Source organism: Lactuca sativa, chromosome 9, assembly GCF_002870075.4.
Source record: "Lactuca sativa cultivar Salinas chromosome 9, Lsat_Salinas_v11, whole genome shotgun sequence".
NCBI classification, from domain to species: domain Eukaryota; kingdom Viridiplantae; phylum Streptophyta; class Magnoliopsida; order Asterales; family Asteraceae; genus Lactuca; species Lactuca sativa.
In genome coordinates this window covers 224813696-224885784 of record NC_056631.2, presented here as the reverse complement: position 1 = coordinate 224885784, position 72089 = coordinate 224813696, and the positions used below count along the sequence as shown (strand labels likewise).

Sequence of the window (72089 nt, the reverse complement as noted above, 5' to 3'; positions counted from 1 at the left end):
TTGAGCGATTCATCTGGGGACTAACATCACCAATTCAAGGGAATGTGATAGCTGCAAACCCTGAAACATTTGACAGTGCAAAAAGATTGGCAAAGAAGCTGTATGACCATAACAACAAGAAGGGCGAGAAGCCAGTGGAGGCTGAGAAAAAGAAGGAAGGTGATGGCAAGAAGGGAAAGAACAATAAGAGGAAGGGGTGCCAGGGCCCCGAGACCTCTAAAAAGCAGCAGACAGTGGCGGTCAACGCTGTCACCGCACCTGTTCTAGCCGCACCAGATGCTCCAGCCTCAGTTGCTTCAAATACTTAAAGACCTTATTCCGGTAATCTTCCCAAGTGCAATAAGTGCGGTCTCCATCATAATGGAGAATGCAAGGATTTTTAGTGCACCAGTTGCAATTGAAGGGGACACACTGCAAGGTACTGCAGGACTTACCCTCCCCAGAACCAAAATCAGGGAAACAACAATAACAATCATCGCAACAACAACAACGTCATCAACGGCGGCAACAATGCAGGGCCTAGCCACACCTGCTATGGGTGTGGAAGGACGGGGCATTTCCGCCGAGACTGCCCTAACAACAACAATCCAGGAAACGGAGGAACAGGAAGGATGCTGACCATGGGTCAGGGTGAGGCGATTCAGGACCCCTCAGTTGTTACCGGTACGTTTCCCCTAAACCACACTTATGCATGCATCCTATTTGACACCGGGGCGGAGTGAAGTTTCGTAAGCGATAAGTTTAAACATTTATTAAAACAACAGCCCCAAAAGCTAAATGAAACATTTACGGTGGAAATGGCCAATGGGAAAACCGAATCCACTGGGGAAATCTACACCGGATGTACCCTAACCCTCAATCAACACGTCTTTCGAATAGACTTGATGCCTGTATCAATTAGGAGTTTCGATGTGATTATTGGCATGGATTGGTTAAGCCCCCACCATGCTGAAATTATGTGTCACGAGAAGGCCGTTCGTCTTCGTCTCCCAAATCACGAAACCCTAGTAATTTACGGAGACAAACCTAGCATGAACCTTCGCCTCATCTCGTGCATCAAGGCACAAAAGCACCTATGAAAGAAGGATTCGGCATTTCTGGCTCACATAGTGGACAAAACCAAGGAAGAAACTAACATTCAAGATATTCCGGTAGCGTGTGAATTTCCAGACGTGTTTCCTGAAGATCTTCCAGGAGTACCCCCAGAGAGACAGGTGGAGTTTCGAATCGACCTCGTACCAGGAGCAACTCCTCTTGCTAAATCACCCTATCTGCTGGCTCCTACTGAAATGCAGGAATTGTCCAGCCAACTCAGTGAGCTTCTGGACAAGGGATTTATCCGACCTAGTTACTCGCCATGGGGAGCCCCAGTACTCTTTGTCAAAAAGAAGTACGGATCCTTTAGGATGTGCATCGATTACAGAGAGTTAAATAAACTCACAGTCAAGAACCGCTACCCATTCCCACGAATCGATGATCTATTCGACCAGCTCCAAGGAGCTAGTTATTTTTCTAAAATAGATCTACGGTCTGGATACCACCAACTCAAAGTCCGGGAAGAGGATATTCCAAAAACCGCATTCCGAACCCGCTACGGACATTATGAATTTGTAGTAATGCCCTTCGGTCTGACAAATGCTCCTGCCGCATTTATGGACCTAATGAATCGAATCTGTCAACCATTCCTCGACAACTTTGTCATTGTCTTCATTGATGACATTCTCGTTTATTCTCAAAGCAGAGAAGAGCATGGCCGACATCTCCCACAAATCCTAGAAACTCTGCGATCGGAGAAGCTATACGCAAAACTCTCCAAGTGTGATTTCTGGTTCCGGAGTGTGAACTTCCTAGGTCACGTAGTTAGCCAAGATGGAATTCATGTGGATCCCTCTAAGGTCAAAGCCGTGGAAGGATGGGCAACCCCTACCACGCCCACTGAAATTCGTCAATTCTTGGGTCTAGCAGGCTACTATAGGAGATTCATTCAAAACTTCTCTAAGGTCACCAAGCCACTTACCTCGCTTACGCAGAAGGGCGTACCATTCAAATGGACAGACAAACAAGAGATTGCGTTTCGGACCTTGAAGCAAGCTCTCTGTAGTGCTCCTGTACTATCTCTACCAGAAGGCACGGAAGATTTTGTAGTCTACTGTGACACGTCAAATCAGGGCTTAGGTTGCGTTCTCATGCAACGTGGAAGAGTGATAGCATATGCATCCCGCCAATTAAAGACGCACGAAGTAAATTATACGACCCATGACCTAGAATAGGGAGTTGTAGTCTTTGCCCTAAAGATTTGAAGGCATTACCTTTATGGTACAAAGTGCACCGTCTTCACGGATCACAAGAGCCTCCAACACATCTTGAACCAGAAGGAGCTGAACATGAGGCAACGAAGATGGGTTGAATTGCTAAACAATTATGAGTGCGAGATCAAGTACCACCCAGGCAAAGCCAACGTGGTAGCTGACGCATTAAGTCGGAAGGAGTACTCTAATCGTCGTGCGAAAACCCTCTCGATAACCATTCAATCTCATTTGGCCACCCAAATTGCAACAGTCCAGTCAGAGGCCATGAAGACGGAAAATAGAGCAACGAAGCATTGCGCGGGATGGAGAAGAACCTAGAGGCAAAGGAGAATGGAGTATACTACTTCATGAACCGTATTTGGGTCCCTAAGGTCGGAGGATATAGGGAGGTAGTTATGAAGGAAGCCCACAAGACGCGATACTCCATTCATCCTAGTTCAGACAAGATGTATTTGGATATTAAGCGACACTATTGGTGGCCTAACATGAAGGCGGAAATTGCTACCTACGTTAGTAAGTGCCTTACGTGTGCCAAGGTAAAGGTGGAATACCAGAAGCCCTCAGGGTTATTACAGCAACCAGTAATTCCTGAGTGGAAATGGGAGGGAATTTCTATGGATTTCGTGACCAAGCTACCCAAAACGTCGGATGGACTAGACACCATATGGGTAATAATCGACCGACTGACGAAATCTGCCCATTTCCTGCCAATTAAGGAATCCTACAAGATGGAGAGATTGACGCGTTTATACATACGAGAAATCGTGAGACTCCATGGAGTGCCAAAATCTATTATCTCGGATAGGCACAGTAGGTTCACCTCACGTTTTTGGCAATCACTCCACAAGGCAATGGGAACTCATCTCGACATGAGCACCGCTTATCATCCGCAAACGGATGTTCAAAGCGAACGAACCATCCAAACGCTCGAAGACATGCTCCGCGCATGCGTGATAGACTTTGGGAAGTCTTGGGATACCCACCTACCTTTAATCGAATTCTCGTATAACAATAGCTATCATTCGAGCATCAAGGTGGCTCCTTTCGAAGCACTGTACGGGCGTAAATGTAGATCACCGTTATGTTGGGCTGAGGTGGGTGATACCCAACTGGCAAGAACACATACGTCGGACAAAGCACTAACGGGACCGGAGATCATTCGCGAAACCACGGAAAAGATCGTCCAAATCAGGGCTCGATTACAAGCATCGCGCGACCGACAAAAGAGCTACGCCGATAAACGACGAAAGCCCTTAGAGTTTCAGGTTGGTGATCGAGTACTGTTGAAAATCTCACCCTGGAAAGGAGTTATTCGTTTTGGGAAGCGGGGAGAACTGAACCCACGATACATTGGACCTTTCGAAATCGTCGCCCGAATAGGTCCGGTAGCATACAGACTGCAACTACCCGCAGAGCTAAGCAGTGTACACCCCGTGTTCCATGTCTCTAATCTAAAGAAGTGCCTATCAGATGAAACACTCGTCATTCCCCTTGACGAGATCGAAATCAATGAGAATCTCCTGTTCGTTGAAGAACCAATTGAAATCATGGACAGGGAGGTGAAGCGTACTAAGCGTGGGCTAGAATTCACGTGGGAACGCGAAGACCAAATGAAGCAAAAGTACCCTCACCTATTCTAGCATTCTCAAATCTAGCTTTCAAACAGAATTTCGGGACGAAATTCCCTCTAACGGGGGGATGATGTCACAACTAGAAATTTTGTGTCATGTATTCTATACACTCAAGTAAATGTTGAATCAAAAACTTAAGAGCATGTGTGATACCTATTATTATGACATCAAAAACTTCAATCAAATACATCATACAAGTACTACAAATAGTCATCAAACAATTGGAAACCCTAGAAGTTCTTGTTTAGGTCCATTTTGGACTAGGACTCCCTTATTGGACCCAAATGGACCAATAAGCTTCCAATTTGACTATCATGGGCTTAGAACCCTAATTGGGCTCTAATTAGACCCACAATCATTTATTTCAACATTTTGGGCCATTTTGGGCCTAGAATGAAATGAATTAAAAGCTTTGATCCATGATTAACCTAATCTAGCTTAATAAAGCATAAAAATCACAATTTTATTTTATAAGGCCAATGATCACCCAAACTAACTCTAATATTGGGCTTAGGGGCAAAAAGCCCAAAAATCCTTTCTTCCCTCTCCATTCTCGGCCCAAGCCCAAGGAAAAGGAAGAGTTGACCTTAGATTGCCACCTCACTTTTATTTGTTGGGTCTCCATGCATGCAACTCATACTTCCAAGCATCTATCTTGTCAAAGTCACTCTCTTTTTTTCCCTCTCTCCCTCTCGGCCGAATCCCAAACACACACACAAACATTTCACTCATCTTTTCTCTCAAGGAACTCTCTCCATTCCTCTCCTAAATTTCGAAGATTCAAGAGCATTGCAAGGAGAATTCTTCCCACAAATCATCATCTAGGTAAGTTGAAACTTGGATCCACACTTTAGGCTTCTTCTTATATCCAAAAATCTCTTCTTAACTCATATGAAATTATAATCTTGTGTCTTAGAACCTCTCAAACTCGAGATCATCAAGAAAAGGTTGCTTAGGCCGAAAATCATCCCATTTCCTTTCCATTTCTCCTCCAAAACCGAAACCACATCCAAAGGTGAGCTTCATACTCCCTATTTTTCTATTTTATAAGTTTTGTGGGGGGGGGGGGGGGGAATACAAGTGAAAGTGTAGATCTATATGTGCTTTGTATGCCTTGTATGATTTCTATGCTCATATGTGTGTTTTTGTGTGTTTATGATGTTGGATCTAGCCATAAACCCCTAACAATCGAGATATACTTTATGTTAAATGATACTAGCATCAAATATATTTCAACATACAAAGTATTCCAAGAAAAATAGCTAAGTAGCTTAATAACATCTTATTTGGGCTAAAAACCAAATTTTTGGACACAAAATGTTAAAAATATAAGGTTAAAGGGCCCAAAATGACATATTACGAATTCTGATGGATGAGGAGTGTCAAAACAGTTTCAATAAAATATTTTCTGGAAATATACTCATTTGGAGGATTAAAAATATAAATTTCAAGCTTAATGGGCTAAAAATGACAATTTCGGCCCAATAGGGCCCAATATGCGAAATTTTCTGTTTTGAAGGGTCAAAACTGTGTTTTTCTGTAAAACAGTGGACTACTAGTGTTCCAAGTCCTTTTCTAAGGTTTAAAATGCTTTTCAAAATTTAAAAGGACCAAAGTTGCAAAAAATTTCCAATTTGGGCCAAAATGGTAAAAACTGCGAAAAAAGGGGGTTACAACCGAGAAAACTGTATTTTCAGGGACTAAAGCTGTTTTCAACTCAAAATGTGCTGAAAAATATCAATTCCAATAAGTTTTGATGTTAAAATGCCAAGAAAAATAGTTTAAGGACTAAACCGGAAATTCATTTATGCAAAGGGTTGAAAAAGTAAATTTACAAAATAGAGAGGGGCTGAAAACAGAAAATTTTCAAGGCTAATTCAATACACCCATCATGATCAAATATTGGCACCGCGACTACCGACGAAATACAATACACAACAATACCAAAAATCGTTGTTAAACGAATTGATTCGGTCTCGAATCAATAACAACCTGAAACTACTAACACGACGATAACTCGATTCACTCAAGTAACATTTGGGAATTCAATACACACGTGAGAGTGCACAGAAGTCGACGCACCATCTTTGGGCCCCAAAGTATAAAATCTTGTTTGTTGGGCCTAGCTAGCCCAATGACCTGATCTTTAGGCCCGAAGACTTCAACCTTACGAATTGTTGGGTCTTACATTATCTAACACAGCGTAAAAGGACTTTCAATGGCTTTTATACTATTGGTCTCCAAGGGTCCTTTGGTACTGCTAGTAAAGTCGGTTATTTTAATGCGAGTCGGGTCAAGGGCCCTTCGCACTCTTTTTTTTTATCCCCAACCGGCTAACGGAGTTATCGAGGTCTTCGTGCCCTCTTTCTCTTCGGATGTGGGACTACTAGAAGTCAGGGCGGTTGGATTACGTGAATAGTACGGACGACGCCTACGGGATCGTTAGTATAGTTGTAAACTGGTCGTTTGCGTAACGCGTGTTTATAGCAATTCACCATGCGCAATAATCCGACGTCGCCTGGAATCAATGACTTCACACGCCGCGATGGTACAACAACTACATGGAATTCAAAGTGTTAGGAAAACATCGGGTTTTCCTAGGGTTTTTCAATACATACGGTTTCGAAACGTATACAAGTTAATGAACAATTTTTACAACTATAGAAACAAACAAGCATACTTATGGATCTTCACAAACTTTTTCAAAAACTCTTTTCAGAAAATATCGGATTTTCTAGTAGTTTTTCAAAACAATACAAAACATTGCTTTTCAAATACCGCTTATGAACTCACCAACATTTCATATGATGACGTTTTTCAAAATACTTGTATTCTCAGGTAACAAGTAAACCGAAGGAAAAATGTACTCAGTGATGGCTTGCAGTTTGTTTATTTATGAACCGAACAATTTATTTTTGGGAATGTAATGTTAAAACAATGTACTCAGTGTAAACTTATTCAGTTGTACTATATTAATGCATGGTGATGAATGATGTTATGTTTCATATATATTCAATGTTATGGTATTCAATTAAGTCACGATAGCCCTCGGACGTTTCCGCCGCCTGGTTCGGGGGTGTGACAGTACCACCGCCGTATCGTCCACTAGGCACTTCCGCAACTGAGAGACGTGGAAAGTGCTATGGATCTGACTGAGTTCGGCTGGCAGATCCAACCGGTACGCCACCTTGCCCACCCGGGCTACAACCCTGAACGGTCCGATATACCTTGGGCCCAACTTGCCCCGCTTCCTGAATCGGATGACGCCCTTCCATGATGACACCTTCAGGAGAAGCATATCCCCGACCTGAATTCCAGGTCTGATAAGCGCTTATCGGCGTAACTTTTCTGCCAACTTTGAGCAGTCTGAAGCCTGCTCCAGACCTGCTGAATGTTCTCTGTCATCTTGAGCACTACTTCGGTGCTCCCCATGACTCTCTGGCCAACCTCGCCCCAACATATCGGGGTCCTGCACCTCCTCCCATACAACATCTCGAAGTGAGGACGGTCAATACTCGCATGATAGCTGTTATTATGTGACAACCCGAAGTTCGTTTCCAAAATATTAACCCTTTCCGTTAATAAATTTGTCGTTTTCAAATTCATTTCCGTTTATGCTATTAAACTAAGTCATTTAATTTGAGGTTGCTATTATGACTTAATGGGTGTCCAAACGCATTTAGAACTCGAATTAACACCCCATATTAGTAATCGGAATATTTTTAGAATCGACCATATCGGGTTACGGCAACTTAATCGGGTGCGACCAAAAGCCACGTCTAACGTCTGTATTGGGTAGAATTCCATCGTGTCCCGAACATGGAACCTATTGAAAGTGGATTAAGCTTCCATTGGAAGCTATTGCACTCTCTCACTACTCTCTCTCTAACCTCTCTCCTCAATCCAACTTAAGGTCCAAAATCATCCAATTTCAAGCTCCAAAACATCAAGGTAATCACCCTAACTTGTTGTTTAACATTTTCAACTTCCAAATCCGAGTTCAAATTATGATTTAGGACCATATTCATGAGTTTATGGCCCTGGAACATGCTTGGGCCATAAACACACATAAAGAGGGTTTTTGAGCCTTAAAACCCTTGCAAATCACCTTTGGGGATTAGATATGACTTAATGGCTTATCGAATCAGACTTAGAACTCCTTAAACATCATTTTTAAGGAATAAACATGAGTTTACTGCCCAAGAACATGCTTGGGCCGTAAACTCATATTCATGGGGAGTAAACTCAAATTCAAGTGTTTAAATGCCACTTCAACACACCGATAGCCTTGGATTAAATTCTAGAACCAACCACAATCGATTTAGGGGCCTTAAACATGATGAAAACCATCCCTTTGAGAGTTCATGGCTGTAAACCCCCCAAGAATGGGTTCCTGGGCCGTAAACTCACAAACACAAGTCAAATGATGCCCTAAATTCACTCTAAGGCTTGTAGAATTGGTTTGAATCACATGCGATTGATCTAGGGCTACAAAATCATGTAAGGAATGGTCACATAGGAGCTTACGGCCGTAAACTCCTAGTTTATATCTGTAAACTCCATTTGGTAATGTTCTTGATGATTAGATCCATTCCTAAGCCTTAGATTAAATCATAGAAACTTTTCCCAAGTGTTATTTGACCATTTGGCACCATAAAACCCTTCATCCATGAGTTCACGGCCATGAACTCATGTGGAGTTGGTATTAGGGCCATAAACTCCCTAAGGAGTTTACTCTTGAAGAGCAAACACATTATCTGAGCCCTATACGTCCGTAGATGTCACCCGGGTCACTCCAAACACTTGATTTGAAGTGTTTTCTTGTATTGGAGTGTATAATCATATCTAATTAGTGATTTAAAGTCTAATTAGATACATTTGTATACCATTTCATATTACATAGGAACCTCGCGCGTTATCAAGCCTCGAACCGACACTTAGCATCCAAACCGTCACGTTTTCTTGCCTGATGAGTTCATACCCCTACCTTTTTCAATGTTTTTCACTGTTTTCAGGGGGAATACAAGCAAAGTACAAGGTATACTTGTACTCAAAACTTGTTTTTACATGTGTTGTGTTTCGTATTACATATGCTTTTAACACTGATAATCATATCTGATAATAGTTTGAACTTGCAGAACACATCATCATAGTATTTGTGAACAACGTTATAAAATGTTGTATTTTATATTTTCACGTACAAATGGTTTTCCACATTTTATCAGTTAAAAGCATAACATTTGATCTTTGAACATGAAACTTAGTACACAGTTTTGTCCTCGGTAACACTCCACAGAGATACGCGAGTGGAGGATCATTGTTTGTAACAGTATCTTTCTGTATTATCACTAGTAAATTTGTTCTTCCTATAAATTGGAGACACGTCCTCGGAGAACACTCCATAGAGATACGCGAGTGGAGGACCGCACCCGTAACCAGAATCTCTTAGATAGGGAGCGTGACTTGAGTGTATAGATCTATACGGGGCTGACTACCCCACACCTGGCTGCTAGCTACAGCCAAACCGAAAGGTTCAAGGGTGACGAAAGTCATAAGGTGATGTGGACTACTTATTGCCATATCTAGTCTATCGTATGGTTATGGAACTCGCAATTTGGATAACAGAGATTTACTTGATAATAATAATGAATAAAGTATCCAGTTTACTTGTACATATTAGTTTTATATACCTTTTAAAACTAATACATTTCACAAGGACAACCAGGTTTTCAGTATACATCTTTCACATTTCGGATTGGTAACCAACTTTCAGGAAAATATGGGATTTTCCTGGGGAAACATTTGTATATAACCAGATCCGTGTAACAAACCAGATAACTAAACCTTACAATTGACAAGAGTAACCATGTTTTCAGTATACATCTTTCACATTTCGGATTGGTAACCAACTTTTAGGAAATATGGGATTTTCCTGGGGAAACATTTGTATATAACCATATTCATGTAACAAACCAGATAACTAAGCCTTACAATTGATAAGAGTAACCATGTTTTCAGTGTACATCATTTACATTACATTTTAGATTAGTAACCAACTTTTAAGAAAATATGGGATTTTCTTGGTGCGTAACTTTTCAGAAACAGAAAGGAAACAAATACATTATCAGAAAACAAAACCTCTTATGAACTCACCAGCTTTATGCTGATTTTCAAACAACTAGTTTTCTCAGGTCCGCATTTGACAGGTACCCGATGATTCCTTTTGGCGAAGACAGATTACGTAGAAGACATGTCTCGCTTTTGTCTATATATATACATATGTATCACACTTGTAATACTTTTTACTTCAAAACAAATGTAAAAATCTATATATGTAATTTAATGGTTGTTTACTTTGCTTACTATGTACATTGGATTTGATACTCAACGTGGAGTCCGCCCCGGAAACATTTCCGCTTTGGGTTTCGAGGTGTGACAGATTGGTATCAGAGCCCATGTTTATAGTGAACTAAGTATACCAAACCTTACATGGTATAAAACTATAAACACTAAGGGTCCTAAGTGCTCTGAACCAAAAGTATGCTTTAAAATATAAGTATATTTCAAAAAGTATATAAGTATACCCAACCATCGAAATCCGTAACTACAAGTAGAAGAAAACATAAGTAAATGGGTGTTGTACACTGCGGTTAAACCTGAGCAGTTAGGTAGTCGTGTCTAGGATCAATTTAGCCTGGACAACTATATTCATTCGAGACACGGCCAACATGTGCTTGGGAGTGACTGTAGTGTTCAACATGCCTAAAACTTACCCAATACCCAAACAATGAGCCGTCGTCATAGCGAATCATGAAATACTATGGGAGTATTTCTCAAGCCAATCCTTAGTAGAAATCCTCATTCCAACGTTGCTGCTCGATCATTCTTTAGCGATAATTTATCTGCTTTGATAACTCATACCTTCTTTATCGCTTAATAGAATTCAATATCTGTCATATCTTTTGATTCAATTCAGAGGACTTACCATCCTCCCTTTCCTGATCTTTATAAATTAAGATGCCTCCAAGAAAAAGACCCAGTTCAAAGAACAACAATCCTCCTCCGCCACCACCTCCTGCTCAATTTGATCCTGTAATGTTCCAGGCAGCTGTGACTGCCGCTGTAGCAGCTGCTATGTCTCAAATGAACCCTGGTGGTTCAAGAGGTGGTCCTCAGCCTCAAAGCCAAGAAGGTAGCCAGGGACACTGAAAAGACGGTTCCTATAAAGATTTCATGAACGCAAAACCCACATCCTCTGATGGCACTAGAGGTGTCATTTCCCTTTCTAGATGGTTCGAGAAAATCGAATCTATCTATGAAATCTGTGCCTATTCGGAATCTGAAAAAGTAAAGTTCGCAGCCTGTACCTTTACCGATAAAGCCCTGAATTGGTGGAACGGCCGAGTCAAATCCTTGACCCTACCTATAGCCAATGCTATGGGATGGGAAGCCATGAAAGAACTTCTTCTTGCTGAGTACTGCCCTCGGGGTGAAATACAGAAGTTAGAGCACGAGCTCTGGAACCTGAAGATGAAGGGTTCCGATATTGTCGCATATACTTCTAGATTCGATGATCAAGCATTACTCTATCCGAGATTGGTTACCCTGGAGAGTAAAAAGATAGAGAGATTTATTTGGGGGCTGACCCAACCAACAAAAGGAAACATCTTAGCTGCGAAACTGGATACATATGACAGCGCCAAAAGTTTAGCCCAGAACCTGATTGACCACAGTGATGATGTTGAGGAAACAACTGCCACCCCTAAACCGACCAAGAGGAGTGGTGAGAAAAGGAATTTTTGGAAGAAGAAGAAGGGTCAATCTTCTCAAGGATCCTCAAAGAAACAACAGACTGTAGCAATCCATGCTACTACTAACCCTGTTGCAGCTGCTTCTACTGTGGGATCCACAGCTCAAACACCCACTAGTAGGTATGCTGGTAACCTTCCCAGTACGATCTTCACTGACCATAAGAGCCTGCAGCACATCCTTGATCAGAAAGACTTAAACATGAGGCAACGACGATGGGTAGAACTACTCAGCGACTATGAGTGTGAAATCCACTACCATCCCGGCAAGGCCAATGTGGTAGCAGATGCCCATAGCCGAAAGGATAGTTCAAGCCGAAAAGTGAAGACCCTGACGATGACTATCCATTCCCATCTATCCATGCAAATCCGAGAAGCCCAATTAGAAGCCCTCAAACTCGAGAACGTGTCAAGCGAAGCCTTGAGAGGAATGGATAAGAAATTTGAGATCAGAGGTGACGGAGTCTATTGTTTCATGGACCGAATCTGGATTCCAAAGTCCGGAGGATTCAGGGAGATTGTCATGGAGGAAGCACACGAGACTAGATACTCTGTTCACCCAGGTTCGGACAAGATATACTTGGATCTCAAGAAACAATACTGGTGGCCCAACATGAAAGTTGAGATTGCTACATTTGTGGGCAAGTGCTTGACTTGCGCCAAGGTGAAAGTTGAGTACCAGAAACCCTCGGGTCCGCTCCAGCAACCCGAAATACCTGAGTGGAAATGGGAGATGATTTCCATGGACTTCATCACCAAGTTACCCAAGTGTTCGAGTGGGTACGACACTATTTGGGTAATTGTCGATCATTTGACAAAATCCGCTCACTTCATTCCGATCAAAGAGTCATTCAAGATGGAAAGACTCACGCGAATCTACATCCAGGAGGTAGTCCAACTGCACGGTGTGCTTTCGTCCATTATCTCTGACTGAGATAGCAGGTTTACCTCAAGCTTTTGGCAGTCCCTTCAGAAAGCTCTTGGAACTAGGCTAGACATGAGTACAGCTTATCATCCTCAGACTGATGGACAGAGTGGGAGAACTATCGAAACCCTGGAAGACATGCTTAGAGCATGTGTCATTGATTTCGAAGAGTCGTGGGACACACATTTGCCTTTGATCGAGTTCTCATACAACAATAGTTACCACACTAGTATCAAGGCTGCCCCGTTTGAAGCCCTCTGCGGTCGCAAGTGCAGATCCCCTCTGTGTTGGGCCGAGGTAGGTGACACGCAGCTAGCTAAGAGTCAGCTCCCCGACAGTGCCCTCACTGGTCCTGAAATCATCCGTGAAACCACCGAAAAGATCATCCAAATCCGGGAACGATTGAAAGCTTCATGAGATTGCGAATAGAGTTACGCTGATAACCGACAAAAACCTCTGGAGTTCCAGGTTGGAGACCATGTCCTGTTGAAGGTCTCGCCCTGGAAGGGCATGATACGTTTCGGAAAGCGTGGGAAAATTAATCCGAGGTACATTGGACCCTTCAAGATCCTCGGCAGGATCGGTCCGGTAGCTTATAAACTCCGATTACCCCATGAACTTAGTAACATCCATCCGGTATTCCATGTCTCAAATCTCAAGAAGTGTTTATCCGATGAAGCCCTAGTGATCCCTTTAGACGAGTTCGAGATCAATGAAAACTTGAACTTTTTGGAGGAACCAATCGAAATCATGGATCGAGAGATCAAACGCTCGAAACAAAGTCGCATCCCGATAATGAAGGTTCGCTGGAATGCCAAGCGGGGACCGGAATTCACTTGGGAGCATGAAGACTCGATGAAACAGAAGTATCCGCATCTCTTCCTAGATCCATCATTTGTATCTAAATTCTGAATTTCGGGACGAAATTCCCTCTAACGGGTGGATAATGTGACAACCCGAAGTTCGTTTCCAAAATTTTAACCCTTTCCGTTAATAAATTCGTCGTTTTCAAATTCATTTCCGTTTACGCTATTAAATTAAGTCATTTAATTTGAGGTTGCTATTATGACTTAATGGGTGTCCAAACGCATTTAGAACTCATATTAACACCCCATATTAGTAATCGGAATATTTTTAGAATCGACCATATCGGGTTACGGCAACTTAATCGGGTGCGACCAAAAGCCACGTCTAACATCAGTATACGGTAGAATTCCACCGTGTCCCGAACTTGGAACCTATTTAAAGTGGATTAAGCTTCCATTTGAAGTTTTTGCACTCTCTCACTACTCTCTCTCTAACCTCTCTTCTCAATCCAACTTAAGGTCTAAAATCATCCAATTTCAAGCTCCAAAACTGTTGGATTAGTGTCTAAGTCCATAACTATTTTGGTATGTACTTGACCCGATGGTGCATGGTCCTTTTGGGTTGCCTTCACCAAAGCAATTTGATAGGATGAATTATGAAGAGAAAGGATTAAATATGATTTATTAATATATTATGGGAATAATATATTAAAGGAGAAATCATATTGTTTAATTAATATTAGTCAATAATTAATTGGTAATTAGTTTTGTGACTAAAAGAGATTAATTAAACTTAAGGGACTGGAATTGTAATTATAAGATAATTTCAATTTGGGCCATGGATTGCCTTGTATTAAGGAATGGACGAATTCTATGGGGAAGCCCATAAGAAATCGTCCAAGGCCTTAAGGAAAGGGATCCATGGGTTGCTTAGGGCTTAAGCATCCAAATTAGGGTTTCCTTGTTAGATAACCCTAATAGCCTCACTATATATAGAACCCTTAAGGCTCAAAAACGTGGTGAAGCAATCTTCTAGGGTTAGAACACGTTTTGGGCAGCCTCCATCCTCTTTCCTCTTCATCTTCTTGCTTATGGTGGTTGTGAACCAATAGAGGAGTGACATTTGTGACTCTAAGCTTTCTAAAGTCAATACAAGGAGATTTGGGATTGTTATTACTACATAACAATCAAGGTAACATCTTAAACCCATTCTTATGTTAATATGATTACTTGAATGCTAGAATTAGGGTTTATAGTATTGGATAACTTGCATGTATAATAGAGAAACCTAGATCAAAGCATTAGGGTTTGTATGAGTACATAGGATGTTCTTAGGACCAAAACTCATCAGTGGTATCAGAGACAGGTTGGTTTCCATTGTATTGATGCATTGTATGATTGAAAAATTCAATTTTTGTGGTTCTAGAGGCTGGACTCGCTGAGTCCATAGATGAACTCACCGAGTCCATGCTGACTCGACGAGTCCATGCCTGACTCGGCGAGTCGGCTCGTCAGAAAGAGGGAAAACCAGGATTTCTTGCTGTTTTTGCTTAAGGATAGTTGCCTTATCATATTAGATCAATATAAATCCGATTTTATGATATATTTGACTATATTCTTGATCTAATTGAAGATATTTATCAATTAATAAAATATTTGTTTCCCTATGTGATAGTTGATTAATTATTTTGATTAAATTGATAAATTGTTTTGCAAGAAATCATTAAATAAATCAAATATGGATAATTATGTGATTACCTGTTAATTTAGATTATTTGTTATTTGATCCTTGTTGTTATGAAAAGTTTCATATTTTCCCCTTAGGTTTTATAGTTTAAATTTAAACCCAAAAGTTTTGTTGTTTTGAAATTTAAATAGTTGAAACCCTAATGTTTTGAAAAAAGGTTTCAAAACTTGCCCTCAAGTTTTGGAATTTAAATTTTGATTAATAGTTTAATTTTGATGTATATTTAAATTCTAAACCCTAATGTTTTGAAATGTTTCAAAACTTGCCCTCAAGTTTTGGAATTTAAAAGTTGATTAAAAGTTTAATTAGGAATGTTAAATTCTAAAACCCTAGTATTGTTTTGAAAAAGTTCAAATCACACCCTTATGGTTTTATTAATTAATTAAGGTGTATAATTAAAAGAGGTTTAATAAATCCATAAAGTTTTTGGTTTAAAATTTAATTGAATTAAAAGTATAATTGTTAAATTTGACCTCCTAATATTTTAAAAGTGTAAAATACACCCTATACTATATATAACATTAAAAGTCTAACATTATATATATGTATGAGTAAAAGTCAGTCTTACCGTTAGTAGGCCTCATTCACGAAGTTGGTCTATAAGGGGTGTTTAAGGAAATTGCCTATAAAATGGCGATTGAATGGGTATCCACTCTTACCCACTGCACTCTTGACTAGTGGAGGGTCGTTAGCCGAACAGGTAGGATAGGACGAAAACCTTCCATTATAAGTATAATGAATTACAAAAGTAACTAAATGTTTTCATAAAATTCCCAATCTTAGTTACTTAGGAAAAAGTGAATTGATGCAATTCCATGAAATTACACTTCGTGCCCTTGCGAAGACATTAGTGGAGCGTGTGTGGTTTACCGGTACACTAAATGGTTCTAAGCAAAGGTAGCAAAGGGTGACTCAATGTTTGTCATAGTTCGGTGGAGCGTGTGTGGTTTACCGACACATCGAATAGGTGACTGTAACATGTGAGGGCACCATGTAAGTTTGCATGTTTATTCACACCCACTTTGTGATCCTCGGCATCCCAGTCACAAACAAGAGGGGCATATCGAGATTTAAACATGCCATTGAAATGTTCAATGAATCTCAAAGGATCTAGGAGTTTTCATAGATTTAAAACTTAAATTTCTTTTTTGTTTTTCGTGGTGGAAATTAGTGAATCGTCATTCACTTACCTTCAAATGTTCTGCAATTTGGGTTACGACATCCCTCTCCCGAGTTGTAGAATATTGTGTTGGGTCCTAGCCTTAGTATCTCATTTGGGTGATTTACTAAGGACTCAATCAATCAACTAACTTGAATTTGTTTTCTCCCGTTTTGTAGATGTCAAAGTATGACAAGTATGGTCTTCCCAAATCCCATGGAACAAGCATTCCACATGAAGATGATATTCCACGATTCGATTGAGGAACAAGAAATCATGCTTCACTTCCTCCATCTCCTCCAATTATTCTCCCTAACCCACAAGTTCAAAGACTTGAAAAGTTCAAGATCACTTAAGCCCTTTTGGCAAGTAAACATAAAGAAGGAAAGTCGGTGTGTGTACACGTCCTAGGGATGAAGTCACACATTGATAGGTTAAGAATGTTGGGATCCGTTGTCTGTGAGGAAATGGCTGTTGATTGGGTTCTTCAGTCACTTCCTAACTCTTATAGTGAGTTCGTAAGAGAGTACTATATGATGAACCGCGACGTGACCCTTATAGATCTCACCTATATGCTTTTTGCTGCTGAATCAACAATGGTTTGGCGCAATAGAAAAGAAAAGTTGATTGATGGATCTTCCTTCAAGACCTCTATGGATATAGACAATGGCAACGAAGGACATGCTATGATCGAAAAGTTTGATCATAAGAGAAAGGCAATGTCTGAAGTAGTTCCATGTTATGTTCCAAAAGAGTCAATTTACTTTTATTGCCAAGAGAAAGCGCATTGGAGACGAAGCTGCCCCATTTACCTAAGAGATCTAAGAGATGGGAGAGTAGAAACGTATGGCTCTAATATAGGTAAAGTCCATTAAATAACTCTTTTAAGCTTCTATTCTAAATTCTTAATACATAATGTGATAATATTACAATTGATGTTTTTGTAGGATCGAAGAAAAGAAAGGAAGCTTAAGGGAAGAAGTGAGCAGAATCTAACCATGAAGGAATGGATTTTGATCGCATTTCTCGAAGATTAGATTCTTGAGCTACTACTTAGAGTTAGAATTAGATTGCTAAGAAAGATGTATTAGCATAGTTTTTCAATGAATTGCATTGTAAGGACAAATTGTTTCCGCAATAAAATAAATTTTGATTTTATATTATTTATTTATCCTTGCAATGGCGTATATGAAAAATTGATGTTTGAATGTTTATATTATTAGCAATAATGGATTTGGTTCTTATTGTGTTATTTATGGAAAGTCAAGAGTTTACCAAATAGGGAGAGTTTCTCATCGCCCAAGTTTCAATTGGACAGAAACTTGGAATCATGCAACTTGGTTGCATGATGAATGAGGAATTTCATATTTGGAAATTAGACTAATTCATTGATAAAGTGTCAAGTGAAGGACTAGGAGATCGAGTACACAAAGTTGCGTGTTGATCAAGTCCACCATAAGAGTAACAAAGATATTCGTCATGATTTACTAAAAGTTTAGTAAATGTGATTATACTTACAAGATTAAATATAATTCTAAATTGATTGAAAAAGTTAAAATCAATAGCAAAATGAATAAGAAGAATCAAGTAGGCAGAAAGATAAAAGTTTCTCCATTCTAAGAAGAAGGGAGAGTAGCTTTTATGTTTTATGATAAGTCTTAATGATTAAGAACCATATATCAATTGATCCTTTAAGTGAGTCTTAGTACAATTGTATGTTTAAGAAGAGAAATCAAGGATTGGAGAAATGTTTAAATCAAGAAGTCAATCATACTTCGTCCCAAAACAAGTCTTAGAGTTAAGATTGTGACATTGAGTGACAAGAATTAGAAAGGTTTATAACATTCATCAAATGTGGAAAGTTGTGATGTCTTGGATAAGACAAAGACCAACTAGGACCAATTTATGAAGTGTTTTGATAAAAGCTACACTAACTCTTGAATATTTGTTTGTCAAGAAATGGTTATTGACTAGAAAATCTTATATGTCAAGGAGTCAGTGGGAGTCTTAATGGTCTTGAATGGTTTCAAGAACAAATCAAATAAACCTTATTAATCATCACTAGCACACGAGTTGAGGTTTATAACCTATCGTGTTGACATTATTTTGTTTCTGTGCCATTCCAATTAAGTTAATTATGCATGTGAATTCTATGAGTTCTCATTTGAATGCATAAAAGGCAAGGACCTTGATCAATGAAAAGTACATTGATAGGAAAAGGTGAGATGCTTAACTACTTGGAAGACATGGTGGGCAGTTGTGCTGCCATAAGGCAAGAAATCGAGATTAAGAAAGTTCGATCCATATGAGTTTGAATTTGTCGTAAACTTTGGTTTTGACAAATTCACATGGATAGGAACAAATACACCGTTTAAATCTAAGTGTCATAAGATTTCCTCCTTCCTGAAAATGATTGTGAGAAAGTGCTTTCACTAAGAAAGATTTTAAGAAGATAGTGATTGTAAAATTGCATTCTCGAATTCGATTATGGTTACGGTATCCCTTTCCATAATTTGAATTGTGAGGTTTGGCAATTAGTCTTAATTGTTTAGACACACATATGAACTATCTATGGCAAAGGTGTATAAGTTCAAGATGCCTTGATAAAAGATTATCAAAGCATTAAGTATTAGAAACATGGACTTAAGAAATTCAATAGGTATTGTTTTTTTTAAAGTTAGGCTGTTTCTAAATACATGTCGAAGCTAGTGGGAGCATAAGTGTTATGTTTTATAATAATAATCATGATAGTGGGAGCATAAATGTTATGATTGTATGATTATTAAGGCACGTATTGCAAGTTGACAATATTAATTATAGAAAACAAGAGTTATACCTTGCAACGTAGTAAGGGTTGTAAAGTTGCTTTGCTATAATTAAGGGATAGAATATTATGCTTCATTTCAAATCTAAAGGATTAGGTTAAGAAATGTCAATAAATTTAGCCAAAGGTACACAGTGTGTTCTTAAGATTTCGATTATGATTACGGCATTCCTCTTCACAATTCGAATTTTGAGAACATAGCAAATAAAACATTGTGCGTTGTGTCCCATACGCTTCGGGTATAGGATCGATTGCAGATGCTTTAATTTTTGACCATTCTAAAAATTTTCAAATGTCGAGCACATTTAGAGGGAAATGGGACTAGAATTGGTTTTGACTAAAATAATTAAACAACTATCAAAGGGCAATCCAAAGTTTGACGAGGATTGGTCGCTTGTGAGTAGTTGGAAGCATGGTATTGGATGGACCATATCGACATTATTATGAATAGAAAAGATTCTATTGAGAATGAGTTGTCATATGGAAATTATGGAAATGTTTCCATATTGGATGGACCATATCGACATCATTACGAATAGATAAGATTCTATTAAGAATGAGTTGTCATATGGAAAATATGGAAACGTGTCCATATTGGGAATTGAATATTGAAAATATATGTCTAGATTAGAAACTTTTATGCAAAAGGATGTTCAAAGGAATGTACTTTGAGTGAGATACATCATATCTAAGGAATTGTATTATAACAATTTCCGATAGAGGACTTTGTAATATCATTGGCAATAGTCTTTGTGACTTTGGTACAGTGACATTACGAAAGGATCATTGCATAAAATGTTAGAATCTAGCATAGTCTATAAGTAGCAAGAATTTGATATTCTTTCACTTATGGAAAAAGGATTTGGAGTTGTGAAATGAGAATGATTGGGAATGTGCTCAATTTGGTCTATTTCACAAAGTAAGAACCATAGGTAAACATTGTGTGCATGCTAAGAGCATGGGACAAGTGTAATAATTCAAGTAAGAAGTTGATTACGCGAAACGAAAAATAATGAGTAATCGATATGGTGATAAATAAAAGGTGTTTTATTTATACTCAAAGGTTTGAGGCCATATGAGATTAGTATTCTTCTTGTGTTTCACTTTGCATGTTTTGACTTCTTGAATAATTTAATTGGTTAAGAACAGTCAAATTATTCGAACGGGCCACAGTCGTTCATATGTTGGAAGTAGGTATGAATGAAGACTGTCATGAATTGGTGTGTGGATTGTCTAAAAGAGTATTAGACATAAGAAAATGTTTGCTGCAATGTTCATGGGTGCTTATGAATATGATTTGAGCATTGGATTAGACCCACGCTCACTTGGATCACTCCATGAATTGTATCACGAGTGATTGGTGAGACGATAACATCTGATATTCTTGAAACCGAGATGTGTGAGTTGTATCTTGCGAGTCGGTTGCATATTGATAATATGTAAACGCACCAGTAACTTGGTGTCATAAAACATATTGTTGTGTGGATTCGGTGAGTGAGTGCAAGCAAGCATTGTATCAAAGTTTATCCGTTCCTTTTATCCAAAGTAGGATAAAAGCGATATCTTTGGGCCCCTCGATGATTTAGTGATGACAAACGTAAATGCTCGGCCGGGCTAGGGCTAATTTGATTTGTTCAATTAGTCAGTTGTCATAAATCGGGAATCGAGAAATAGTACAAAGAGAACGCTTTGAAATCATATCTCATATGATATCTAGAATGGAGGAATATATGATCCCTTATCTAAAGGACACGCGTATCTGATAGGATCAGAGTTGACAGCGGCTTTAGAAAGCTACGATTGCAGATCCGGATCTGAAGTCATACGCATAATAGTTATTAGACTTATCCAAGTGGGAGACTATTGGATTAGTGTCTAAGTCCATAACTATTTTGGTATGTACTTGACCCGATGGTGCATGGTCCTTTTGGGTTGCCTTCACTAAAGCAACTTGATAGGATGAATTATGAAGAGAAAGGATTAAATATGATTTATTAATATATTATGGGAATAATATATCAAAGGAGAAATCATATTGTTTAATTAATATTAGTCAATAATCAATTGGTAATTAGTTTTGTGACTAAAAGAGATTAATTAAACTTAAGGGACTGGAATTGTAATTATAAGATAATTGCAATTTGGGCCATGGATTGCCTTCTATTAAGGAATGGACGAAATCTATGGGGAACCCCATAAGAAATCGTCCAAGGCCTTAAGGAAAGGGATCCATGGGTTGCTTAGGGCTTAAGCATCCAAATTAGGGTTTCCTTGTTAGATAACCCTAATAGCCTTACTATATATAGAACCATTAAGGCTAAAAAACGTGGTGAAGCAACCTTCTAGGGTTAGAGCACATTTTGGGCAACCTCCATCCTCTCTCCTCTTCATCCTCTTGCTTATGGTGTTTGTGAACCACTAGAGGAGTGACATTTGTGACTCTAAGCTTTCTAAAGTCAATACAAGGAGATTTGGGATTATTATTACTACATAACAATCAAGGTAACATCTTAAACCCATTCTTATGTTAATATGATTACTTGAATGCTAGAATTAGGGTTTATAGTCTTGGATAACTTGCATGTACAATAGAGAAACCTAGATCCAAGCATTAGGGTTTGTATGAGTACATAGGATGTTCTTGGGACCAAAACCCATCAAAAACATCAAGGTAATCACCCTAACTTGTTGTTGAACCTTTTCAGCTTCCAAATCCGAGTTCAAACTCTGATTTAGGACCATATTCATGAGTTTATGGCCCTGGAACATGCTTGGGTTGTAAACACACACAAAGAGGGTTTTTGAGCCTTAAAACCCTTCCAAATCACCTTTGGGGCTTAGATATGACTTAATGGCTTATCAAATCGGACTTAGAACACCTTGAACATCATTTTTGAGGAGTAAACATGAGTTTACTGCCCAAGAACATGCTTGGCCCGTAAACTCATATTAATGGGGAGTAAACTCAAATTCAAGTGTTTAAATGCCACTTAAACATACCAATAGCCTTGGATTAAATTCTAGAACCAACCACAATCGATTTAGGGGCCTTAAACATGATGAAAACCATCCCTTTGAGAGTTCACGGCCGTAAACCCCCCAAGAATGGGTTCCTGGGCCGTAAACTCACAAACACAAGTCAAATGATGCCCTAAATTCACTCTAAGGCTTGTAGAATTGGTTTGAATCACATGCGATTGATCTAGGGCTACAAAATCATGTAAGGAATGGTCACATAGGAGCTTACGGCCGTAAACTCCTAGTTTATATCTGTAAACTCCATTTGGTAATGTTCTTGATGATTAGATCCATTCCTAAGCCTTAGATTAAATCATAGAAACTTTTCCCAAGTGTTATTTGACCATTTGGCACCATAAAACCCTTCATCCATGAGTTCACGGCCATGAACTCATGTGGAGTTGGTATTAGGGCCATAAACTCCCTAAGGAGTTTACTCTTGAAGAGCAAACACATTATCTGAGCCCTATACGTCCGTAGATGTCACCCGGGTCACTCCAAACACTTGATTTGAAGTGTTTTCTTGTATTGGAGTGTATAATCATATCTAATTAGTGATTTAAAGTCTAATTAGATACATTTGTATACCATTTCATATTACATAGGAACCTCGCGCGTTATCAAGCCTCGAACCGACACTTAGCATCCAAACCGTCACGTTTTCTTGCCTGATGAGTTCATACCCCTACCTTTTTCAATGTTTTTCACTGTTTTCAGGGGGAATACAAGCAAAGTACAAGGTATACTTGTACTCAAAACTTGTTTTTACATGTGTTGTGTTTCGTATTACATATGCTTTTAACATTGATAATCAAATCTGATAACATTTTGAACTTGCAGAACACATCATCGTAGTATTTGTGAAAAACGTTATAAAATATTGTAATTTATATTTTCACAAATGGTTTTCCACATTTTATCAGTTAAAAGCATAACATTTGATCTTTGAACATGAAACTTAGTACACAGTTTTTTCCTCGGTAACACTCCACATAGATACGCGAGTGGAGGATCATTGTTTGTAACAGTATCTTTCTGTATTATTACTAGTAAATTTGTTATTCCTATAAATTGGAGACACGGCCTCAGAGAACACTCCACCGAGATACGCAAGTGGAGGACTGCACCCATAACCAAAATCTCTTAGATAGGGAGTGTGACTTGAGTGTATAGAGATATATGGGACTGACTACCCCACACTTGGCTACTAGCTATAGCCGAACCGAAAGGTTCAAGGGTTACGAAAGTCATAAGGTGATGTGGACTACTTATTGCCATATCTAGTCTATTGTATGGTTATGGAACCTTCAATTTGGATAATAGATATTTACTTGATAGTAATAATGAATAAAGTATGTAGTTTACTTGTACATATTAGTTTTATATACGTGTTAAAACTAACACATTCACAAGGACAACCAGGTTTTCAATATACATCATTCACATTTCGGATTGGTAACCAACTTTCAGGACAATATGGGATTTTCCTGGGGAAACATTTGTATATAACTAGATTCGTGTAACAAACCAGATAACTAAACCTTACAATTCACAAGAGTAACCATGTTTTCAGTATACATCTTTCACATTTTGGATTGGTAACCAACTTTTAGGAAATATATGGGATTTTCCTAGGGAAAAATTTGTATATAACCAGATTCGTTGAACAAACCAGATAACAAAACCTTACAATTCACAAGAGTAACCATGTTTTCAGTGTACATCTTTTACATTACATTTCAGATTAGTAACCAACTTTTAAGAAAATATGGGATTTTCTTGGTGCGTAACTTTTTAGAAACAGAAAGCAAACAAATACATTTTCAGAAAACAAAACCGCTTATGAACTCACCAGCTTTATGCTGATTTTCAAACTGCTTGTATTCTCAGGTCCGCATTAGACAGGTACCCGATAATTCCTTTTGGCGAAGACGGATTGCGTAGAAGACACGTCTTACTTTTGTCTATATATATACATATGTATCACACTTTTAATACTTTTTACTTTAAAACAAATGTAAAAATCTATATATGTAATGTAATGGTTGTTTACTTTGCTTACTATGTACATTGTATTTGATACTCAACGTGGAGTCCGCCCCGGAAACGTTTCCGCCTTGGGTTTCGGGGTTTGACATATTATACGAGAACTCCGCCAACGGGAGGTAGGTATCCCAACTACCTTCAAAATCTAAAACGCATGCCCACATCATATCCTCCAGAGTCTGGATGGTCCGCTCGCTCTGGCCATCCGTATGCGGGTGAAAAGCGGTGCTAAAATACAGACGAGTACCCAGCTCATCATGAAACTTCTTCCAAAACCTGGAAGTAAACTGCACGTCTCTGTCTGAAATCACCGAAACTGGCACTCCGTGCCACGCCACCACCTCACTGATATAGATATCGGCCAATTCTCGGTCGAGATGCTCTCCTGAATCGGAATAAAGTGGGTGGTATTGGTCAATGGATCCACGATGACCCATATCGAATCGATTCCCCGCGCGGTCCTGGGAAGCTTCGTGATAAAATCCATCGTAATATCCTCCCATTTCCACAGCGGGATATCCAACGGCTGCATCTTGCCGTGTGGTCTTTGATGCTCGGCCTTGACCTTCCTGCAGGTCAAGCACCGCTCCACGTACCATGCCACATCCCACTTCATGTAGGGCCACCAGTAGTCCAGACGAAGATCCCTATACATCTTCGTCGCCCCGGGATGAAGGGAGAATCGGGATTTGTGCGCCGCCTCTATCAGGACCTGGCGCACGCCTCCATGATAAGGGACCCACACCCTACGGTGAAGAGTCAATAACCCTCGGCTATCATAATCGAAAGAGGAAACCTGCCCCACAATCTGCTCACTCTTCCGATGCTCCTCCTTCATAGCCTCCTGCTGAGCCTCCCGGATCCGCTCCAGAAGCGGAGTCACCACTGTCATCCTAAGACAAATATCCCTGATCGGCGCTGCCTTGCGGCTAAGCGTATCGGCCATGACATTGGCCTTCCCCAGATGGTAAAGGATCTCACAATCATAATCCTTTACCACATCAAGCCACCAACGCTGTCTCATATTCAGATTTGGCTGGTCCATGAGATACCTCAAACTTTTGTGGTCCGTGTAAATCATACAACGAACCCCATAGAGGTAATGGCGCCAAATCTTGAGGGCAAAAACAACAGCCCCCAACTCCAAATCATGCGTCAGGTAGTTCGCCTCATGAGGCTTCAGCTGCCTCGACGCATAGGAGATAACATTCCCCCTCTGCATCATTACCGCGCCCAAACCTGCGATGGATGCATCACAATACACAACAAAATCCTCCATGCCCTCTGGCAGGTCTAAAATTGGCGTCTCGCACAATCTCTGTCTCAATGCCTCGAATGCGGCCTGCTGCTCAGGCCCCCAGTGGTACACCACCGACTTCTTAGTCAGTCGGGTGAGCGGAACGACTATCTTGGAGAAGTCCTGAATGAACCTCCGATAATGGCTTGCCAATCCTAGAAAGCTCCAAATCTCAGATGGAGACCTCGGAACCTCCCAACTCATCACGGCCTCTACCTTGGCCGGATCTACGAAAATCCCATTCTAGTTGACAAGGTGCCCAAGAAACTGCACCTCGCGCAACCAGAACTCACACTTGGAGAACTTAGCATACAAGTTCTCCCTCCTCAAAGTCTCTAGAACCTCCCGCAGAAGCTCCTCATGCTGCTCTCGCGTCTTGGAGTAAACCAAGATATCGTCGATAAACACTATCACAGACCGGTCTAACATCGGTCTACATACACGGTTCATGAGGTCCATGAACGCGGCAGGAGCATTGGTGAGCCCGAAAGGCATCACCACAAACTCATAGTGGCCATAACGCGTCCGAAACGCAGTCTTCTACACATCCTCCTCTCTGACCCTCATCTGATGATACCCTGAACGCAAATCAATCCTGGAGAACCAAGATGCTCCCTGAAGCTGGTTAAAGAGGTCATCAATCCTCGGGAGTGGGTAGCGGTTCTTCACTGTTACCTTGTTCCGCTCCCGATAATCAATACACATCCGATGTGACCCGTCCTTCTTCCTCACAAACAGAATCGGGGCTCCCCATGGTGAACTGCTCGGTCTAATGAAACCCTTGTCTAACAGCTCCTGTAGCTGTGTAGACAACTCTTGCATCTCAGGAGGAGCCAACCGATACGGTGCCTTGGCTATCGGAGCCGCACCGGGAATTAGGTCGATCCTGAATTCCACCTGTCGTCCCGGAGGTATCCCAAGCAACTCCTCGGGGAATACGTCCCCAAACTCCCGTACCATAGGTACATCGTCCACAGTCGCCCAACCCGTTTCCCGGGTATCCATAACATACGCGACATAACCTGCGCAACCCTGCTGAAGGTAACACCTAGCTCTCACTGCTGAACATAAAGCTGGTCCTTGTTGTGGCCTCTCGCCCTGGATCACCAACTCTCCCCCGCTTGCGGTCCTGACCCACACCAACTGCTGTGCGCAGTCGATCACTGCCCCATTAGGGCTGAGCAAATCCATGCCTATAATCACCTTGTTCCCACGCAATGGAATGGGAACCAGGTCTACCAAGTAGCGCTCCTCAAATAACCTCAGCACACAATCTTGAAACACCGTTGATGCCCGCACTAAATGGTCGCCAGCAATCTCTACCTCTAGAGGGCAATCCAACATGCCCGAAGACTCGGAAAATCTCTTGATATGCACAAGAGACACAAATGATCGGGTAGTGCCCGAGTCAAACAATACCAGCACCGGGATGCCGTTCACATGGAACGATCCTAAACAGAGCACATATCAATAACACAATCACAACAAAAAAGATCAGCGGGACTTAATCATACCCATCACCACATCAGGTGTAGCGCGTGCCTCTTCGGCTGTCAGCTGAAATGCTCCGCTCCGCACCACTGGAACCTCTGTCTTGACCTTCCGGCCATCTGTAACCCGTGCCGTCGCTGAGACCGGCGCCGCCGCTAGCACTGCTGCTAACGCTGCTGTCAATCTCAGGCAATTGGCCCTTTATGGCCCCTCTGATTGCAATGGAAGCAAATCAAGTCTGTCATTTGTACCGCAGGGGCGGGGGCAGTATAATCCCTGCCAAAATGCTCGACCTTGCCACACTTATAGCAGCCCGAACCCAACCATGTGCGACAATCTCCCTCGTGTGACCGACTGCATTTGCCACAGCGGTCCCGGCCTGCCTGGCCTTTCGGCCTACCATCAGATCCCTTGGGCTTCTTCCCCGAAGCCCCGGTCATCGGCCCCTCCACTGCCTTCCTCTTCTGGACGTGCTCCAGATCAATCTCCCTCTCCTTAGCCCTGGAAATCATGGAATCCAAGGTAGGGCAAGCTGAAAAACTAACATGCTCTTGAATGTCAGCTCGTAGCATGTCATGGTAGCGGCTCCTCTTCATATCCTCATCACCCGCATACTGGGGCAGCAGCAGTGCCCTCTCCCGAAACTTGGCGGTGATCTCCGCCACAGTCTCCGTAGTCTGCCTCATATCCAAAAACTCCCTGGCCAGCCGTTGAAGCTCCACAGCTGGCGCAAACTCCGCCCTGAATCTGGTCACAAAGTCCGACCAAGTCATAGCCTCAACAGCCGAGGCTCCCAATGAGTCACCAACAGACTCCCACTAATCCCTAGCCCTGTCTCGCAAGCATCCTGCTGCATATCTCACCTTCGACCCCTCTAGGCAGAAGCTCGTCAGCTGCGCAGACTGAATGTCTGCGATCCCTCTCCTAGCAGCAATGGGGTCCTTCACCCCATGGAAATCCGGCGCACCACTTCCATGAAAGTCCTTAAAGGACAGTGTGCGCGTACCCACTTGGCCAGACACCATATCACTCCTGAATGACCGGAGACGATCCTCCATCAGCTCAACAATCCCCTCCTTGATCGACCCAAAGATGATAGGGGTCGACTCAAGGATGCCTCTCGTCATCTCAGACGCGATGAACTCGTGTAGCCCGTCATCAACCTGCTCGGATCCCGAACCTAAGCCTGATACTGATCCTGATCCGGAACCTCCTGCTCCAAGTCGTGTAATCACCATACTAAAAATACACACATAAAGGTCAGGATCATACATATACTCAAGAGATCTAACACACTCTCCAAGGTTCCCGATTTCATCTAGGCCCTCCTTGGTTCGAGTACGGGTCCTCTGCTTTCAATAGTATGGGCCCATACTACCTTCCACATATACCCGTGCTTTCCTCAAGGATTGCTTTGACTTCACCAGGTCCCTTTACCGATACCCCTTTCCACTAACCTCATCCTAGGCTTCCCTAGGGCACTCTCCGACCTACTCTCCACTATCAACTGCACAGGAGCCCCTACCATTTCCCCCTAAATAACTTGCAGGTACTGTTACATATCCGCTCCTTAGTTAGTTGGAAATAGCCAGAACCCCCCCCCCCCCCCCATAGCACAAAGCAAGCAGCATTTGTGCATCGAGTAACCAATCAGGCATAACCTATTCAGGCCATCCTAGTGCTGACTAAACGGTGCTAGCATACAACTTATACAATAGGCATATAAGGCATCCTCCTAGAGCCTTAGCCCTAACTAACTTGCAATTATCAGAATCATATATCAGGCACACAAGGCATCTTCCTAGATCCTTAGTCCTATTCTAGCATGTGATTCTGAATCAAACCCATAAAGCATAACATAACATGTATGGGTATCTTGGGTAAAACTTACTTGAGCCCGGCCGGTCGCTTGCATCACACACCTTGTCTTTCGTAAAATCCTTCCGTTTAGATTGTTAGGAAACCATTTTATTGTAAAAATCTTTTAGCCCCTTAGTTTGAGTCCAGACACCCCGAGGGCGTGTCTGAATCCCTCAAACCGGGGCTCTGATACCAACTTGTAACGTCCCAAAATTCGAGTCCAAAAATTTCATTTTTAAATTAAGTTGTTCATAAAACAATCACTAGAAAATATTGAATCAACACGCTATCTCAAAAAATCAAGTATCATGTTTCAAACCCACACCATAAGCAAGTAACATATCAGAGTAAAATCCCAGAAAACACCGTGCGGAAAATCAAATGTGTGTGTGATGCCATGCTACGCCGCCGGCTCCTTCCCCTTAGATGAAGAGGTACCTGAAACCAAAAACTGAAACCATAAGCACAAAGCTTAGTGAGTTCCTCCATCATACCACATACCATACAATACCATCGGTATCTTTCAACCGGTAATCAACATCGGTATCTTTCAACCGGTAATCATCATCGGCATCTTTCAACCGATAATCATCATCAGTATATTTCAACCGGTAATCGTTATCGGTATCTTTCAACCGGTAACTGGGGACTATTCCACCCCCTACCACTAGCATACAATAGCATGATATAAGCACACAGTCAGACATATCCGAGTACTGACCTACCCCTTGGTTCTAAGGACCACTATCAGGGAAACTATCCCTATCATGTAACATATCATACAGATATAACTCATAACCAAACGCATACCAGACCAAGATAAATTATCACAAAGACATTGATCTTCTAAATGCTCCTCGATGGTGGGCCAACATTATGGCCTTAGACCCACCCCTACTGGAAGGTAACTCACCTCGTAGCTGCTGAACTGTGCGGGAATCCTCTGGCTATAATACCCACAAAACACTTAGTCAGAAACTAACATCTACCCTTAGGGTAAAATGACCATTTTACCCCTTGACCAAGTCAAAGTCAAAGTCAACTTCCAGTTGACCTGACTCCCCGAGTTGGCTCGCCAACACGCCGAGTCCCTATCCTTCCATCAGACCTCATACCCGTCTGTACTCGTCGAGTTAGGTGATGTCTCGACGAGTTCTCCTTCTAAATGAACACCGACTGAATCCACATCCGACTTGCTGAGTTGTATGAACAACTCGTCGAGTTCATCATCAACTGATACTCATGTCCTGCCCTGACTCGCCGAGTTGTATGAACAACTCGTCGAGTTACTCTTCATCCGATGAACACGTTCTATCCTTGACTCGCCGAGTTAATGAACAACTCTCCGAGTTCTATGAAGATTGACTTGGACTCGCCGAGTCCGTTCATGCACTCGCCGAGTACCATGAATTCCCAAAACACTTTGCTTAGTCCAGAACGTTGGGTCACTCCCCGGGACTACTAAAACCCTTCCACACTCGACTGGTCCTTATGAACCTCACTGATATGGGACCAAAACCCTTGCACTCGCTGAGTCCATGAATGGACTCGCCGAGTCCAGGAATGGAATCGCCGAGTCGATCACATCCCTTACTAGGAGCTTTGATTTCTAATGTACAACACTTAACCAAATGATAGATCCAGGCCCCTAAACTCGATCTAGCACGTAAAGTTACAAAATTTACGTGCATGTATGAGACTTTTGAGCTTAAAAGGCTCTAAGATGGTTCTTTTGTTGCATGGGCCTTCCTTAAGTGCAAAAGCATCCCAAATCTAACTTGTGACTCCAAAAATGACATGACCCAGAAGCTCAAACACCCAACCATGTTTCCAAACATGGTTGGCCACCAAAAATGGCTTGTAAAAGCCCTAAATCACCCCAAAGAGGGATCTAACAAATGAATGAGCAAGGTTTAGACTTTATACCTTCTGTAGACTGCAAATGGTGAACCAAACTCGAATCCTTCAGTCTCCTCTTGATCCTCCTCTGCTCTTCCTTCTTCCTTGAGGTCAAAACTCACAAGAATCACTTAAAAAGCCTTGGATTTCCTCAAAAACGGCTAGGTTTTGCTATGAGAAGTGTTTGGGAGCATAAAGGGGGGAAAGGAGGCTGCATAAGGTCGTTTAAATAGGGTGCAAACCCCTGGATTAGGGTTTTTGTCCAAACAGTGGCTACTCGCGGAGTCCGGGACCCGACTCGCCAAGTCCGCAGCTTAAACCCCGCGCCTCATCCCACTCCTACTCGGCGAGTTAGTCCTTCGACTCGCCGAGTCCAAGGCTAAAATGAAAAAATAAATCAAGATTTAATAACGTAATACATACCAAGAACCAGGTGCTACAATTTAGCTATAGAGGTGGCTTAAACAGCTGATGACTTGCACTGGAATGGCCTTCTTCTCCACCAATTTCATGTTACAGTCCTCCCAAGAAGATGACCATCATTCCCCTACCTCTCTCATTCCTATTCTCCTACCTTGCACCACCACTCAATATTTCAGTGGTAATTAAACTGTCTCTCTCTCTCTCATATCATGATGCAAGGATGACTTGTATCATACAACTCATTGATGCATTAGGGTTTCAGTTTGAACTCGATATATTCCATTCGCAGGCACCAAATCCAAATGGGTTTGAAGAAAGTTTGAATCTTTATGAATAGATCGTTATTTTGACGCATGGATGGATGTGATCAAGAAGGGAATATGAATGGAGAAGATGATCTGTCTGATGACGGATCGCAACTGCTTGCAGGAGAGAAAAAGTGGAGACTAAACATGGAACAAGTGAAGACACTTGAGAGGAACTTTGAGTTAGGAAATAAGCTTGAACCTGAGAGAAAAATGCAGCTTGCAAGAGCACTTGGACTTCAACGAAGACAGAGTGCCATTTGATTTCAAAATAGAAGGGCTAGATGGAAGACCAAACAGTTGGAAAAAGATTATGACGCCCTCAAGAGATAGTTTGAAGCTGTTAAAGCAGAGAATGATTCCCTCCAATCTCAAAATCACAAACTTCATGCTGAGGTAAGTTATGTTATGCTGACTTCACTGGACATATCAAGACTAATATTTGAGTTCATAACGTTTAGGTTATTGATCTTTTTATTGTCACCATTGAATAAGCTTAGATCGAGTTGAATTATATTCATAATATTAACCAATCGTCCGTATTTATACAATAAGAAACAATAGCAACAATGACTTACTTGAGTTTCATCTTCTGTATTAGCCCAATTACTTGATTTTGGCTTCTCCATTGTTACCCAGTAAGCAACAATCGAATTTTGATTTTGGCTTCTCCAATGTCGATTATTGATCGTGATTTACTAAGCCCCAAGCAAAACCGATCGTCCCTATTTTCCTCTGTGTGGTGATCGAATTTGTTTAGACTTTACCCAACAAGCTGATGGGTTTTGGCCATATGAACATTCCTATGTGCACATACAAACCCTAATGCTTGGATCTAGGTTTCTCTAATTGAACATGCATTGAATCCAAGACTTCTAATGACAATTCTAGTATAATAACATAAGAAATCAGATTTAGATGATTACCTTGAATCACTTGCTTGAATCTTCTTGTCCTTGAAGCTTTAGAGTCACAAGTGTCACTCCTCTAATGGCTTACAAACACAAACTAGCAAGAGGATGATTATAGAGAGAGGAGAGAGGAGCTAGAAATCGGCCAGGGTTCTTCCAAAGGCAAGAGTGCCGATTTCCTTGACCCCTTGGGTCTATTTATACTTGTAAGGCTCCTAATGTTTCACCCTTAAACCCTAATTGGATAACTTAGGACCTAAGCAATCCAATACCCTAATGATAAGCCTTGGACGATTTCAAGGTCTATCCTAAGCCCCAAAACCGTCCCCCGCTATCCATAAGGAATTATAGCCCAAAGTACAACTATCATACAATTGACAGTTTATGCCCCTTTATTCAATTAATCTCTTTAAGTCACCAAATTAATTCCTAATTAATTTATGACTTATATTAATCAAATAATAATATTATTATTCCTTATATTATTCTCATAATATATTAATAATATCTCTTCTCTCATTACAAATCATCCTGTCAAGTTTCTATGGTGAAGGCAACCCAAAAGGACCATGCACAACCGGGTCAAATACTTGCCTAATATTGTTGCAGCCTTAGACACTATTCCAACACAAGCAACAATAGATTTTTGCACTTGCCGATGTTTGCACTTGCTGTTTTGTGTTTAGGTTAATCTAGGAATAGATTTTGAATTTAGGATATATCAATATACAGTCAATTAGATAGTATTTTGAAAATAGATTATGCATGGATCGACTCTTACACTTCCTAGCCGGTTCTGGTTTTATAACCGGTTTTTTTAGAACCGAACCGGTGGTAGACCTGGAACCGGTTTTGACATAAGTGAAGAACCAATAACTGAACCGCTCTACTAATTTATGTCCGGTTCCGGCGGTTCAAAAGCTCATCCCTATATATATATATATATATATATATATATATATATATATATATATATATATATATATATATATATATATATATATATATATATATATTAATCATATAATATTAAAAAGTATAAGGTTGAATTTTAAACTTGTAAAATTCTAGGGTTTGAAATTTAAATAGTTCAAATTAAACATTTTAATCATAAAATTTAAATTTCAAAACTTGAGGGTAAGTTTTGAACATTTTCAAAACACAAAGATCAAATAGCAAATAATTTTCAATTAAACATTTAATTTAATAATTATCTAAATTTGACCTAGTCAATATTACTTGCAAGATAATTTAGCAATTAATTTAAATAATGAAGTATTATCAAATTAGGAAATTATTATTTAAACAATTGGTAATTATCTTTTGTTTTGATGAGGATATTGATTGAAAAGTGATAAGATTCGGATTTTATTAGACTAAAACAATTTAGGTAATTATTCTTAAGCAAAACAGCAAGAAATCCCGAAATTCCCTCTGTCTGACGCTCTGACTCGCCGAGTTCCCATATGGACTCGTCGAGTGCATCCTACTCTTCGAGTCCACAATGGGACTCGTCGAGTTCATCAGGCAGAGAGCAAGAAAATTCGATTTTAAGCAAGAATCAAAACACAAAGCATCAAATTCAAGAGAAGCCAAACCTAGGCTCTGATACCACTGATGGGTTTGAGCCATAAGAACATTCCTATGTGCACATACAAACTCTAATGCTTGGATCTAGGTTTCTCTAATGAACATGCTTTTCATCCAAGACTTGCAAACCCTGATCTATGATTTATAATTCGAAATTAATATTACAAAGTAGATCTAGATAATTACCTCTTTCTTGAAAGCTTGAATCTTATTATCCTTGGAGCTTAGAGTCACAATTGTCACTCTTTTAATGGCTTACAAACACCAAGAAGCTAGAGGATGATATGGAGAGAGGTTGAGGACACAAAATCGGCTCGAAGAACTCCTTGGGGTTCTGGTAGCCGATTTCTGTAGCCCCTAGGTCCTTTAAATACTTGAGCTACTAGGGTTACAGCCTGAAACCCTAATTATATTACTTAGGCCTTAAGCAATCCAAGGATCCTTCTAGATTAGGGCTTGGACGAATTCAAGGAGCCCATACACCTTAATTTCTTCCACCTATGTGTTGGATTAATGTCTAAGTCCATAACTATAATTGGTAAGACTTGACCCGACCCGGCATGGTCCATTTGGGTTGCATGGCATCATGCACTTGGATAGACTATAATGAGAGAAATAAGACACTTATGGTTATTAATATATTATAAGTTCTAGTATATTAATAATAAGAATAATAAGATTATTTAATTAGTATTGATCAAGAATTAATCTAGGATTAATTAAGTGATCAAAAGAAAACTAATTAAATATATGGGTTGATTGTGTAAATCATCCATACTTGTATAGTGGGCTAATGCTCCATGGACAATCAAGTTGGGCTAAAACCCATAGGATGGTCCATGGATGCTCCATGGTGTATTTGTACCCATGGATCATGGAAATGAAAGGCGATGTCAATTAGGGTTTACATGGTGTAACCCTAACTATATAAGCATCATATTATTCACAAAAATCGGCCACTAGAGAGAGTAAAATAAGGGCTAGCCGATTTCATGAAGTGTAGATTTCTCTCAAGTTATTCCAAGTGTATTTGGTGTTGTGTGAACCATTTGAGGTGTCACACTTGGGGCAATAGGCACTCAAGCTTCATGAAGACTTTCTACATCAAAGAGGTATGTATTCTATCTTGTTACATTCATTGTTTTGTATGCTAGATTAAGATAATACCTTGGAAGTTCTTATTTGCATGTATAATAAACAAAACATAGATCCAAGGTATTTAGGGTTGCATGTACACTCAGGAGTGTTAGAATGCTCAAAACCCAACAGTGGTATCAGAGCCTAGGCTTGTTTTCTTGTTATACTTGCAAAAAAAGCTGTAAAAACGAGTTTTGATGCTGTCTGCCCAGCAGACTCGCCGAGTCCAAGGCAAAAAGCATCCAACTCGCCGAGTTGGTTCGTGCACTCGACGAGTTGGACCCCCAGACAACATAAATTCGACTTTTTTGGCTGGAATTGGACTAGGAACATTACCCTAAGATGTTTTTGAACTTATAAACTTGTTTTTGATGTGGTAATGTTCATGCTAATCCAATTTCAAATATAATTGTCAATAGATTCATGTTTTGTATTAGTTTAAGGTTTAGACTAATTACATGAAATAGTTTGATTTGAATTATCTTGTTCTTATGAGTTGCTTAGATTAATAGAAAGTTGAGTGAAATAGTTGTTTTCAATCCAAATTAATCTAAGAGTTGATTCTAAAATGTGTTTTTGTAACTTGTCCTCAAGTTATATGAAAAGTCACATTTAAGTTTCATAAAACTCATAAAAGTTGGCAAAGGTTACAAAAATGAAGAGTCTAGGTCTAATTAAATGGTTTTATGACTCCATAATTTGTCCTCAAGTTATGGAGGACCAAGAGTCTCTTCATTAAATAATAAATAAAAAAAAGTGTAACCTTAATTAATTCCATAAGTTATAAAATAAAGAAAAGTTAATTCTTTTATTAGTTTAAAGTCTTCCATAACTTGTCCTCAAGTTATAGAACTTGAAGAGTTTTTGGATTAAAACTACTTTAAACACATAAGTTATGGAATTAATTAGTTTTGAATAGTTTCAAAACTTGCCCTCAAGTTTTGGAATTTGAAAAGTTTTCACTTATGAATACTTTAATTCCAAGTTAGCCTTTAGAATTTTAAAGAGTTAAAATTCAACCCTTATACTTTATAATATTATAAGTTAATAATATATATATATATATATGTATAAGAGTACAGTCAGTCTCACCGCTAGTACGCCTCATTCACGAATCCGGTCTATAAGGTGGGTATAAGGTTGTTGCCTATAAAATGGCAACTTAATGGGTGTCCACTCTCACCCACCGCTTACTTGACTGGTGGAGGGTCGTTAGCCGAACGGGTTTGACAGGACTATAATTCTCCCTTCATTAAAAGTATTAATGATAAATACTAAGTAACTAAACTCTTAATAATACCCAATCTTAGTTACTTAGGAAAATGTGCATAAGGTGTTAATCCATGAAATTACACTTTGCACTTTATTTAAGTCGGTTAGTGGAGCGTGTGTGGTTAACCGGCACACTAACTTGTATTTAACAAGGTAGGCAAAGGGTAACTTAATGTTTATCATAGTATCGATGGAGCGTGTGTGGTTAACCGACACATCGATTGAGGGGTAAACACTTAAGGGTACCAAGTAATTTGCATGGTTACTTCACACCTTGTTTTGTGATCCTCGGCATCCCAGTCACAAAACCTGAAGGGCACACTTGAGATTGAAACATGCCATTGAACAGTTCAATGAATCTCAAAAGATCTAGGAGTTTCAAAACCAATTAAAACCTAATAATACATTTCGTTTATCTTGGTGGAATTTGGTGAATCGTCATTCACCTACCTTCAAATATTTTATAGCTTGGATTACGGTATACCTCTTCTAAGTTATAAAATAGTTTGTTGGGTCCTAGCCTTAATATTTCATATTGGGTGTCATATTAAGGACTTAAGATCAACTATCTTGAATATCTCCCAAAAGATGTCTGGTTTAGACATTTATGATCTTCCCAAATCTCTTGAAACAAGCTTTCCTAAATGAAGATGATGTCCCTTGGAAATCATAATTCATTCACCTCCTCTAATTATTCTCCCCAACCCACAAGTTCTTGAAAAGTTTAAGGTCACTCAAGCCCTATTAGCAAGGCAAGGTCTAGGTGTGATCACATCTTGGAGATGTAGTCACATATTGACAAGCCGGGAGAGTTGGGTGTCAAAGTCTTGAGAAAGTTGGTGGTTCAATCACTTTCTAAGTCACATAGTGAGTTCCTTTGGGACACCTATGAAACAGACTATGACAAGACCCTTAATGATCTTATCTATTTGTTAAGATCAACTTCCTTAAAACTTTATGGACATTGAAAATGATGACATTGGATATCCAGAAAAGCACTCTCTTCCCAGTGGAAAGGGATCGGCCATAGTCAACTGGGTTGACCAAATGGTAAAGAGAAAAGCTAAGTATGTGATAGTCCCATGTACCATTACCAAAGGGTCCATATGTTTATATTGCCAAAGGAAGGGGCATTGGTTGTGAATCTGCCAATTTACCTAAGGGTGTTAAAGTCAATAAGCTTGACTCTACTTTAGGTAAAGTCCATTATCTAACTCTGCTAAGTTTCTATTCTGAGATTCTTATTACATGATGTGACTGGGTCACATGTTGATGTTTTAAGAATCAAAGAAAAAGTGAAGGAACTTAAAGAAAGAATATGTTGAATCTGATCGCATAAGATGGATTTCTATCGCGTAGTTTGAAGATCGGATTCTTGAGCTGCTTCTTAGGAGTTATGAGATATTGCTTAGGAATAGATAACAACAAGTTTTCATATGGATTGTAAGGATAAGTTTTTACGCAAAGTTTTAAAATAAAAGAAAATTTTAGATTTTATTTATTTTAAAATATCCTTACAATGGCATTTGAGGAAAAATTGTTGCTTATATGATTCCATTAATAGCATGAGTGGAAATATGAAATTGATCTTTCATTTGTGGTAATGTCTAAATTTACCAAATAAGGAAAGATTCTCATCACCCAAGTTTTAGTTGGATAGAAACTTGGAATCATGCAAGTTGTATAGCATGATGAATGAGAACTTTCAAGTATTGGAAAATTAAGACAAATTACTTGTTCACATGGATGTGTGAGTCAAGTGAAGGACTAATGGATCGAGTACACATTCTTGTGCACTGGTCAAGTCCACCACAAAAGATTGATAAGACTATTCGTCATAGTTTACTAAAGCTCAGTAAATATGATTATACTTACAAGCTTAAGTGTAACTCTGAGACATTGGAAAAGGTTCCAATGTATGGCAGAGCGAATAAGAAGAATCAAATTAGGCAGAAAGATAAAATTTTCTCAAATCTGAAAAGATGGGAGAGTACTTTAGTATCAGTTTTGTGATCATCTTAATGATTAAGAAACCATATCACAATTAGTTCTCTAAGGAAGAGGAATCTTGAATTGTTGAAATGGTTAAATCTAGAAGATGAGTCATACTTCGTTCCAATATAAGTCTTAGAGTCATACTCCAAGATTGTAACTTGAGTGACATGTCTTAAAGAAGGTTTAAAACACTTGTCAAATGTAAGAGTAAAATTTTTCTACTCTTGTACATTTGAAATTGGTAAGTTGTGATGTTTTAGATAAAACAAAGACCAACTTAGGCCAATTGTGTGAAGTGTTTGTCTTGATTAGAATCCGCACTATCTTTTGGATGTTTGACAAGGGAGTCTTATAGGTCAAGAGGATAGTGGGAGTCTTAAAGGTATTGAAAGTCTCAAGAACTAATCAAGAATAAAACCTGAAGTTCTTCACTAGCACACGACTTGAGGTTTATAACATATCGTGTTGACATATTCTGTGCCCATTCCAGTTAAAGTATGCTTTGCATATGAGTTCTTAGAGTTCTCAATGTGTTGCACAACAACTTGGAAGCAATGGCAGGCCCTTGGGCTACCAGGTGGCAAGAAGTTAAGATTGAGTTCAGTCCATAGGAGTTTGGATTTGTCATTATCGGCATCTTTCAACCGATAATCATCATCAGTATCTTTCAACCGGTAATCGTTATCGGTATCTTTCAACCGGTAACTGGGGACTATTCCACCCCCTACCACTAGCATACAATAGCATGATATAAGCACACAGTCAGACATATCCGAGTACTGACCTACCCCTTGGTTCTAAGGACCACTATCAGGGAAACTATCCCTATCATGTAACATATCATACAGATATAACTCATAACCAAACGCATACCAGACCAAGATAAATTATCACAAAGACAATGATCTTCTAAATGCTCCTCGATGGTGGGCCGACATTATGGCCTTAGACCCACCCCTACTGGAAGGTAACTCACCTCGTAGCTGCTGAACTGTGCAGGAATCCTTTGGCTATAATTCCCACAAAACACTTAGTCAGAAACTAACATCTACCCTTAGGGTAAAATGACCATTTTACCCCTTGACCAAGTCAAAGTCAAAGTCAACTTCAAGTTGACCTGACTCCCCGAGTTGGCTCGCCAACACGCCGAGTCCCTATCCTTCCATCAGACCTCATACCCGTCTCTACTCGCCGAGTTAGGTGATGTCTCGACGAGTTTTCCTTCTAAATGAACACCGACTGAATCCACATCCGACTTGCTGAGTTGTATGAACAACTCGTCGAGTTCATCATCAACTGATACTCATGTCCTGCCCTGACTCGCCGAGTTGTATGAACAACTCGTCGAGTTACTCTTCATCCTATGAACACGTTCTATCCTCGACTCGCCGAGTTAATGAACAACTCTCCGAGTTCTATGAAGATTGACTTGGACTCGCCGAGTCCGTTCATGCACTCGCCGAGTACCATGAATTCCCAGAACACTTTGCTTAGTCCAGAACGTTGGGTCACCCCCCGGGACTCATAAAACCCTTCCACACTCGACTGGTCCTTATGAACCTCACTGATATGGGACCAAAACCCTTGCACTCGCCGAGTCCAGGAATGGAATCGCCGAGTCGATCACATCCCTTACTAGGAGCTTTGATTTCTAATGTACAACACTTAACCAAATGATAGATCCAGGCCCCTAAACTCGATCTAGCACCTAAAGTTACAAAATTTACGTGCATGTATGAGACTTTTGAGCTTAAAAGGCTCTAAGATGGTTCTTTTGTTGCATGGGCCTTCCTTAAGTGCAAAAGCATCCCAAATCTAACTTGTGACTCCAAAAATGACATGACCCAGAAGCTCAAACACCCAACCATGTTTCAAAACATGGTTGGCCACCAAAAATGGCTTGTAAAAGCCCTAAATCACCCCAAAGAGGGATCTAACAAATGAATGAGCAAGGTTTAGACTTTATACCTTCTGTAGACTGCAAATGGTGAACCAAACTCGAATCCTTCAGTCTCCTCTTGATCCTCCTCTGCTCTTCCTTCTTCCTTGAGGTCAAAACTCACAAGAATCACTTAAAAAGCCTTGGATTTCCTCAAAAACGGCTAGGTTTTGCTATGAGAAGTGTTTGGGAGCATAAAGGGGGGAAAGGAGGCTGCATAAGGTCGTTTAAATAGGGTGCAAACCCCTGGATTAGGGTTTTTGTCCAAACAGTGGCTACTCGCGGAGTCCGGGACCCGACTCGCCAAGTCCGCAGCTTAAACCCCGCGCCTCATCCCACTCCTACTCGGCGAGTTAGTCCTTCGACTCGCCGAGTCCAAGGCTAAAATGAAAAAATAAATCAAGATTTAATAACGTAATACATACCAAGAACCAGGTGCTACAATTTAGCTATAGAGGTGGCTTAAACAGCTGATGACTTGCACTGGAATGGCCTTCTTCTCCACCAATTTCATGTTACAGTCCTCCCAAGAAGATGACCATCATTCCCCTACCTCTCTCATTCCTATTCTCCTACCTTGCACCACCACTCAATATTTCAGTGGTAATTAAACTCTCTCTCTCTCTCTCATATCATGATGCAAGGATGACTTGTATCATACAACTCATTGATGCATTAGGGTTTCAGTTTGAACTCGATATATTCCATTCGCAGGCACCAAATCCAAATGGGTTTGAAGAAAGTTTGAATCTTTATGAATAGATCGTTATTTTGACGCATGGATGGATGTGATCAAGAAGGGAATATGAATGGAGAAGATGATCTGTCTGATGACGGATCGCAACTGCTTGCAGGAGAGAAAAAGTGGAGACTAAACATGGAACAAGTGAAGACACTTGAGAGGAACTTTGAGTTAGGAAATAAGCTTGAACCTGAGAGAAAAATGCAGCTTGCAAGAGCACTTGGACTTCAACGAAGACAGAGTGCCATTTGATTTCAAAATAGAAGGGCTAGATGGAAGACCAAACAGTTGGAAAAAGATTATGACGCCCTCAAGAGATAGTTTGAAGCTGTTAAAGCAGAGAATGATTCCCTCCAATCTCAAAATCACAAACTTCATGCTGAGGGAAGTTATGTTATGCTGACTTCACTGGACATATCAAGACTAATATTTGAGTTCATAACGTTTAGGTTATTGATCTTTTTATTGTCACCATTGAATAAGCTTAGATCGAGTTGAATTATATTCATAATATTAACCAATCGTCCGTATTTATACAATAAGAAACAATAGCAACAATGACTTACTTGAGTTTCATCTTCTGTATTAGCCCAATTACTTGATTTTGGCTTCTCCATTGTTACCCAGTAAGCAACAATCAATTTTTGATTTTGGCTTCTCCAATGTCGATTATCGATCGTGATTTACTAAGCCCCAAGCAAAACCGATCGTCCCTATTTTCCTCTGTGTGGTGATCGAATTTGATTAGACTTTACCCAACAAGCTGATGGGTTTTGGCCATATGAACATTCCTATGTGCACATACAAACCCTAATGCTTGGATCTAGGTTTCTCTAATTGAACATGCATTGAATCCAAGACTTCTAATGACAATTCTAGTATAATAACATAAGAAATCAGATTTAGATGATTACCTTGAATCACTTGCTTGAATCTTCTTGTCCTTGGAGCTTTAGAGTCACAGGTGTCACTCCTCTAATGGCTTACAAACACAAACTAGCAAGAGGATGATTATAGATAGAGGAGAGAGGAGCTAGAAATCGGCCAGGGTTCTTCCAAAGGCAAGAGTGCCGATTTCCTTGACCCCTTGGGTCTATTTATACTTGTAAGGCTCCTAAGGTTTCACCCTTAAACCCTAATTGGATAACTTAGGACCTAAGCAATCCAATACCCTAATGATAAGCCTTGGACGATTTCAAGGTCTATCCTAAGCCCCAAAACCGTCCCCCGCTATCCATAAGGAATTATAGCCCAAAGTACAACTATCATACAATTGACAGTTTATGCCCCTTTATTCAATTAATCTCTTTAAGTCACCAAATTAATTCCTAATTAATTTATGACTTATATTAATCAAATAATAATATTATTATTCCTTATATTATTCTCATAATATATTAATAATATCTCTTCTCTCATTACAAATCATCATGTCAAGTTTCTATGGTGAAGGCAACCCAAAAGGACCATGCACAACCGGGTCAAATACTTGCCTAATATAGTTGCAGCCTTAGACACTATTCCAACACAAGCAACAATTGATTTTTGCACTTGCCGATGTTTGCACTTGCCGTTTTGTGTTTAGGTTAATCAAGGAATAGATTTTGAATTTAGGATATATCAATATACAGTCAATTAGATAGTATTTTGAAAATAGATTATGCATGGATCGACTCTTACACTTCCTAGCCGGTTCTGGTTTTATAACCGGTTTGTTTAGAACCGAACCGGTGGTAGACCCGGAACCGGTTTTGACATATGTCAAGAACCAATAACTGAACCGCTCTACTAATTTATGTCCGGTTCCGGCGGTTCAAAAGCTAATCCCTATATATATATATATATATATATATATATATATATATATATATATATATATATATATATATATATATATATATATTAATCATATAATATTAAAAAATATAAGGTTGAATTTTAAACTTGTAAAATTCTAGGGTTTGAAATTTAAATAGTTCAAATTAAACATTTTAATCATAAAATTTAAATTTCAAAACTTGAGGGTAAGTTTTGAACATTTTCAAAACACAAAGATCAAATAGCAAATAATTTTCAATTAAACATTTAATTTAATAATTATCTAAATTTGACCTAGTCAATATTACTTGCAAGATAATTTAGCAATTAATTTAAATAATGAAGTATTATCAAATTAGGAAATTATTATTTAAACAATTGGTAATTATCATTTGTTTTGATGAGGATATTGATTGAAAAGTGATAAAATTCGGATTTTATTAGACTAAAACAATTTAGGTAATTATTCTTAAGCAAAACAACTAGAAATCCCGAAATTCCCTCTGTCTGACGCTCTAGCTCGCCGAGTCCCCATAAGGACTCGTCGAGTGCAGCCTACTCTTCGAGTCCACAATGGGACTCGTCGAGTTCATCAGGTAGAGAGCAAGAAAATTCGATTTTAAGCAAGAATCAAAACACAAAGCATCAAATTCAAGAGAAGCCAAACCTAGGCTCTAATACCACTGATGGGTTTGAGCCATAAGAACATTCCTATGTGCACATACAAACTCTAATGCTTGGATCTAGGTTTCTCTAATGAACATGCTTTTCATCCAAGACTTGCAAACCCTGATCTATGATTTATAATTCGAAATTAATATTACAAAGTAGATCTAGATAATTACCTCTTTCTTGAAAGCTTGAATCTTATTATCCTTGGAGCTTAGAGTCACAATTGTCACTCTTTTAATGGCTTACAAACACCAAGAAGCAAGAGGTTGATATGGAGAGAGGTTGAGGACACAAAATCGGCTCTAAGAACTCCTTGGGGTTCTGGTAGCCGATTTCTGTAGCCCCTAGGTCCTTTAAATACTTGAGCTACTAGGGTTACAGCCTGAAACCCTAATTATATTACTTAGGCCTTAAGCAATCCAAGGATCCTTCTAGATTAGGGCTTGGACGAATTCAAGGAGCCCATACACCTTAATTTCTTCCACCTATGTGTTGGATTCATGTCTAAGTCCATAACTATAATTGGTAAGACTTGACCCGACCCGGCATGGTCCATTTGGGTTGCATGGCATCATGCACTTGGATAGACTATAATGAGAGAAATAAGACACTTATGGTTATTAATATATTATAAGTTCTAGTATATTAATAATAAGAATAATAAGATTATTTAATTAGTATTGATCAAGAATTAATCTAGGATTAATTAAGTGATCAAAAGAAAACTAATTAAATATATGGGTTGATTGTGTAAATCATCCATACTTGTATAGTGGGCTAATGCTCCATGGACAATCAAGTTGGGCTAAAACCCATAGGATGGTCCATGGATGCTCCATGGTGTATTTGTACCCATGGATCATGGAAATGAAAGGCGATGTCAATTAGGGTTTACATGGTGTAACCCTAACTATATAAGCATCATATTATTCACCAAAATCGGCCACTAGAGAGAGTAAAATAAGGGCTAGCCGATTTCATGAAGTGTAGATTTCTCTCAAGTTATTCCAAGTGTATTTGGTGTTGTGTGAACCATTTGAGGTGTCACACTTGGGGCGCTAGGCACTCAAGCTTCATGAAGACTTTCTACATCAAAGAGGTATGTATTCTATCTTGTTACATTCATTGTTTTGTATGCTAGATTAGGATAATACCTTGGAAGTTCTTATTTGCATGTATAATAAAGAAAACATAGATCCAAGGTATTTAGGGTTGCATGTACACTCAGGAGTGTTAGAATGCTCAAAACCCAACAGTGGTATCAGAGCCTAGGCTTGTTTTCTTGTTATACTTGCAAAAAAAGCTGTAAAAACGAGTTTTGATGCTGTCTGCCCAGCAGACTCGCCGAGTCAAAGGCAAAAAGCATCCAACTCGCCGAGTTGGTTCGTGCACTCGACGAGTTGGACCCCCAGACAGCATAAATTCGACTTTTTTGGCTGGAATTGGACTAGGAACATTACCCTAAGATGTTTTTGAACTTATAAACTTGTTTTTGATGTGGTAATGTTCATGCTAATCCAATTTCAAATATAATTGTCAATAGATTCATGTTTTGTATTAGTTTAAGGTTTAGACTAATTACATGAAATAGTTTGATTTGAATTATCTTGTTCTTATGAGTTGCTTACATTAATAGAAAGTTGACTGAAATAGTTGTTTTCAATCCAAATTAATCTAAGAGTTGATTCTAAAATGTGTTTTTGTAACTTGTCCTCAAGTTATATGAAAAGTCACATTTAAGTTTCATAAAACTCATAAAAGTTGGCAAAGGTTACAAAAATGAAGAGTCTATGTCTAATTAAATGGTTTTATGACTCCATAATTTGTCCTCAAGTTATGGAGGACCAAGAGTCTCTTCATTAAATAATAAATAAAAAAAAGTGTAACCTTAATTAATTCCATAAGTTATAAAATAAAGAAAAGTTAATTCTTTTATTAGTTTAAAGTCTTCCATAACTTGTCCTCAAGTTATAGAACATGAAGAGTTTTTGGATTAAAACTACTTTAAACACAAAAGTTATGGAATTAATTAGTTTTGAATAGTTTCAAAACTTGCCCTCAAGTTTTGGAATTTGAAAAGTTTTCACTTATGAATACTTTAATTCCAAGTTAGCCCTTAGAATTTTAAAGAGTTAAAATTCAACCCTTATACTTTATAATATTATAAGTTAATAATATATATATGTATAAGAGTACAGTCAGTCTTACCGCTAGTACGCCTCATTCACGAAGTCGGTCTATAAGGTGGGTATAAGGTTGTTGCCTATAAAATGGCAACTTAATGGGTGTCCACTCTCACCCACCGCTTGCTTGACTGGTGGAGGGTCGTTAGCTGAACGGGTTTGACAGGACTATAATTCTCCCTTCATTAAAAGTATTAATGATAAATACTAAGTAACTAAACTGTTAATAATACCCAATCTTAGTTACTTAGGAAAATTTGCATAAGGTGTTAATCCATGAAATTACACTTTGCACTTTGTTTAAGTCGGTTAGTAGAGCGTGTGTGGTTAACCGGCACACTAACTTGTATTTAACAAGGTAGGAAAAGGGTAACTTAATGTTTATCATAGTATCGATGGAGCGTGTGTGGTTAACCGGCACATCGATTGAGGGGTAAACACTTAAGGGTACCAAGTAATTTGCATGGTTACTTCACACCTTGTTTTGTGATCCTCGGCATCCCAGTCACAAAACCTGAAGGGCACACTCGAGATTGAAACATGCCATTGAACAGTTCAATGAATCTCAAAAGATCTAGGAGTTTCAAAACCAATTAAAACCTAATAATACATTTCGTTTATCTTGGTGGAATTTGGTGAATCGTCATTCACCTACCTTCAAATATTTTATAGCTTGGATTACGGTATACCTCTTCTAAGTTATAAAATAGTTTGTTGGGTCCTAGCCTTAATATTTCATATTGGGTGTCATATTAAGGACTTAAGATCAACTATCTTGAATATCTCCCAAAAGATGTCTGGTTTAGACATTTATGATCTTCCCAAATCTCTTGAAACAAGCTTTCCTAAATGAAGATGATGTCCCTTGGAAGTCATAATTCATTCACCTCCTCTAATTATTCTCCCCAACCCACAAGTTCTTGAAAAGTTTAAGGTCACTCAAGCCCTATTAGCAAGGCAAGGTCTAGGTGTGATCACATCTTGGAGATGTAGTCACATATTGACAAGCCGGGAGAGTTGGGTGTCAAAGTCTTGAGAAAGTTGGTGGTTCAATCACTTTCTAAGTCACATAGTGAGTTCCTTTGGGACACCTATGAAACAGACTATGACAAGACCCTTAATGATCTTATCTATTTGTTAAGATCAACTTCCTTAAAACTTTATGGACATTGAAAATGATGACATTGGATATCCAGAAAAGCACTCTCTTCCCAGTGGAAAGGGATCGGCCATAGTCAACTGGGTTGACCAAATGGTAAAGAGAAAAGCTAAGTCTGTGATAGTCCCATGTACCATTATCAAAGGGTCCATATGTTTATATTGCCAAAGGAAGGGGCATTGGTTATGAATCTGCCAATTTACCTAAGGGTGTTAATGTCAATAAGCTTGACTCTACTTTAGGTAAAGTCCATTATCTAACTCTGCTAAGTTTCTATTCTGAGATTCTTATTACATGATGTGACTGGGTCACATGTTGATGTTTTAAGAATCAAAGAAAAAGTGAAGGAGCTTAAAGAAAGAATATGTTGAATCTGATCGCATAGATGGATTTCTATTGCGTAGTTTGAAGATCGGATTCTTGAGCTGCTTCTTAGGAGTTATGAGATATTGCTTAGGAATAGATAACAACAAGTTTTCATATGGATTGTAAGGATAAGTTTTTACGCAAAGTTTTAAAATAAAAGAAAATTTTAGATTTTATTTATTTTAAAATATCCTTACAATGGCATTTGAGGAAAAATTGTTGCTTATATGATTTCATTAATAGCATGAGTGGAAATATGAAATTGATTCTTTCATTTGTGGTAATGTCTAAATTTACCAAATAAGGAAAGATTCTCATCACCCAAGTTTTAGTTTGATAGAAACTTGGAATCATGCAAGTTGTATAGCATGATGAATGAGAACTTTCAAGTATTGGAAAATTAAGACAAATTACTTGTTCACATGGATGTGTGAGTCAAGTGAAGGACTAATGGATCGAGTACACATTCTTGTGCACTGGTCAAGTCCACCACAAAAGATTGATAAGACTATTCGTCATAGTTTACTAAAGCTCAGTAAATATGATTATACTTACAAGCTTAAGTGTAACTCTGAGACATTGGAAAAGGTTCCAATGTATGGCAGAGCGAATAAGAAGAATCAAATTAGGCAGAAAGATAAAATTTTCTCAAATCTGAAAAGATGGGAGAGTACTTTAGTATCAGTTTTGTGATCATCTTAATGATTAAGAAACCATATCACAATTAGTTCTCTAAGGAAGAGGAATCTTGAATTGTTGAAATGGTTAAATCAAGAAGATGAGTCATACTTCATTCCAATATAAGTCTTAGAGTCATACTCCAAGATTGTAACTTGAGTGACATGTCTTAAAGAAGGTTTAAAACACTTGTCAAATGTAAGAGTAAAAGTTTTCTACTCTTGTACATTTGAAATTGGTAAGTTGTGATGTTTTAGATAAAACAAAGACCAACTTAGGCCAATTGTGTGAAGTGTTTGTCTTGATTAGAATCCGCACTATCTCTTGGATGTATGACAAGGGAGTCTTATAGGTCAAGAGGATAGTGGGAGTCTTAAAGGTATTGAAAGTCTCAAGAACTAATCAAGAATAAAACCTGAAGTTCTTCACTAGCACACGACTTGAGGTTTATAACATATCGTGTTGACATATTCTGTGCCCATTCCAGTTAAAGTTGGCTATGCATATGAGTTCTTAGAGTTCTCAATGTGTTGCACAACAACTTGGAAGCAATGGCAGGCCCTTGGGCTACCAGGTGGCAAGAAGTTAAGATTGAGTTCAGTCCATAGGAGTTTGGATTTGTCATTATCGGCATCTTTCAACCGATAATCATCATCAGTATCTTTCAACCGGTAATCGTTATCGGTATCTTTCAACCGGTAACTGGGGACTATTCCACCCCCTACCACTAGCATACAATAGCATGATATAAGCACACAGTCAGACATATCCGAGTACTGACCTACCCCTTGGTTCTAAGGACCACTATCAGGGAAACTATCCCTATCATGTAACATATCATACAGATATAACTCATAACCAAACGCATACCAGACCAAGATAAATTATCACAAAGACAATGATCTTCTAAATGCTCCTCGATGGTGGGCCGGCATTATGGCCTTAGACCCACCCCTACTGGAAGGTAACTCACCTCGTAGCTGCTGAACTATGCGGGAATCCTCTGGCTATAATTCCCACAAAACACTTAGTCAGAAACTAACATCTACCCTTAGGGTAAAATGACCATTTTACCCCTTGACCAAGTCAAAGTCAAAGTCAACTTCAAGTTGACCTGACTCCCCGAGTTGGCTCGCCAACACGCCGAGTCCCTATCCTTCCATCAGACCTCATACCCGTCTCTACTCGCCCAGTTAGGTGATGTCTCGACGAGTTTTCCTTCTAAATGAACACCGAATGAATCCACATCCGACTTGCTGAGTTGTATGAACAACTCGTCGAGTTTATCATCAACTGATACTCATGTCCTGCCCTGATTCGCCGAGTTGTATGAACAACTCGTCAAGTTACTCTTCATCCTATGAACACGTTCTATCCTCGACTCGCCGAGTTAATGAACAACTCTCCGAGTTCTATGAATATTGACTTGGACTCGCCGAGTCCGTTCATGCACTCGCCGAGTACCATGAATTCCCAGAACACTTTGCTTAGTCCAGAACGTTGGGTCACTCCCCGGGACTCCTAAAACCCTTCCACACTCGACTGGTCCTTATGAACCTCACTGATATGGGACCAAAACCCTTGCACTCGTTGAGTCCATGAATGGACTCGCCGAGTCCGGGAATGGAATCCCCGAGTCGATCACATCCCTTACTAGGAGCTTTGATTTCTAATGTACAACACTTAACCAAATGATAGATCCAGGCCCCTAAACTCGATCTAGCACGTAAAGTTACAAAATTTACGTGCATGTATGAGATTTTTGAGCTTAAAAGGCTCTAAGATGGTTCTTTTGTTGCATGGGCCTTCCTTAAGTGCAAAAGCATCCCAAATCTAACTTGTGACTCCAAAAATGACATGACCCAGAAGCTCAAACACCCAACCATGTTTCCAAACATGGTTGGCCACCAAAAATGGCTTGTAAAAGCCCTAAATCACCCCAAAGAGGGATCTAACAAATGAATGAGCAAGGTTTAGACTTTATACCTTCTGTAGACTGCAAATGGTGAACCAAACTCGAATCCTTCAGTCTCCTCTTGATCCTCCTCTGCTCTTCCTTCTTCCTTGAGGTCAAAACTCACAAGAATCACTTAAAAAGCCTTGGATTTCCTCAAAAACGACTAGGTTTTGCTATGAGAAGTGTTTGGGAGCATAAAGGGGGGAAAGGAGGCTGCATAAGGTCGTTTAAATAGGGTGCAAACCCCTGGATTAGGGTTTTTGTCCAAACAGTGGCTACTCGCGGAGTCCGGGACCCGACTCGCCAAGTCCGCAGCTTAAACCCCGCGCCTCATCCCACTCCTACTCGGCGAGTTAGTCCTTCGACTCGCCGAGTCCAAGGCTAAAATGAAAAAATAAATCAAGATTTAATAACGTAATACATACCAAGAACCAGGTGCTACAATTTAGCTATAGAGGTGGCTTAAACAGCTGATGACTTGCACTGGAATGGCCTTCTTCTCCACCAATTTCATGTTACAGTCCTCCCAAGAAGATGACCATCATTCCCCTACCTCTCTCATTCCTATTTTCCTACCTTGCACCACCACTCAATATTTCAGTGGTAATTAAACTGTCTCTCTCTCTCTCTCTCATATCATGATGCAAGGATGACTTGTATCATACAACTCATTGATGCATTAGGGTTTCAGTTTGAACTCGATATATTCCATTCGCAGGCACCAAATCCAAATGGGTTTGAAGAAAGTTTGAATCTTTATGAATAGATCGTTATTTTGACGCATGGATGGATGTGATCAAGAAGGGAATATGAATGGAGAAGATGATCTGTCTGATGACGGATCGCAACTGCTTGCAGGAGAGAAAAAGTGGAGACTAAACATGGAACAAGTGAAGACACTTGAGAGGAACTTTGAGTTAGGAAATAAGCTTGAACCTGAGAGAAAAATGCAGCTTGCAAGAGCACTTGGACTTCAACGAAGACAGAGTGCCATTTGATTTCAAAATAGAAGGGCTAGATGGAAGACCAAACAGTTGGAAAAAGATTATGACGCCCTCAAGAGATAGTTTGAAGCTGTTAAAGCAGAGAATGATTCCCTCCAATCTCAAAATCACAAACTTCATGCTGAGGTAAGTTATGTTATGCTGACTTCACTGGACATATCAAGACTAATATTTGAGTTCATAACGTTTAGGTTATTGATCTTTTTATTGTCACCATTGAATAAGCTTAGATCGAGTTGAATTATATTCATAATATTAACCAATCGTCCGTATTTATACAATAAGAAACAATAGCAACAATGACTTACTTGAGTTTCATCTTCTGTATTAGCCCAATTACTTGATTTTGGCTTCTCCATTGTTACCCAGTAAGCAACAATCGATTTTTGATTTTGTCTTCTCCAATGTCGATTATTGATCGTGATTTACTAAGCCCCAAGCAAAACCGATCGTCCCTATTTTCCTCTGTGTGGTGATCGAATTTGTTTAGACTTTACCCAACAAGCTGATGGGTTTTGGCCATATGAACATTCCTATGTGCACATACAAACCCTAATGCTTGGATCTAGGTTTCTCTAATTGAACATGCATTGAATCCAAGACTTCTAATGACAATTCTAGTATAATAACATAAGAAATCAGATTTAGATGATTACCTTGAATCACTTGCTTGAATCTTCTTGTCCTTGAAGCTTTAGAGTCACAAGTGTCACTCCTCTAATGGCTTACAAACACAAACTAGCAAGAGGATGATTATAGAGAGAGGAGAGAGGAGCTAGAAATCGGCCAGGGTTCTTCCAAAGGCAAGAGTGCCGATTTCCTTGACCCCTTGGGTCTATTTATACTTGTAAGGCTCCTAATGTTTCACCCTTAAACCCTAATTGGATAACTTAGGATCTAAGCAATCCAATACCCTAATGATAAGCCTTGGACGATTTCAAGGTCTATCCTAAGCCCCAAAACCGTCCCCCGCTATCCATAAGGAATTATAGCCCAAAGTACAACTATCATACAATTGACAGTTTATGCCCCTTTATTCAATTAATCTCTTTAAGTCACCAAATTAATTCCTAATTAATTTATGACTTATATTAATCAAATAATAATATTATTATTCCTTATATTATTCTCATAATATATTAATAATATCTCTTCTCTCATTACAAATCATCCTGTCAAGTTTCTATGGTGAAGACAACCCAAAAGGACCATGCACAACCGGGTCAAATACTTGCCTAATATTGTTGCAGCCTTAGACACTATTCCAACACAAGCAACAATAGATTTTTGCACTTGCCGATGTTTGCACTTGCTGTTTTGTGTTTAGGTTAATCTAGGAATAGATTTTGAATTTAGGATATATCAATATACAGTCAATTAGATAGTATTTTGAAAATAGATTATGCATGGATCGACTCTTACACTTCCTAGCCGGTTCTGGTTTTATAACCGGTTTTTTTAGAACCGAACCGGTGGTAGACCTGGAACCGGTTTTGACATAAGTGAAGAACCAATAACTGAACCGCTCTACTAATTTATGTCCGGTTCCGGCGGTTCAAAAGCTCATCCCTATATATATATATATATATATATATATATATATATATATATATATATATATATATATATATATATATATATATATATATATATATATATATATATTAATCATATAATATTAAAATGTATAAGGTTGAATTTTAAACTTGTAAAATTCTAGGGTTTGAAATTTAAATAGTTCAAATTAAACATTTTAATCATAAAATTTAAATTTCAAAACTTGAGGGTAAGTTTTGAACATTTTCAAAACACAAAGATCAAATAGCAAATAATTTTCAATTAAACATTTAATTTAATAATTATCTAAATTTGACCTAGTCAATATTACTTGCAAGATAATTTAGCAATTAATTTAAATAATGAAGTATTATCAAATTAGGAAATTATTATTTAAACAATTGGTAATTATCTTTTGTTTTGATGAGGATATTGATTGAAAAGTGATAAAATTCGGATTTTATTAGACTAAAACAATTTAGGTAATTATTCTTAAGCAAAACAGCAAGAAATCCCGAAATTCCCTCTGTCTGACGCTCTGACTCGCCGAGTCCCCATATGGACTCGTCGAGTGCAGCCTACTCTTCGAGTCCACAACGGGACTCGTCGAGTTCATCAGGTAGAGAGCAAGAAAATTCGATTTTAAGCAAGAATCAAAACACAAAGCATCAAATTCAAGAGAAGCCAAACCTAGGCTCTGATACCACTGATGGGTTTGAGCCATAAGAACATTCCTATGTGCACATACAAACTCTAATGCTTGGATCTAGGTTTCTCTAATGAACATGCTTTTCATCCAAGACTTGCAAACCCTGATCTATGATTTATAATTCGAAATTAATATTACAAAGTAGATCTAGATAATTACCTCTTTCTTGAAAGCTTGAATCTTATTATCCTTGGAGCTTAGAGTCACAATTGTCACTCTTTTAATGGCTTACAAACACCAAGAAGCAAGAGGATGATATGGAGAGAGGTTGAGGACACAAAATCGGCTCTAAGAACTCCTTGGGGTTCTGGTAGCCGATTTCTGTAGCCCCTAGGTCCTTTAAATACTTGAGCTACTAGGGTTACAGCCTGAAACCCTAATTATATTACTTATGCCTTAAGCAATCCAAGGATCCTTCTAGATTAGGGCTTAGACGAATTCAAGGAGCCCATACACCTTAATTTCTTCCACCTATGTGTTGGATTAATGTCTAAGTCCATAACTATAATTGGTAAGACTTGACCCGACCCGGCATGGTCCATTTGGGTTGCATGGCATCATGCACTTGGATAGACTATAATGAGAGAAATAAGACACTTATGGTTATTAATATATTATAAGTTCTAGTATATTAATAATAAGAATAATAAGATTATTTAATTAGTATTGATCAAGAATTAATCTAGGATTAATTAAGTGATCAAAAGAAAACTAATTAAATATATGGGTTGATTGTGTAAATCATCCATACTTGTATAGTGGGCTAATGCTCCATGGACAATCAAGTTGGGCTAAAACCCATAGGATGGTCCATGGATGCTCCATGGTGTATTTGTACCCATGGATCATGGAAATGAAAGGCGATGTCAATTAGGGTTTACATGGTGTAACCCTAACTATATAAGCATCATATTATTCACCAAAAATCGGCCACTAGAGAGAGTAAAATAAGGGCTAGCCGATTTCATGAAGTGTAGATTTCTCTCAAGTTATTGCAAGTGTATTTGGTGTTGTGTGAACCATTTGAGGTGTCACACTTGGGGCACTAGGCACTCAAGCTTCATGAAGACTTTCTACATCAAAGAGGTATGTATTCTATCTTGTTACATTCATTGTTTTGTATGCTAGATTAGGATAATACCTTGGAAGTTCTTATTTGCATGTATAATAAACAAAACATAGATCCAAGGTATTTAGGGTTGCATGTACACTCAGGAGTGTTAGAATGCTCAAAACCCAACAGTGGTATCAGAGCCTAGGCTTGTTTTCTTGTTATACTTGCAAAAAAAGCTGTAAAAACGAGTTTTGATGTTGTCTGCCCAGCAGACTCGCCGAGTCCATGAATGGACTCGCCGAGTCCAAGGCAAAAAGCATCCAACTCGCCGAGTTGGTTCGTGCACTCGACGAGTTGGACCCCCAGACAACATAAATTCGACTTTTTTGGCTGGAATTGGACTAGGAACATTACCCTAAGATGTTTTTGAACTTATAAACTTGTTTTTGATGTGGTAATGTTCATGCTAATCCAATTTCAAATATAATTGTCAATAGATTCATGTTTTGTATTAGTTTAAGGTTTAGACTAATTACATGAAATAGTTTGATTTGAATTATCTTGTTCTTATGAGTTGCTTAGATTAATAGAAAGTTGAGTGAAATAGTTGTTTTCAATCCAAATTAATCTAAGAGTTGATTCTAAAATGTGTTTTTGTAACTTGTCCTAAAGTTATATGAAAAGTCACATTTAAGTTTCATAAAACTCATAAAAGTTGGCAAAGGTTACAAAAATGAAGAGTCTAGGTCTAATTAAATGGTTTTATGACTCCATAATTTGTCCTCAAGTTATGGAGGACCAAGAGTCTCTTCATTAAATAATAAATAAAAAAAAGTGTAACCTTAATTAATTCCATAAGTTATAAAATAAAGAAAAGTTAATTCTTTTATTAGTTTAAAGTCTTCCATAACTTGTCCTCAAATTATAGAACTTGAAGAGTTTTTGGATTAAAACTACTTTAAACACATAAGTTATGGAATTAATTAGTTTTGAATAGTTTCAAAACTTGCCCTCAAGTTTTGGAATTTGAAAAGTTTTCACTTATGAATACTTTAATTCCAAGTTAGCCCTTAGAATTTTAAAGAGTTAAAATTCAACCCTTATACTTTATAATATTATAAGTTAATAATATATATATATATATGTATAAGAGTACAGTCAGTCTTACCGCTAGTACGCCTCATTCACGAAGCCGGTCTATAAGGTGGGTATAAGGTTGTTGCCTATAAAATGGCAACTTAATGGGTGTCCACTCTCACCCACCGCTTGCTTGACTGGTGGAGGGTCGTTAGCCGAACGGGTTTGACAGGACTATAATTCTCCCTTCATTAAAAGTATTAATGATAAATACTAAGTAACTAAACTGTTAATAATACCCAATCTTAGTTACTTAGGAAAATGTGCATAAGGTGTTAATCCATGAAATTACACTTTGCACTTTGTTTAAGTCTGTTAGTGGAGCGTGTATGGTTAACCGGCACACTAACTTGTATTTAACAAGGTAGGAAAAGGGTAACTTAATGTTTATCATAGTATCGATGGAGCGTGTGTGGTTAACCGGCACATCGATTGAGGGGTAAACACTTAAGGGTACCAAGTAATTTGCATGGTTACTTCACACCTTGTTTTGTGATCCTCGGCATCCCAGTCACAAAACCTGAAGGGCACACTCGAGATTGAAACATGCCATTGAACAGTTCAATGAATCTCAAAAGATCTAGGAGTTTCAAAACCAATTAAAACCTAATAATACATTTCGTTTATCTTGGTGGAATTTGGTGAATCGTCATTCACTTACCTTCAAATATTTTATAGCTTGGATTACGGTATACCTCTTCTAAGTTATAAAATAGTTTGTTGGGTCCTAGCCTTAATATTTCATATTGGGTGTCATATTAACGACTTAAGATCAACTATCTTGAATATCTCCCAAAAGATGTCTGGTTTAGACATTTATGATCTTCCCAAATCTCTTGAAACAAGCTTTCCTAAATGAAGATGATGTCCCTTGGAAGTCATAATTCATTCACCTCCTCTAATTATTCTCCCCAACCCACAAGTTCTTGAAAAGTTTAAGGTCACTCAAGCCCTATTAGCAAGGCAAGGTCTAGGTGTGATCACATCTTGGAGATGTAGTCACATATTGACAAGCCGGGAGAGTTGGGTGTCAAAGTCTTGAGAAAGTTGGTGGTTCAATCACTTTCTAAGTCACATAGTGAGTTCCTTTGGGACACCTATGAAACAGACTATGACAAGACCCTTAATGATCTTATCTATTTGTTAAGATCAACTTCCTTAAAACTTTATGGACATTGAAAATGATGACATTGGATATCCAGAAAAGCACTCTCTTCCCAGTGGAAAGGGATCGGCCATAGTCAACTGGGTTGACCAAATGGTAAAGAGAAAAGCTAAGTCTGTGATAGTCCCATGTACCATTACCAAAGGGTCCATATGTTCATATTGCCAAAGGAAGGGGCATTGGTTGTGAATCTGCCAATTTACCTAAGGGTGTTAAAGTCAATAAGCTTGACTCTACTTTAGGTAAAGTCCATTATCTAACTCTGCTAAGTTTCTATTCTGAGATTCTTATTACATGATGTGACTGGGTCACATGTTGATGTTTTAAGAATCAAAGAAAAAGTGAAGGAACTTAAAGAAAGAATATGTTGAATCTGATCGCATAGATGGATTTCTATCGCGTAGTTTGAAGATCGGATTCTTGAGCTGCTTCTTAGGAGTTATGAGATATTGCTTAGGAATAGATAACAACAAGTTTTCATATGGATTGTAAGGATAAGTTTTTACGCAAAGTTTTAAAATAAAAGAAAATTTTAGATTTTATTTATTTTAAAATATCCTTACAATGGCATTTGAGGAAAAATTGTTGCTTATATGATTCCATTAATAGCATGAGTGGAAATATGAAATTGATTCTTTCATTTGTGGTAATGTCTAAATTTACTAAATAAGGAAAGATTCTCATCACCCAAGTTTTAGTTGGATAGAAACTTGGAATCATGCAAGTTGTATAGCATGATGAATGAGAACTTTCAAGTATTGGAAAATTAAGACAAATTACTTGTTCACATGGATGTGTGAGTCAAGTGAAGGACTAATGGATCGAGTACACATTCTTGTGCACTGGTCAAGTCCACCACAAAAGATTGATAAGACTATTCGTCATAGTTTACTAAAGCTCAGTAAATATGATTATACTTACAAGCTTAAGTGTAACTCTGAGACACTGGAAAAGGTTCCAATGTATGGCAGAGCGACTAAGAAGAATCAAATTAGGCAGAAAGATAAAATTTTCTCAAATCTGAAAAGATGGGAGAGTACTTTAGTATCAGTTTTGTGATCATCTTAATGATTAAGAAACCATATCACAATTAGTTCTCTAAGGAAGAGGAATCTTGAATTGTTGAAATGGTTAAATCAAGAAGATGAGTCATACTTCGTTCCAATATAAGTCTTAGAGTCATACTCCAAGATTGTAACTTGAGTGACATGTCTTAAAGAAGGTTTAAAACACTTGTCAAATGTAAGAGTAAAATTTTTCTACTCTTGTACATTTGAAATTGGTAAGTTGTGATGTTTTAGATAAAACAAAGACCAACTTAGGCCAATTGTGTGAAGTGTTTGTCTTGATTAGAAACCGCACTATCTCTTGGATGTTTGACAAGGGAGTCTGATAGGTCAAGAGGATAGTGGGAGTCTTAAAGGTATTGAAAGTCTCAAGAACTAATCAAGAATAAAACCTGAAGTTCTTCACTAGCACACGACTTGAGGTTTATAACATATCGTGTTGACATATTCTGTGCCCATTCCAGTTAAAGTTGGCTTTGCATATGAGTTCTTAGAGTTCTCAATGTGTTGCACAACAACTTGGAAGCAATGGCAGGCCCTTGGGCTACCAGGTGGCAAAAAGTTAAGATTGAGTTCAGTCCATAGGAGTTTGGATTTGTCATTATCCCTGCCTTGTGACTATGGTTTTGACAATTCACATGGATAAGAACACATACACCATAAAAATCTAAGTGTCATAAGGTTTCTCTCCGATTCATGAAAAATGATGGTGAGGAGACACTTTCACTAAGTAGATTTTAGCTAGATAGCAATTGTGATATTTGCATTCTCACAGTCGTTAGTGGAGCGTGTGTGGTTAACCGACACACTAACCTGGACTTATGAGAAGTGGCAAAAAGGTCTAACCATTATGATTACGGCATCCCTCTTCATAATTGTTTAGACACACAAGTGTGCTATCTAAGGGAAGGTGTATGATTTTGATAAAGTCTTATCAAAACAATCTAGTATCAGAAATCTGAACTTTGGTAAGAAAGTCAATGAAGTATTGATTTCTATAAGTCCAGCTGATTTCTGAGTACATGTCAAAGCTAGTGGGAGCATAAGTGTTATGCTAATAATCATCATGTTAGTGGGAGCATGATAATTATGATAAGTATTGCAAGTTACCAATGTTAATTATTGAAAACAAAAGTTTCAATTGGGAAAGAGTTGTTTTGCTATAATTAAGGGAAAGGAAATTATACTTCATCTCAAATCTATAAGCTTAGATCGTGAGGTTTTAATCATTTAGTCAAGGATATATATGAATTTCATGTTGGAATGGCTCAACATAAGGAAATTCTGTATATGGGTCGATTATTTACATTCTAAAATTCGATTATGATTACGGCATCCCTTTTCATAATCTGAATTATGAGAACTTGGCAAATAGAAATGGAAATATTATAGCAAAAGACTGGTTTAGTCTTTATGTGAGACATCGTTAATCGTGTCCCATATGCTTCGGATATAGGATCGATTACATGTGTTATATTCATCCTTTCTAAAATTTTCCAAATGCCTGGGGCATTAAGAAGGGAAAAGGTTTAGAACTGGATATGACTAAAAGGATTAAACAATTGTCGAGGACAATCTAAGGTTTACCAAAGATTGGTTGCTCAGGGACTGTTGGAAGTATAGTGATAATTCTGGAAGGACCATATTGACATAGTCTGTAAGGAGCCAACTCTTGTTCAGAAGTGATAGTCAAAATGGAATCTGGAAATGTTTCAAAGTTAGAATTTTCAATCTGTGTAAGATTAGGAAGCTTAATGCAAGAAGGATGTTTACAAGGAGCTGATCTCCTTTGGAATACTCTGTAATGATTGTTGTCAAGTCTTTCTAACTTGGTGCATAATCATTACAAGAGGATCAATGCATATAAGTTTAGAATCTAACAGATTTCAGTAAATGACATGAATTTGGAATTCTTGTATTTGCAGTAAGGATTTGGGAGTGTGAAAAGAGAATCATTGAAGTTATGTTCAATGGATCTAGTTCACAAAGTAAAGATCATAGACAAACATAGTATGCATACTTGGTGTATGGCATGACTAGTGTTTAGAAAACATAGTGTACATGCTTGGAGCATGGGACAACTATTGTTTTAAATTCAAGAATAAAGTTGATAGCTGAAACAGTATACAATGAATAATGTGTAATCATATGGTGATAAATAAAAGGTGTTTTATTTATGTTCATAGGTTTTGATACCATATTGGATTCAATTATTATTGTGTTTCATTTTGCATGTTTTGACTTCCAGAAAAACTAGATTATTCTTCCGGAATGACTAAGTTATTCAAACCATCCACAGTCGGTCATATGTTGGAGGTAGATATGAATTAAGACTGTCATGGGTTGGCTTGTAGAGGTCTAAGGTGTTGGACAAAGGGCTACAACAGTCATGAGTGCTCATAAGTTCTGGGTATTGGATTCAACCCGCACTCATTGGAATCACTTCATGGATGTTATCACAAGTGATCATGAGACGATAATATCTTATATTCTTCAAACCTAGAGATATGAGTTGTTACTATGAGTTGATAGTACATTGATTGCACGAAAACGCATTTGGTAACTCGATGCTATAAAACGTGTCTTTGTGTATGATTCAACAAGTAGTAGAACAAGCCATCTGAGTCAAAGTTTATCCATTCCTTTTACCTTCGGGATAAAAGCGATATCTGTGGGTCCCTCGATGATTTGATGATGACAAATGGAAGTGCTCGGCCGGGCCAGGACTGATTTGATTTGTTCAATTAGTCAGTCGTCATAAATCGGAAATCGGGAAACAACAAATGGACAGAATGATTATAATCCATGTCTCAGTCCATATGATATCCACAATGGAGGAATATATGATCCCTTATCTAATGGACAAGTCATTGACAAAGGTCAGAGTTCATCGACAAGGTCAGAGTTCGACAGAATTAAGAGCTACGATTGCCAGTTGGTTCCTGAAGTCATACGCAATAATAGTTTTAGACTTATCCAAGTGGGAGACTGTTGGATTAATGTCTAAGTCCATAACTATAATTGGTAAGACTTGACCCGACCCGGCATGGTCCATTTGGGTTGCATGGCATCATGCACTTGGATAGACTATAATGAGAGAAATAAAACACTTATGGTTATTACTATATTATAAGTTCTAGTATATTAATAATAAGAATAATATGATTATTTAATTAGTATTGATCAAGAATTAATCTAGGATTAATTAAGTGATCAAAAGAAAACTAATTAAATATATGGGTTGATTGTGTAAATCATCCATACTTGTATAGTGGACTAATGCTCCATGGATAATCAAGTTGGGCTAAAACCCATAGGATGGTCCATGGACTCTCCATGGTGTATTTGTACCCATGGATCATGCAAATGAAAGGCCATGTCAATTAGGGTTTACATGGTGTAACCCTAACTATATAAGCATCATATTATTCACCAAAATCGGCCAGTAGAGAGAGTAAAATAAGGGCTAGCTGATTTCATGAAGTGTAGATTTCTCTCAAGTTATTCCAAGTGTATTTGGTGTTGTGTGAACCATTTGAGGTGTCACACTTGGGGCACTAGGCTCTTAAGCTTCATGAAGACTTTCTACATCAAAGAGGTATGTATTCTATCTTATTACATTCATTGTTTTGTAAGCTAGATTAGGATAATACCTTGGAAGTTCTTATTTGCATGTATAATAGAGAAAACATAGATCCAAGGTATTTAGGGTTGCATGTACACTTATGAGTGTTAGAATGCTCAAAACCCAACACTATGATCCATAAGGATCCACAGCCCAAAACAACTATCACACAATTGACAGTTCTGGTCCCCTGTATTTAATTAATCCCTTTTAGCCACATAATTAACTCTTAATTAATTCTTGTCTAATATTAATTAAAATATATGATTTCTCCTTTAATATATTAATCATATAATATATTAATAAACCATAATAACCTCTTTATTTATAAATCATCATATAATGTTGCTCTGGTGAAGGCAACCCAAAAGGACCATGCACAACCGGGTCAAGTACTTACCAAATATAGTTACAGGCTTAGACACTAATCGAACAATTATTTAATTAGTGTTGATCCAAAATTAATTTTGGAATTAATTTATTGATCAAAAGATGCTAATTAAATATGGACTCTTACATATATACGGATTAGGCTAAGATATATTGTCACACCCCAAAACCGGAACGGCGGAAACGTTCGGGGGTGGAGGACGTCATGTTAAGTATCACGAGATATGTATATGGTAAGCAAGTAATGAACAACCATTTGATTTAGAAAGAAAGTGTTTACAATGTATGTGTTCACAAAACATAGAAGTCATAAACAAATAACAAAACAAGACTTGAAGCTATAATGCTCCATCTTCTGAAGTCCTAGCACGAGCACCTGTCTAATAGTCTCCTGAGAATACAAGTTATTTGAAAGAGTTGATCAGCAATTAAGCTGGTGAGTTCATAAGATTTTTGTGAAGTGAGTAAGCTGTAAAAATGTGTTTGAAAATGTATAAGCACAAGTGATGTAAGTTGTAAGTTCTGTTTTGAAATGATCGCATGTTCCTCTAGAAAATCCTATATTTCCTACTTTAATGGAAGTTAAGTAAAATGAAACTACAAGCCTTTTTATGAGTACTAAGTGGGTACAAGTTATATATACTTACAGTAAATAAACAATCGATTGTGCGCATCTGCCCTAAACTCACAACCCAACGGGAACAGCAAGTAAGGCGGATAGCACACATTCCATTGGTGGTTGGATCGTTGGCATATATAACCTTGGTGTATTCACTTGTTACTCATGGAGTTATTTGTAATGGTTCCTTTAAATCTAATGGAGAGTTCTTGTAAGAAAACCTATTTTTCTTATAGTAAAATATTAACTACGGTGATTACTTTTATAATGGCTTTGTTTATACTGTTATATATAATCTGGTATCGGGTAGATAGTTAATTGGGGGAATCTACCCTAAGCCCACAATCCAACGAGAACAGGACGTCGGGGGAAAACACGCATTTAGCTATCTATCGGATATTAGTTTTATATATAAACATGGTGTATAAACTAAGGTGTTATAGAGTTAACTAACTTAAAGTCTTTTAAAACTGTACTTCTTAATAAAATGGATTAAGCCCTTTTCTGGGAAATCTCTAGTTTTGTCTATCAAAAATATTGACTTTGATAAGTAAGTTCTGTACTAGAAAAACTGTGCTTTGACTCTGTGTCCTATAACCTGATCCATACCTTGTACCCTTATGATGACTTAATGTATACTAAGCATAAATATATATATATATATATATATATATATATATATATATATATATATATATATATATATATATATATATATATATATATATTCGGGTAGATAATACATTGGGGGAACTTGGTTCAAGACCACATCAAACGAGAACAGGAAATGAAGCGAAGGCACAAATCCTATTAGCTGTCGGAATCTATTGGCATATATGTATTCTATAGTGTATACATTAAGGAATCATAAAGCTAGCACTATGATCCTAACCTGTAATCGTAGCCTTCTACCAAGGCATCTTCTAATCTGAGTTAAACCCGACTGTTTCTTTGTCAAATGTAAAGTATATTCTCCCTAGTTTATAACTATCTCATCTAGAAAATAGATCAACTTTCAAGTGTTACCGACACTTTATGAAACTAATGGGAGAAGTAAGTACACATATGTCGTTTATAATGACATGCGGATGCACTATTAACCTAAAAACATATTTGTTTTATTACGGTCATAATGTGAAAGCTAGAATCCCTTACTAAACGCTCTCAATGTAAAGAGATTGAGGGAACCAAACGCGACCGCAACAAATACATGCAATCCGTGTAATTCACATTAAAGTTATATGATCATGTATACCCAATATAACTATCACTAATGCGTTGATGATTCATTGGTATAATTAGATCTTGTCTGTGTGTTATCATGCTATAGCAACCTAACTTGTTTGTTATGTTCTGTTCTGGAATTGTTTGATTCTCTTCACTGTTTGTTCTGTTCTGATATTGACTCTTTGTGTGCTTCATTGTACTAGAAGTAATGAATAGCACTCTCCTAAACTATACCTATAATAGTTACTAATGCTCTACTTGGACTGTTACTGAAATGACTCCTTTCCCTACTAAGTTATGCTTTAACTTTAATAACGGAGTTTTGAAATGTGTTGACTACTTATAATTAACATAAGTAACATTTTGAAGAATGTTTAACAACAAATATTTACACAATTATTATTGTGTTCAAACTGTATCCCCCCCCACCCTTAAAACAATTTAAAATAGTTAAATGATTCATTACGGGGTATGAACTCACCTGATGTGGGTGATTCAAACGGGTATTCGTGTAAGGATGAGAAGATCCACGAATGAAGTCTCGAGACACAATAAGTCCTAAATGACATATAAGGACACATATTGACATGAATATAGTGTTTACAACAACTATATGAAAGGAAACACCTTTCGGGACTAGGAAACACCTTGACCAAGTGTTGGAATCACATGTGATTCAACATAGGAAGGTATAAAGGCACCCACAGAGTTTACTACCATGAGTTCATGGCCCAAGGGAGTTTACGGCCGTAAACTCATGGCTACTCATGTGTGAATGCAAGTTTGAACGCTAGGGAATTATTTAGGGACATTAGCTCTAACCTAGGATGAGAAAGACCACCTTCTTTGGAGTTTTTGAGGAGTTCACGGCCCAAATGAGTTTACTACCACAAACTCATGGCCATTTATGCTTCTGAGGGTCCTAAAGGTCATAAGGAAGCATCCTAAATTCAATCCTAAGCCTTAGGAAGTGTTTGTGGCATCAAAACACCCCTAACTTGAGTTTACGGCCCATGGACCATTTGGTCATCTGTTTGCGGCCGTAAACACCTATGGGTGTTGGTATTTTGGTTGCTTTGAGTCCTAGACACATCAAGGTAAAGTTCTATGCTTGTCTCTTGTCTTGTGGAAGGCATTTTGGGCATTTTGCCACCCTAAAATTGAGTTCACGGCCCAAGAACTTTCTTGGCCGTGAACTCACTTCTAGCCTTGTTTCTTAATGTTTTTGGGGTCTAAAACAAGTAATGGTAGTCTCTAGGTTTAGTCCCAAGGCTTGGAGGGACATTGGGCACACTTTGGCCCTCAAAATTAGTGTTCACGGTCCAAGAAGATCATGGGCCGTGAACACCATTTCCTTGGTGTTTTGGCTTGATTTTCATGTTATTAAGGCATATAACACACTTATATACACTCTAGATTGAAATACTTACAATCCGGGGTGATCGGGCGAAGATCCTTGAGAGAGAAATCGACTTTTCTCTAGCTGGAAATGCAACTAATGAATAAATATGGTCAAGAACCATATATATATACCCCTAGGGTTTTTGGCAGAAAATATTTTATTCAAGGATTGAATTCTAATATCAATTGGCTTTGGAAAAACAGAGTTGCACCCTACTCTAGTGCAACCTTTCTCCTGATATCTCCTTAAGTGTAAATCCCGAAATGCTCAAACTTATCTCAAAAGTTTGAAAGTTAGAAGAACAGATTTGACTTCACTTGCTGTGGATGGTTTTATAGAATGGAAACTCTTGGGTTGTCACATTTATTTAGGATGGGCTAAGAGAATTATGAAGTCCATGGATAGTCCATGGAGCTTTTAACCCATGGATCTTAGGTAAATGAAGATTCATGCGTATTAGGGTTTATCCCTAATCCTCCATAGTATATAAAGAGGTCCTTGGTTCTAGAATTGGGACTAGTGTGTGTGAGAAACAAGGGTGGGACGATTCTAGTAAGAATTAGATTCTCTCAAGTATTTCCAAGTTGTTTTGGGTGATTTGTGACACCACTTGAGGCATCCACACTATTGGTGCTAGGCTCTAAAACTCCAAGAAATCAACCACAAAAGAAAGGTATGTTATTCTACTTAAAGTTTTGTAATACAAGTACCCCAATAACATGCTAGTTAGGTTGTAAACCTTGGAAATCAAATTTACATATATTTTTAAGAAAACATAGATCCAAGGTTTCTAGGGTTGCGTGTACATCATATGAGTGTTAGTGTAGCACCTGGTTCCTGGTATGTGAGATTTATCTAAGTATTTTGCATTTTTAGCCTTGAACTGAGCGAGTTGTAGGCCCGACTCGCCGAGTAGAGGCGGGATTTTGAGCACATTTAAGTTGGTGACTAGACGAGTCCATATTCTGGACTCGACAAGTCCACCAGTCTGGAAGGAACCCTAATTTCAAGGGTTTGCACCCTATTTAAACCATGTTATGCGCCCCCAAGCTAGACCCCTTCACCCTCAGAGCATCCTATACCAAACCCTACCCCTCTCCTTGTGATTTGACTGTTTGTCTGCTTGATCTTTGAAGTTTGAAGAAGAGAAGGAAGAAAAGACCAAAGGAGAAGGTGAAGAGCAAGGATCTAGGACCTAATCCAGAGTTCATTGAGGTATAATTCGGATCTATTCTGTTTCTATGATGATTTTCGATTAAAAACCCCATTTAAGCCGTCTTTATCCACCTCCAAGCTTGATAGTAGTATAATGGGTTGAATAGCCACTTGATCTATCCATAAATGAGCTCTAGAAGCTCAGATCTAATGCCTTTATGGAGCCATATTGCATGAAAACCTTAGATCTACTCTTTTAGTGCATTTTGAGCCCTAAAACCTTCATTGGAGTTTACCTACACGTAAAGTTGGAAACTTTACGTGTTAATCAAGCCCTAAGAACCCAGATCTATGAATGGAATGAATTGGATTCAAGCAGAATCGAGTATATAGTGAGTACATGTATGCGACTCGGCGAATCGTTCTTCAGACTTGGCGACTCGAGTCGTGAGTCCCCAATTTTCCCCATTTTCGTGTATGCTGAGTAGGAGCAGTGAGCCATAAGTGGACTCAGTGAGTCGGAAGCTAGACTCATGGATGGAGGGGCTCGGCGAGTTAATGCCCTGACTCGGTGAGTCCAAGACGATTTTCTTGCCTTAAGAATAGACTCGCCGAGTTGTTCATACAACTCGGCGAGTCACAGAATAGAGTGTTCATCGAATGAAGATGAACTCGATGAGTTGTCCATACAACTCGGTGAGTCGGATGAAGGACCATTGAATATCAATATAGAAAGAGAACTCGTCGAGTCAATGCCTAACTCGACAAGTAGGGATGGAGTGAGGGACAATCGAATCGATAGTGAGGACAATCGAATCGATAGGACTCGGCGAGCCAACTCAGCGAGTCAGGTCAACTGGAAGTTGACTATTGTAACGCCCGTAGATCCGGGCTAGTCAATTTAGAGGCAATAGGGTCGAAAATGACTTTTCGACAAAAGATTATTTAAAATAAATAATCTTAACCAATTTTTAGGATATGTCACAAGGTGTTTGTACATATAAAGAATGCCGAAATCCGAGTTATAACGAAGAAGTTATGACCCGTCGAAGTTTCGCGATGGAACCGGCACGGCACCGGGAAGCGTAAATAGTAAATTTACGATTGAGCGAGATTTAGCCTTAGAAATCTAAACGAAAGTCGTAGAATATGTTAAACTAAGAACATTGGTAAAAAGAACACCCAAATCTGACTTCGTATGAAGAAGTTATGATTTTTCGAAGTTTCGGACTAGTAGTGTACAGCCCGAAATTCGAATATTAGATCGAGTGGTTTTTAGCCGACACGACCTGAACGAGAATCGAAGACCTCGTTAAGAGTAGCATAACGAGAAAAAGATGGGCGAAAACTAACGTCGGATGAAGATGTTATGAGGATTTAATGGACCAATCCTGTCTCGGCCTATTAATAATATAAAATTTAAAATCGAGTCAAAATTAGCCGATGGAATCCAAACAAAAGTTGTAGAGTATGTTCCCACCTTCGCGTGGATATAAAGAACGTGGAAAACGGAGCTCGTATGCGAAAGTTATGATTTTTAGAACTTGAGAAGGAAAATTGTGAACTGAGGTGACGTGGCCAAATCTCAGTCGTTGCTTGCTGACAAAGGCTTCGCTTTGGATCTTGACGCGTCACCCTCGCTATTACGCCCCGCGTACGAAAAAGTTACGCCCCGCGTAACTTCGGTCTGATCCTTCCGAGATGAGTGCAAGACAGCTGGACCGAGGCTGGCAATCTTATCCGAGGAGTACGCCCAGCGTACCCTCGGTACGCCCAGCGTAAATCCGAAGCCAGCAGCCTATAAATAGCTGCGAGGGCAGCCTTCATTTTACACACCATTCTCCTTCTCTCTCTAAAATACTTTCTCTCTCTAGCTCCCAAACCACCCCCAAGCCCTAGATAAGATCCCTAACTCCCGAGGGAAGCCCCGAGGCTCCCGGAGTCCCGAGAAAAAGAGCCTTTCGGTTTCGAAACGCTGCTCCAATTAAGTTCCGGTTTTCGATAAAATTTGCTGTAAGTGTGCTACGCTTACGCAATTTTTTATATAGCTTTCAAATAATTATAAGAATGTTATTAGGTCCTTAAAATAATTATTTGGGCTATTATTATAAGGTATATTGAGTGTTATTAACGCTTAATAATAGTCAGACTAATTAATTTGTCGCGGTTATCGTTAGACTAAACCCTAGTGGTATCGGTACTAGGTTTTATCGAAGGAAAATCGTTTTGAGAGTATCGAAGCGTTGTCCGAGTGCTAAGTCACCACCTTTCAGGTGAGTGCATAGTTACTTTCAGCTTACACATAGATATAAAGTATTTTATATAAATTACATGCTGTGTGTGTATATTATCTATATACTTGCTATCTATGTTGGATGAACGTTTTATACATGTTTTCAATGATTTAAATTGTATATGTATTTTATATCTACAAAATGTGTTGGGTAAAACATGGGTAGATGTAATAGTTGCTGTGTGACAAAATAAAAAATGAGAGGCCTCGTTATAGCTGTTCTTAATGATCTAGTCATCTAGCGGAGTATAGATGACGACCACGAACTATTCTAGACAATCCAGTGGAACACTATCAGGCTCGCAACATGTAGGTATTTATTCGAACTGTGTGTTTATTCGAACTGTGTGTTTATTCGAACTTTGTGAACTATGTACTCACCAGGTGTACTCCATTCCCCATATGGTTGCCTTTAGGACTTTCATTGCCAAGGAATCCCCTTAGCAATAGTGTCCATCCCAATGATAGTCCTTAGACTAGGTCCCTTGTGTTAGATGTTTTAGGGACGTAATATAAGGATAACGGGAATGGGTAATTGGGTTGATTGTTTGATGTTTAAAAATAATAATTATATTATTGTGGGTTGAAAACCCTATGTGCTCACCAGGTTTCCCAACCTGACCCACTCAGTTTATTTAAATCACAGGTGTTGATATGAAGTTACATTACACTGAGAGATTTAAAGAGATGCAGATCACTAGTGTAAATAAATGTAAGTTTTGTTTATGCTTATGTGTCTGTATTAACGATGACATCCCAAACGTTTTAAAATGAATAAAATACGTTTCTTCGAAAATGTTTTAATAACGTATTTATCATGTTTTTCTGGGAACAAATTCCGCAACATTTTTATTAAAAAGAAGTACTCTGATTTTTATAAAGCATAAACAAAATCGGTCTTTTCTGGCCGTGAAAATGGAGATGTCACAGTTGGTATCAGAGCATTTGTTTAAGCGAACTAGGAATATGGATTTATTTCTAGACTTAAACTTAGAATGCTAAGTGATGATTGTGAGGTGTGAGCACTAGCTTATTTTAGGAATGATGCCGAAATTGCTTTTATGTGCTAAATGATTTGTTATGCTATAGTTTGATCGGATCTATGGTCTGTTGCCGATAGGATCTGGAAACCTTATGTGTTTAGGATTCTAAACGTACAACTACGATATTAGAACTAGCATATAAACGTTTCGGAGCGATAAGGATGATTTAACCGTCAATCCTAAGTAAAGGTCTAGATTCACCTTATTCGGTGTATAGATCAAGATGGAAAGAAACCGTAGCGGAAACATGAATGCAAATGGGAACCGAGATCAACCCCTAGTGATTGAGCAAATACCGGTTGTGGTAGTCGCTGCTGAGCCAATAACGATGGCCGGAGTGCAAGCGATGATCCAGGCAATGTTGGATCGTCAAATGGAGGAAACCAGGCGTTTGCTCCAGCAAAATCGAGAGGAAGCGACCATTCAGATCGAACAGCCCGAGTTGAACGAAGGGCAGACTGAGGAAGGAAACTACAGTGGGATTGTTGGTCAAGTCAACCCACCAATAGTTCGAAAAAACAACCAAGATGACGAAGTCGAGAGGAATGGATGCAAGTACAAGGATTTTCTGACTTGCAAGCCATCGACTTTCACTTGAAAGGAGGATCCGATCGAGGTCATGGATTGGATCTCGGATATGGAATAAGCTTTCATGACGTGCGGTTGCAAGGGAAAACAACAGACCACATTTGCAGTGCGTCAGTTTCGAAGAGGCGTTGTACGTTGGTGGAATACCTTGGGGAAGACTCTGAGCCCCAACGAGCCCCTACAACTGACATGGGCAGAATTTCTGGTGCAATTCAAACGTAGGTACTGCTCAGCGCAAAACCTGCTCGAGCTAGAGAACCAATTCCTAACTTTGAAGAAAGGAAGCATGTCCATCGATGAATAAACCAACAAATTCACGGACAAAATGGAGTTTTCCTTGCGCCTTGTCCCAGACGAGCTGACAAAAGTTGACAAGTATGCAAAGGGACTTCCATGGGAGTACGCGGTGCCAGTGTGTCAGACACCTACTTTGGAGGAAGCTATCTGGGCTGCCAAGTCGGTTGAGGAGATGATCAAGGGAAGAGCCGCCAACAAGACCGAGGTTGGCGAAAAGAGGAAGTTTGAGGGGTCTACGAGGCCCAATAAGAAGATCAAGTCTGGTTCAAAGGAGTTTAGCGGAGGAGGAAATGAATTGAAATGGTGTGAGAAGTGCAAGAAGAAGCACTCGGGAAAATGTAGCGAGGAAGTAACTTGCTACAAGTGTGGGAAAACGGGGCACTATGCCAATGAGTGCACCATGAACAAGAGGGTGTGCTATGAGTGCCATGAAGAAGGGCACGTTGCTAAGGATTGCCCGAAGAAGAAAGAGGCGACAAGACAAACATTCCGCCAAAACCAAAGATAAGAGCATTCCATATGATCCTAGACGAAGCGGCTGACGATGCGAGGAATCAAGGATGAGGAATTTATACTCGAAGATCGAGTTATGCAGTAGCCATAGTATCATATGATGTAGCCTAGTAGAGGCATAGTCTAGGGTGAACTTGAACACCCATGTAATCGTTTCAAAGAATAATATAAAGCCTTCGTTTTGATATTTTATGTGTTAAGTTTCTATGTGATTTTCTTGATGGTGACTTGGAAAACTACGAGACTATACTTGGGATGAGTATGAGTAGGTGTGAATGGTAGTAGAGGCCTATACTACCGGAAGCACAGGACTCACACTTGGATCAGGGAAAGTCACAAGGTTACCAAGAAACTAGTAATTGATTTCGTTTTATTCAAGAGTGTTGTTACCATCGTTTCGGTAATGACTAAGAAGATTGTTGATATTCCAACCCTAGTGGTCATATCGAATTGAGTCCAAGTACGCTAGGTATGCTATGTGGTTTAGAAAATCAAGATCGATGTAGCGTCCGACTTAAACCAAACGATTGAAATCAAAGCGATCAATAGAAATATCGCGCTCGTTGTTAAAGAAGTTGATAGCTAGAAATGCCTAATGTTAAAGTGTGATTATATCACATTAGAACATGAAGGAAGGCATAGTCTGTTTTAGAATTTAACTCTAAGAGACCTAAGTCTAAGTGTTGCAATGTACGATGATAGGTCATTAGAATATGACACATCGATCCATAGTAGTAATAAAAGAACTCATCTCAAGTTCGTATCTAGTAAGGATCGAGATTGTGACTTGAAGGTCATAATTTGGAGTCTAACCTGAGGTAGAGAGTAGGTGCACGATCAAGTACTGCTTACAGTCAATGAGTCTAAGAGATAGACTTGAAGGAATATAGAAGTTATAATTGTTACCTAGGATAAAGAGATGACGTATGGAGTCATTATACGAGCCCTGTTTCGTTGATGATTCTGGGACGTAATCATCCTAAGGGGGAGATAATTGTAACGCCCGTAGATCCGGGCTAGTCAATTTAGAGGCAATAGGGGTCGAAAACGACTTTTCGACAAAAGATTATTTAAAATAAATAATCTTAACCAAGTTTTAGGATATGTCACAAGGTTTCCATACATATAAAGAACGCCGAAATCCGATTTATAACGAAGAAGTTATGACCCGTCGAAGTTTCGCGACGGAACCGGCACGGCACCGGGAAGCGTAAATAGTGAATTTACGATAGAGCGAGATTTAGCCTTAGAAATCTAAACGAAAGTCGTAGAATACG

General features: G+C 38.7%; 2 pseudogenes; both read left to right on the top strand.

Annotated features, from left to right (window-relative positions):
* The first annotated feature begins 40838 nt into the window (after positions 1–40838).
* On the top strand, positions 40839–41632 carry LOC128129294 (homeobox-leucine zipper protein ATHB-13-like; annotated as a pseudogene).
* Positions 41633–50413: 8781 nt separating this feature from the next.
* On the top strand, positions 50414–51195 carry LOC111876916 (homeobox-leucine zipper protein ATHB-13-like; annotated as a pseudogene).
* The last annotated feature ends 20894 nt before the right edge of the window (positions 51196–72089 follow it).